This window comes from Diabrotica virgifera, chromosome 10 (assembly GCF_917563875.1).
Source record: "Diabrotica virgifera virgifera chromosome 10, PGI_DIABVI_V3a".
In the NCBI taxonomy this organism is placed as follows: Eukaryota; Metazoa; Arthropoda; class Insecta; order Coleoptera; family Chrysomelidae; genus Diabrotica; species Diabrotica virgifera.
This window is the reverse complement of record NC_065452.1, coordinates 68,797,210-68,869,298: the sequence shown is the minus strand read 5'-3', so window position 1 is coordinate 68,869,298 and position 72,089 is coordinate 68,797,210. Positions and strand designations below refer to the sequence as shown.

General features: G+C 32.4%; 1 protein-coding gene and 1 long non-coding RNA gene across 2 annotated transcripts; one reads left to right on the top strand and one right to left on the bottom strand.

Annotated features, from left to right (window-relative positions):
- The first annotated feature begins 37,152 nt into the window (after window positions 1–37,152).
- LOC126893052 (uncharacterized) lies at window positions 37,153–43,233 on the top strand. The gene is made up of 3 exons (XM_050662992.1): window positions 37,153–37,555; window positions 39,866–40,837; window positions 43,151–43,233. The coding sequence occupies exons 1-3, from the start codon at window positions 37,153–37,155 to the stop codon at window positions 43,231–43,233; spliced, it is 1,458 nt and encodes a 485-aa protein (XP_050518949.1).
- Window positions 43,234–56,279: 13,046 nt separating this feature from the next.
- LOC126878720 (uncharacterized) lies at window positions 56,280–58,764 on the bottom strand. The gene is made up of 3 exons (XR_007695747.1): window positions 58,196–58,764; window positions 57,403–57,560; window positions 56,280–56,460 (listed from the first exon to the last, which is right to left on the bottom strand). It is a non-coding gene; the product is annotated as an uncharacterized LOC126878720 (long non-coding RNA).
- Between the last annotated feature and the right edge of the window lie 13,325 nt (window positions 58,765–72,089).

Genomic DNA, 72,089 nt, shown 5'->3' with positions numbered 1-72,089 from the left:
TAATATACAAGGTGTCCCAAAAGTAGCGGAACGGTCGAATATTTCGCGAACTAAACATCGGATCGAAAAACTGAAAAATACGTGTTCAATCATTTTCAAAAATCTATACAATGACATCAAACCCCCATTACACCCCTTGGAGGTGGGGTGGGGAGTAACTTTAAAATCTCAAATGGAAACCCCTAGTTTTTCTTCCAGATTTGGATTCGTTACGTAAAAGTAAGCAACTTTTATTCAAGAGATTTTTTTCGAACTGTGGATAGATGGCGCTATAATTGAGAAAAACGATTTATCCTGATACCATAGGTAAATTATAGAAACGGTCTAATATCTCGAGAAATACACTTCCAAATGAGAAAACAAAAAAAAAAGGTTTTTAATACTTTTCGAAAACCTATCGAATAACACCAAACATGACCCTCCAACTTACCCCCTTGGAGGTGGGGTGGGGGTTAACTTTAAAATCTTAAATAGCAACCCCCACTTTTTATTACAGATTCGGATTCGTCATGAAAAATTAAGCAACATATTATTCGTTACATTTTTAGAATCGTTGATAGATGGCGCTTTAATTGGAAAAATACCATTTATTAGCGCCATCTATCAGCTATTTTAAAAAATGTTTCGAATAAATGTTGCTTAATTTTTCATGACGAATGCGAATCTGCAATAAAAAGTGGGGTTGCTATTTAAGATTTTAAAGTTACCCCCCACCCCACATCCAGGGGGCGGGTTGAAGGGTCATGTTTGGTGTTTATCGATAAGTTTTAGAAAAAATATTAAAAACCTGTTTTTTTCATTCTCATTTGGAAGTGTATTTCTCGAGATATTAGACCGTTTCTATAATTTACCTATGGTATCAGGATAAATCGTTTTTCCCAATTATAGCGCCATCTATCCACAGTTCGAAAAAATGTTTTGAATAAAAGTTGCTTACTTTTACGTAACGAATCCAAATCTGCAATAAAAACTGGGGGTTTCTATTTGAGAATTTAAAGTTACCCCCCCCACCTCCAGGGGGTGTAGTGGGGGTTGGTGTTTAATGTCATTTGATAGATTTTTGAAAATTATTGAATACGTATTTTTCAGTTTTCGATCCGATGTTTATTTCGCAAAATATTCGACCGTTCCGCTAGTTTTGGGACACCCTATATATTATATATTCATAATTAATTATTAATATGTCGTGACTCGTGACTGTTAACTTATCTAAATTTGAAAATTTTGGGGAATGCATATTACTATAAATGTCATCAGAACTAAACGTAAAGTCAAGCAATGAGGCATGCAAGTCATAGGTTTAATTCCTTGTTTAGATAAGGCGGTTTGCCAACGTAAACGTCGCGATTAACCTGTTTAAACGCTGGTAAACTGCGTAAAACTCGCGGTTGCATATGTACGATTTTGAGCGGTTGCATTTGTTTCTATGTTAACTTAAACCACGGCGGTTGGGATTTTCAGGTAAACCGCGACGTCGACGTTGGCAAACCGCCTGCATATAAACAAGCCCTAAGGTTCAGCGAATTGATGATTCGTTTTGTATTCCTTGATCAGCGTAAACACTTCTATCACAAACTTCAACTTTATTGGCCACTTTTTTCACAATACATATCTTCAACCACTATCCCGGGATTTTCTTGTCTTTCACATTTAAAAACATTTAAAATTATTTCTTAAACTTCAACGCTAAGAGGGCTTCTTTTACTGCGTTTTCGAGGAGGATTCCATGTATTTTCAGCCAATTCATCAGCAGAATCAGTGGATGACATTTTTGGTTTCAATATCTGTTATCTGTTATTGAAATAATACGTGGTTACTACTGTTACAGTAATCACAATCACGTACAGATAGGGTTGTTATACAAATAAAAATATATACTTAAATAGTTTTAAATGGCACAACAAATAATTGCTAATTCAACATTAACAGCATAAATAAAATTTATTGTTGTTTAACCATCAAGACCACTAAAAATTTACTAACAAATCGATTCAAATTACAAAATTTTAATACCGAAATAATACCTACTTAAATCTTGTCCGAACCTGTATGAGCTGCCGACGACGTCGACAGTAACGAAATAAAGATGGACATTTCGGTTAGTTTTTATATATTTTTGAAGAACTGTTACTTGCATGTATGCATAAAATATTCATTAATTTTATAAATCGGATAATTTTTTCACTTCCTATGTGTTCAGTGATAACAATAATTTATTTACTATGCAAGGAACATTAATAGTTGGGAAAAGAAAAAAATTAATAAAGTGTCATAATTATACTGTTACTTATCGGAACGAGTAGACTCATTTGGAACATCTTTAACAATTATCTGCTAAATTTATCGTTGTTTATATGCCCTGCATCGCTTATTGAATTATACTGTAGATACCAATGCATATAATATAGGATGACATCACGTTGCCATGACAACCGTTGATGCTTGTGCAGGCTGCTTTGGCGATTGAGATGAGATCTTCATCTAACCAAATCTAACTTTGCTTCAGTCATATAAGACCTACATTTTTATAACTATAATTTCATAACAGTTCATTTATAACTGTAATAACAGTTAGTTTCCCCATTAACAAAAATAAACAGAATAATTAAAATTGGACGTTACGAATTGTTCGTTACGAACTTGTATAGTTACGAACTGTCGCTGTTACGAATTGCCCGTTACCATTTATCCGGTTACGAACTGTCGCGTTACGAGATGTCATGGAACCGAACGACATAACCTAACGGCCTAACTGTTCTTTTAAAATATGTGTAACACCTAACATTTTTTACAGACTTGCTTGCCAATTAGTCTAGTCGCAACATAGGGAGTCCCGTGGACACTTTTACTTCGCCGCGATTTGATGGTGGTATTATAGGTTTTTTGGATCGCTGAATCCAATGGAAGTGGTCTGGAAGCCCAAATGTGGTGATTTTAATTGGTATTAACAAATTATGGTAAAATTAGGTCTTTTTCAGGAATTATTAGAAGCCCTGTAAATAAACTGCGATAGTGTTAAGGTCTTCTCTGGTGTATTTTTGGTCGCTGAATCGAATGCGACTAGTCGCGATTAGGTACTCAAAATATGCTCTTATTTTGTTAATACCAAAATAATAGTTTATTCGCCGAAAAGCTCGAAATGCGCTATCTATAGCAAGTTTGTAGTCTTCTTCATAGTATTTCACGCTAGTCGTGATAGCTTAAACCACGTTCCGACTTTGTTATTAATAAATTATTGCAAAAATAACGGTTTATAGTACGTTCACTCACGGTTTTTGCTATAAATTTAAAAAAACCACTTAGATTGACATGAAATTTGGCATATACTAGGCTTACATGTCAGATTAAACAAGTGATATTGTGCCGATGTCTGCTTTTACCCTGGGGGGTGAGTGTCACCCCTTTTCGGGGGTGAAAAAAGAAACCTTTTAAATAAGTCCGGAAGTGGATAAACTGATTAATTCTAAGCAACTTTGATTCCATACAGTTTTTTCACCAAGTCAATACTTTTGGAGTTACAGTGGAACCTCGATACCTCGGATTAATCGGGACCGCGGCCGCTCCGGGTTATCGAAAATTCGGGTTAGCCGGAGAATATGGTAAAAATTAATAAAATACGGTATACTTACAGATAAACTCCGTTAGAATTGAAATAACATGAAATATATATAAATATGCACAGTACCTACACATCTAAATTACTAAAAACACGCAAACACAAACGTAAGCAAACGGAAGCGAACAATACAAGACTGTACTACACACAATACAGTCACCACAATCGGAACGATGTTATGTTATTTAAGAACAGTGAAAACTAAAGACCATTGTTTAAAAAAGAATTTTTTTAATAGTCTTTTAGTCTTTTTTAAACAATGCTAAGACAGTTTGAAATAAATATGTAAAGGAATACTACAGACAGGTGCCTGTTGTTTCTGCCGGCGTGTACCATGAGTCGTTTTTACTATCTATCGTATAGTTCAAATTACACAAATACAAATTATCTCTCAAATATTATATTACATACATGTTTATTGTTGAAATGTTTATCTGATAATTAACTATTTTGATGGGAAATAAGCCACAATTAAATTAAAAAATAATTTTATTAACGTTTCGACGCCCAAATCGGGTGTCGTTGTCAAAATACAAATGTACTGAAAATCAAAATGTTTATCTGATGAAAATCGCTCCGGGTTAGCCGGACTTCCGGGTTATCGGGGGCCGACTTATCGGGGTTCCACTGTATTTGGTTTTTTTGTTGAAAAATGAACATATTCACTCGCAAATAACTCGAAAAGTATTGACTTAGTGAAAAAACTGTATAGAACAAACATTGCTTAGAATTAATAAGTTTATCCAATTCCGGACTATTTTAAAGGTTTCTTCTTTCACTTCCGAAACGGGGTGAAACTCACCCCCAGGGTAAAAGCACACATCGGCACAATATCATTTGTTTTGTTTGACATGTTAGCTACGTGCATGCCAAATTTCATGTCATTCCAAGTTTTTTTTTAAATTTAGAGCAAAAACCGTGAGTAAACGTACTATAAACCGTTATTTTTGTAATAATTTATTAATAACAAAGTCGGAACCTGGTTTAAGCTATCACGACTAGTGACAATCGATTTAGCGTATAAAAATACTATGAAGAAGACTAAAAACTTGCTGTACCGGGTGTCCCAATAAGAATGGCTCTCGGCCATATCTCGGGAACCGTTTATAGTAGAGCTTTGAAATAAAAAATTTTATAACAAAAGTTACCTCAGGAAAAGCCTGGAAATTATTTTCATAATTATGGGACCACCGCTAGAGGGCGTAATTGAATATCAAAAATTAAAAAATCTAAATTTTACAAAATTTTCCTAATGAAGGGGCACTGGAAATCCAATCGTCGTATTTTTCATAAAATTCTACGCATATTTGATTTGACAAGTTTAGGTCTACCTTTAGAAATAAGAGGTGGGGGTGAGTGGGAACCTTGTTATGAAAAACTGGCTGTGAGTCCGGTTCTGCTTAATCAAATTTTGCAAACTTGGTCTTGTTGAAGACATATATTTTTCGTCAATGTAAAAGTTATGATTTCGAACCAACTTACTGAGTAATATGCCAGCTAGAAGGCGTTATTTAATGTTTTTCAGAAATCTAGTGTTCCTTGGAAAATATTAAATACAAACATGCATTTTTAATACCATATTACAAAATTAGACAAAATTAGCAACAGAATAGCGAAAACCGCATGTTAATACCTTTTTTCTATCTCGAGATATCTTACAAAACGTGTAAATTTAAAAACATAACTGTTACTGTCACCGGTAAACGAAATTCATTAAAAGTAGTGTGCTATGGAAACAACAAAGAAACATTTTCCAGCTGTCAACAGTGGCGTATTAAGACGATTGGGGGCCCCTGGCGGGAAAAATTTCGGGGCCCTTCGACAAAAGCGAATAGCCTTAACGATAACGATTTTATGGATCTTTTAACTTGCCAGTAACCAATTTGTCTGCAACTAGCAGTCGTTAGTAGGTGGTTTAAATAATACACGCATGCGATTTTGAACGAAACAAAATTATGTTTATTCTGAAAAAAAAAATTACAGTAGGTAGTATGTACATATGACTTAATAATTACTATTGTTATATAATATATAAGTACATACACTTTCCCTGAATATACATACGCATTTCAAATGAATTTACGCCTTACTTTTTCTTTTGAAAATTTATCTATTATTTTGTCGGTCTCAATTTTATCCAATATATCTTGTTCTATATACAATATAGCCATATTATTTAAACGTTCCTCCCCCATCGAACTTCTTAAATAGTTTTTTACTCTTTTTAGTACAGAAAAAGATCTCTCGCCTGATGCGTTCGAAATTGGTATCGTTAAAAATATTTTTAAAATTGTTTCAACATTAGGAAAAGTCGATGACATTTCTTTGGCAGCTCGGTACATATCTTTTGCGGTGGTCATTAACTCGTTATTTTCCTGCAGGAAGAGTAGAAATTGGTTTAATTCGTCTTCGAAGTTGGACACATCAATATCGTTCTTGTAAATTTCTTTCAGAGAATTTACTGCGGATGTTTTTGATTCGTCTGACAATGCTTTATCAAAAAATACCATAAAATGCTTTAGGTTTGCATCGTATGTCTGATTTCTCCGAGCTAACTCTGCCTTGGTGTTGTCACATATAACGTAAAATGAATTTACAAGGAAATTTTCCTTCTTTCCAAATTCGTGTTCACCTCCTTTCACTTCGTCATGAAAAGTTTTTCTCTTAAGAGGTCGTCGACTTTGTCCGTCTTCTTCAAATGTCAGGCCTGACAAATCAGTTGCATCTTCTTGTACTTTTTCAAATTCATCTCTGAAATTGTCAATAAAATTGTACAGAGACTTCAGGAGAGATGAACTTTTGACAATTCACACTCAACTGATTGAAGTGATTTACTCGTAGCGTTTAGTCGCTGTAGAATCGTGTTCCAAATCACTGTCATCAGCGCGGTTTCAAATTTGCCCATTTTTTTCAAAATTGAATTTGCCTCAATGTGCGTGGATATGTAGAAATACATCAGTTGAGATTATTTTATTTAAGTAACTTCATTACAATTTTTTTAAACTTTCAAACCCCTTAAACACCCCCTTAACGTGAGCCAATGAATTTAGTATTTTACATAATGAAGGACATTTACCTAGTAAATGTTTTTACCAATTTTGTTTTAAATCGGATATTTCTTTCTTTTTATAATTTTTTTAAACTTTCAAACCCCTTAAACAATCCCTTAACGTGAGCCAATGAATTTAGTATTTTACATAATGAAGGGCATTTACCTAGTAAATGTTTTTACCAATTTTGTTTTCAATCGGAAATTTCTTTATTTTTTTATGATTTTTTTAATATTTAAACCCCTTTAAAAACCCCCTTTCTACGTTCAGATTTTTCCCAAAAACTAATCAGATCCAGATTTTTATGTTGTCGATTTTTGGTGAAAATTTCGTAAAAATCCGTTCAGCTGTTTTTTCTAAATCGTTGACGAAAAATTTTACCACAGACAGACAGACACACACACACACACACACACACACACACACACACACACACACACACACACACACACACACACACACACACACACACACACACACACACACACACACACACACACATACACACACATACACACACACACACACACAGACATTTTTTGGAAAACATGTTTTTTGGACTCAAAACGTGAAAATCAATCAAAATCTCGAAGTCGAAATTTTACACCATCACAATACTTTCCCTCAATTATATAACATATCTTAGGATATGTATAATTGAGGGAAAGTAAAAATTTACGAAAACAGAATTTACGTAAAGGGGAAATGTATTTTATAAGGAATAAAACTTTCGTAATTTATACGGGAAAAGATGCTTGCTGCTTTCATGCGTCACAACATAGTATACTGTTTATTTACTTACCACTGATACTAAGGCTACGGCTCCACGGGCGGGAAATTGACGCTAGCAGTAGCAGTAAAATGAACTTAAGGTTCCGCGGAACGGAATGGGAATAGCCGAACTGAACCGACTACGCACAAGTCCTGTAGTCGGTACAGTTCGGCTATCCCTATTCCGTTCCGCGGAACCTTAAATTCATTTTACTGCTACTGCTAGCGTCAATTTCCCGCCCGTGGAGCCGTAGCCTAATAGTGCGATGAAACCTATACGCTATAGTCTAAGACAAAACTCACAACTCACCACAACACACAAACAAGTGCAGAGTGCAGGGTCCGGATTACGAACACTCGATACGAATCGTATCCGCCATGTTTTCCCATAAGGCGCTACGATAAAACATGGCGGATACGATGCGTATCGAGTGTACGTAATCCGGGCCCCGGTATGCGTGTGAAGTGCACAACAGGACTGCTAACACTGCATTTGCAGTGTTACCAGGCCGACGGAGAAATTATGGTACGGTGTACGGTGTTGCCAGAATTATCGATTTTTCTTCTTTTTTTAATAAAATGCATAAAAATATCAAAAATCCATCATCATCATCTGTAGATTTTTTTCTGTTCTGGCAGTTTTTCATTTTTAAATGTAGCTTTCTATCGCGATTTCGGGGCCCCCTGGAGGCGTGGGGCCCCTGGCGGCCGCCAGGTACGCCACCCGTTAAACCCGCCATTGGCTGTCAACGTATATTAGGTCTTTTCAACGCTTTTATTTGTTTGGAGCCTCGTTCATATCTCGTATATTAATATTATACACGGATTATACGGCATATGACAGAGACTCGAAACAAATGAGAAGCGTTGAAAAGCCCTATTACAAAGAAATAAAAACAACTATTTAGTGATGACATAAACTTTCATTTTTTTGCCCATCATTTTCGTTGCAAACATTTACTCTTTCAAGAGTAGATTGAACAGCAGTCTCAATTTCTGCTCTCGATATGCTTTGAATGGCGTTTAGTATTCTCTGGATAATGTATTCTAGAGTAGTGTATGATGGGCAACAATTTGAATATTTAGGTCGTCACTAAGTAGTTCTTTTTGTTCTGTGTTAAATTTAATTTTAATAGTATTGTTTCTCTTTATATTGTTGTTTTAATTAATTATATTTTTATACGTTGACATCTGGAAAATGTTATTTTGTTTTTTTCCACAGCACACTACTTTTCATTAACTTAGTTTACCGGTGATAGTAACAGTTATGTATAAAATTTACACGTTTCTCGAGATATCTTGAGATACAAAAAAGGTATCGACATGCGGTTTTTACTATTCTATTGCTAATTTAATCTAATTTTATAAAGTATGATTAAAAATGCATACTTGTATTTAATATTTTCCAAAGAAAACTAGATTTCTGAAAAAAATTAAATAACGTCTCCCAGCTGGCTTATTACTTATTAGGATGGTTCAAAATTATCACGCTTACATTGAAGAAAAAGATCTGTCTTCAACAAGAGCCAGTTTTCAAAATTTGATTTAGCAGAACCGGACTTACAGCCATTTTTTCATAACAAGGTTCCCACTCACCCCCACCTCTTATTTACAAAGGTAGAGTTAAACTTGTTAAATCAAATATGCGCAGAATTTGATGAAGAATACAATAATCGGATTTCCAGTGCCCCTTCATTAGTAAAATTTTGTAAAATTTAGATTTTTTTATTTTTGATATTCAATTACGCCCTCTAGCGGTGGACCCACAATTATGAAAATAATTTCCAGGCTTTTCCTGAGGCAACTTTTGTTATAAAATTTTTTATTTCAAAGCTCTACTATAAACGGTTCCTGAGATATGGCCGAGAGCCATTCTTATTGGGACACCCGGTACATAACGCATTTCGAGTTTTTCGGCGAATAAACAATTATTTTGTTATTAACAAAATAAGAAAACATTTTGAGTAATTGCGACTAGTCACATTCGATTCAGCGACCAAAAATACACCAGAAAAGACCTTAACACTATCAATTTATTTACAGGGCTTCTATATAATAATTCCTGCAAAACACCTAATTTTACCATAATTTGTTAATAACAATTAAACGCACCACATTTGGGCTTCCAGACTACTGGATTCAGCGACCCAAAAAACCTATAATACCACCATCAAATCGCGGCGAACTAAAAGTGCCACGGGACCCCCTATGTTGCGACTAGACTAAATGCCGTTGGTTTTTCAATCAACGTCAATATCCAATACGTAGGTAAATTTTCAGCTTGCTATTAATCAACTTTTTTTTCATACGCGGGATCCAGACCTAACTGTGAATGTATCGGAAACAGGTGTTTGTCCAATGTTCATATTTTTTATGCGTATTTTGTTTCTATTGTTAATTTAACCTTGCACTTCTTAAAAATAACGTTAACTAAAAATTGAAAAACTGAACTAAATTAATTAACAGATACATAATATGTTAATTAGAAACGGTGTCCCAACCGTCTTTATTGTCAAAGCCTTATATTAAATATGCCTATATAAATAAAGGTAGATATGTCGACATATAACAACAAAAGCCTTCTATAAGTGTAATGCAAAGCAACTAATAATAATTATTTTGGGCATATTATGTTTCGAAAATTCGTTAAGAATTACAAGAAATATTTATTTATACAATATGTATTCTATTTCAATCAAGGATTTAAATGAATATACTCTTAAATAAAACAATAAACACAAACTGGAATCCGCTCAATTCATGTAATACAAATACATATTGAAAAAAATCAAATGGCAGTTACATTATATCAAACTACAAAAAAGTTGTTTCAAACAACGTAAATACCACCGTCCATTGAAATATTATATTTCAGACCTATAATATATTTACAAAGAATCATTTAAATTTTATGACTAACAAGAAATTTCTTAGATGTGGCAACAGAGCTGGTGTGTAAAAAGGCTGGCTGAGTCTCTTTCCTTGTCTAGGAGTGAGGCCGCGTCTCACCATAAAATAATTTGATCAAATAGTGTGAGCAAACTCCGGAAGTACGTCAAAGTGACGTCACAATTGCAGTTTTTTTAAAATTCTAAAAATCTATGCTCTCACTATCAGTCTAGTTTGATCAAATTTTTTGTATTGAGTTGTCTAACTTGTTTGTACTTTATTTAAAATTAAAATTTTTCATTATTATCCACAAAGAACACTCAGGATGTGACGTCACTAACTGTCACTTTCAGTTTGCTCAAACCAGTTTGATCAAATTATTTGATGGTGGGACGCGGCCTTCTCGGTAAACGAAATAAAACAGGAAACTACATGCTAACAGTATAGTTTGCGATGAATTCACTTTGGCAGCAGCTATCGAAGCATCTATTTTTCAATAATTTTTCAGTTTGTAAGAGACAGAAGATCGTATTCGCGTTTTTGAAAGAAGGATAGAGATACTCGGTGAATGTCGGTGATAGAATGCCTCAATTTTTAGTGAAGCATGAGAGATCTTCAATAAACGATAAAAGTTTATTCTCAGATACCGATTATTAATGTTTTGGCCCAAATCAATATGAAAATGGACATTTATTGTAGCTGGAGTTATTACAAAACGTTTGTAAAGGCTGTATGACACTATACATTTTCTTGTATCATTTCTAATATCGTTTCTGATATGTCAAAAAAATGCATAGTGTCATACACAGATACAACAAACGATATCAGAAACGATACAAGAATTTGAGTCAGACACAGATTCTTGTACAAGAACTGCGCCAATTTCTGCGCAAAGAGCAAAAACGTAAAACCTGCTGGTAAAACATCTAAAATGTCATAATTACTTACTCATAATGGCGGCTGAAATGAAAATGGGATCATGTATTGATGAGTTTATTTGTGTTTTTGTAGGTATTATTTATAAATCTTATATTGATACTTAATATACCGTTTGGTATGGACTACTGTTTTACTAATAACCATATATTTAGCTCCTAGTAAAGTTCAAACTATAAATTTAGGTTTCATGGTGCATAATTTTTTACAAAATACAATAGCTCCTAATTTGGATCAAATTGAAGATAATTCTAATGCAAATATTTTAGCACAAATTCAAAACAAAATAAAAACACAAATAATCAACCTCAAACAGTCTAAGTAAAATTCTGGTTAACATTAAAATGTTAATTAAAAGTTTATAAATTTTATAAAATCCTTAAAATCAGCTGTAGATGCAGTACTACCATAACGTGACATGGGGTGACAAACAAAATATCGACCAATCACGTGCCGAATTTCATACAATTTTCGATACAAGAACTTGCATAGTGTCATACAGGGCACAAATGTACGTACAAGAAATGATACAAGAAAATGTATACAAGAAACGATATCAGAAACGATATTAGAAATGATACAAGAAAATGCATAGTGTCATACAGCCTTTCAAAGGAATTTAAATATTATAATTTGTAACTAATTTTAAACTGTTGGTTACAATAATCAAACATAAATTTTCTTTATAACACATTTAGCCCCGTATTTATTCGCCCCGTGCGTCTCCCCTCTATTTAAAGTCACGTGACACGCTGTCAGATTTTGTAAGGACGTTTTAACATTGAGTCTTATGGGATTATGTTGTTAAACTTGAATATTTTATTTTGTAGTGATCATAACCGAATAAAATTGTTAGAATTCATTAGTTATTAATTTATAGTGTAATTTATAGTGCAACAAAATATTTTCTTTTTCGTTAATAAAGATTTATTGACATAAACTGCGATAGTGAGGTTATGTATACATAATCAAACTGTTGGAAAGTGAAGAATTTATATCAGATTAAGAGCGTTTTTATTTTATGTTTATATTAATACATCATATCACTAGCGTGACACGGTATTTTTTTAAATGTTCCATTTAATCATACAGAAAGCGTCCTTACAAAATTTCAAAAAACCGCCACCATGAGCAGGTCGGTCGATTTTGCCTTGACACTTTGTTAACGCTCGGAGCCAATAGTCAGTACTCAAGACTGATCTCGAGATCGGTCTCAGCCAAGACGATCTTACGGCAACGTCGAGCTCAAGCTCAAGACCACGGTTCTGTTTTATAAACGAGTCTTCGGCTGATCTCGGCCAAGATTGATCTCGAGGCTGGAAAATTATGGATTTTAAGCAATTTTGACATAGAACACCAACTAAAAACTGTCAATCGTCAAGTTAAATATCTTTGCAATGTTTTTATATTTAATTTGTTTTTTGAAAATAGATTATTAAAATGTTTTCACTAGTACCCACATAACAATTTCATGTTCTTAGTAGATTCATAGAACATACTTTTCAGAAAAAGTATATACTTAGAATATGCGTAATTACCATTGCGAATGTGCAGAGCATATACTGAGTATATACTACATTACAGTACTTAAACGTTCTATGTATATACTTAGAATGTACTACCGCACTTCTTTTCAGTATATACCAAGAACATACTTTTTAGAAGATTCTAAGGAGGTGCTATAAACCTTCTATTTATATACTTAGAATGTACTCTCGCACATATTTTTAGTATATGGGAAGAATATTCCAAGGAAGTGCTATATACCTTCTAGTTACATACTTAGAATGTACTAGGGCACATATTTTTAGTATATGGGAAGAATATTCCAAGGAAGTGCTATATACCTTCTATGTATATACTTAGAATGTACTATCGCACATATTTTTAGTATATGGGAAGAATATTCCAAGGATGTGCTATATTTCTCAGAAGTATGTTTTCAACATCACCCAATCTCATCCTAGGTTCTACTAATATATTATATTGACATATTCTAATTGCATATGAGAATGTATAGTTATTACATTCTACAATATTACGTAAAAAGTAAGTATAAAATATATAAACTTTAGTTAGTTATATAGGTACCTATGTATAATAAATATTATATGGGTAAGTAGCCTATATATAAAATATAAGTAATATATTTAGTTATTATGTGCACATCAAAATAAAAATGCTGCTTATATAATTATATAATAGCCAAATATATAATATAATATGTATGTAAATTACTAAAATTTATAGGTATCTATATACATTATACATACTTTTACTTACTAGGTATTTAGGAAATATTGAAGTACCAATATGAATTTATTATTTTCAAGCTGCTTTTTATGTTCTTAAAATGTTTTAGTCCTTGTAGCTAGAAATACAGTCGCTTCGTCCTCACAGCGTAGACATAAATGCCTTAACTGTACTGGAAACTATTTTCATATTTTGCCTTTTTGTTACCTACCCCCTTCCCTTGTGCAGGTATAAAATATGCAATGCAAGGGTCAGAATAACAATGAATGGCCGTTTCCGGATTCCCGAAAATTATAGGTAAAAATATTTTTATGGTATAAACTCAAATCAAAATGGTGTATTCATTTCAATTGAAAACGAAACGAGAATTTCTCATTTTTCTTCAATAGAATTAAGTTTTAAACTTTTTTACCATACAATTAAAACGGTTTAAAAAAATGATGAATTAGATAGTTCAGTAGTACCTACCAAAATACCTAAATTTTATTAATTATTCTTAACGCGAAGTTGATAATCTATAGTCTAACATTATTCTTCTTCCTATAGGTACATACAGTATATTCTTTTTAAGATATTTTAAAAGTATATACAAGTATGTGTTAAGCATATACTTTTGCATATACTTACGCATATACTAAGAATATTCGATTAAGGTATATTCTAAGAATAAACTTTTACGAACATTCCGAGATACTATACGTACACGAATGTGCTCAGTATATTCGGTGCAAGAATATTCTTCGAAGCACATGCAAAGAACATGAAATTTAGAATGTTTTTTATGGTACATGCTATGCTTGTACTACGCATATACTAAAAAGGATATACTTCGACGAATGTTGGCAGAATATGCTTAGAACATGATGTGAACATCATTGTTATGTGGGTAATACCACTAGAGGTCAAATTATTTCCGGAAATTTTTTTGAGATCATGAATATTTTGAAAATTTCCCGAGTCGCAGACGAGGGAAATTTTCTAAAAATATTCATGATCAAAAAAAATTTCCGGATATTAATTTGACTTCGCGTGGTATTCGGTAAGAAAATTCCACACCAAATTTGCATTTGAAAATCCAAAGCTGCATGAACAGATTAATAGCGCGCCATAGCTTTGTCAGCAATTATTTAGGCTTTCAAATTCGTAATTTCTACTCATTGTAGTTGCATGGGAATACCATTTCAAGATAGAAAATAGTATATTCTTCAATTTTACATAAGTTTTGAGTAACTACAAGTGATAGAAAATTATTTTTTGGCGTTTTTAAAACTAAACTACGCAAAATTGAAAGTACTGAATGGGAAAAAGGTAAATAAATTAGTGTCTAAATATTATATATATATTTTATTAGACATAGAAACTTAATTGAAAACATTCAAAGTCCTGCATTTTCGCCATTAATAGAAGAGAGGAGGTGTCCGAAGAATATAGAAAACATCTTAGCTTTGTAACTAAAATGAATCAAAACTAAATTATGTAAACAAATAAAAACCAGTCTGTCAAAAATGTTCTGTTATTGTAAACGTCAAAAAATTTCCACTATAATTCGCTGTTGGATACCCCACGAGCAAAAAATTTCCGATAAAATACCTCCGTTGCCTTGGTGATCTGTCAAAATAACGTATTTTGATTGGTTCAAAATTACAGGTGTGGAATTTTCAGTTAAATAAAGTTTATTTTATTGATTGAAAGTTTACATTTTTATTTTTTCTAAATCTTACATGCTATTTTTTCAAAGGTTAATGACCTCTCATAATTTGTTTCCATTATGAGATAAAGGATTTCTTTTCTTTGTGGTAAAGGATTGCATATTAAAGGAAAGTATAAATATATTCTTTGATATTACCCCAGTATACCAGAATAATGTGATATTACTTTATTCTAGGTTGGGAGTAATGGGGTTTAATGAAATATTCAAAGTTCTAAGAGAAAGCACTGGGAGATATCATTTATTTCTTATGAGAGAAAGCAAAGCAAATAAAACTCTGGTACTTCCTAGTATTACCTGCCTTTTTATTAATGGTTAAGCTTTCTTCTATGTTTATATTCTTCATCTGACTTACAACAAAGAAGAAACCATGACAGGTGGAATTTGTATAAAATGCAGTTACTATTTTCATGGGAATAAGCCTCAATTTAAGTTTGAAATTAAATTTATTTAATGTTTAAATTCTTAAAGACAGATCACATCCTATAAATTTTTTGTGACGGATATTATTGAGTTAAAGTTGATTTTATGTAATCGAATTAACTATATTTTAATAAAATCGCCCCAGGAATGCAACTCATAACTATTGGCGATATTGTTTTAAAGTCATCTGCTCTAAAATGTATAAATATATGTCTGAATGAGTCAAAAAAATTAAATTATTAGAAGAATTTTTATCAAGCAATAACAATATTGATATAAAATATTAACAATCTTACCCAAATAACAGCACAAAAGTAAATATAGCCTATCCATTTCTACTGGACATTAACGCTCCTCCTCCAATTCTACACTTCTATATCATCCAAATCTCCTTACTGCTTCGAAACACTCTTTTCATGGTATTTCTCTTTTTTTTTCCTCCAAAAATAATCTCTTACATGTCGCTCTTACATTCAAGTAATGTTGACCTAGCCACCTGACTTTCCATATCTATTATTTTTTGCCAGTCCTAACTCAGAACTGCCAGCCCCTACCAGTACTATGTCTATTTTCATTTCATCTTTCTTATTCATTGTTTCAAGTGCCACAAGCATACAATGCCACTTAAAATAACTGCTTCATAATACATTTTTGCATTATAGTTGTCCTACATACATTTTTGACTTCAATCATATACCATCCATCTGCTTACTAGCTTACTCCTAGTAGTATCTTTTCTATTTCTTTTTCTTCTTCCCATTTATCAATTATTGCCACTCCTAAATACTTGAATTGGTTGATATTTTCAATTTTGTATGCCTTTGTTCCTGTTTTTAGTGTGGAAAATTTATTCTATTTCATCTCTCCACACATTTCAATACACTTAATATTTTATTTTTGTTTCATTTATAGACATGCAATTTTCTTGCTTCACCTGTCAAGTTTCTAAACAACTTCAGCTTTTTTTCTTGTTAAGAGGACTATGATGTCATCTGCAGAAATAATGGTATACAGTGATGAGTGTGCTATTAACTGGCAAAATGACACAAAAGATGGAAACATATAGTATGTTGTGAAATAAAAGGAGATGAAACTAGTAGAAGTGTACAATTATCAATAGGAACCTATAAATTTACATTACATTACATAATTTCCCACCTTTAGACCTCTGTGACAGTTGTCATACTCCTCCCACACATCTAAAGGTGACAAACTATGTAATGTAAATTTATAGGTTCCTATAGATAATTTTACATCTCTTTTTATTTCACAACATATGTTTTCCATTTTTTGCGCTATTTTGCTGGTTATTAGAGTGCTCATCACAGTATTGCTGTTTACACGCCTGGACCTCGGAGGTAATCTACACTATGTCGACATGGTGTTTTTTTATTAGTTGGATTATACACATTGTTATATATTATCATTAAAATATAGTCATATTGCCTTTCAACTAATTATGGGATATATCAGATTTTTATTAACATCCTAAGTGCCCTAAACTTTGTTGCAAACACACGCTAAACACAGTTGCTCGAAATGACATAGTGCAGTTTACCTCCGAGGTACAGATGTGTAATTAATTTTATTGTTGGTAAGGAAAGGTTTGTCAAATAAATACTTATTTAAGAAGAGGGAAACTCATACTCATTTATTTTAAAATAAAATATAAAAAATACATATTAAGAAATAAAATAAAAAATAATATATCTAACATAATACAGATTCAATAATGTATTCTCAGAATAAATAAACAAATTCCAGTTGAACAAGAGAAAGACAGAAGGTTACTGCAACGATTACATGCAGACTTTTGGCGAAGATGGAGTAGAGAATATTTACATACTCTTCATCAACGCACAAAGTGGTATAAAAATGAGGGTAATCCTAATCTAGGTACACTCGTATTAATTCGTAATCAGACCAAGCCTCCCTTACAATGGCAAATTGGTCGAATTAAAACTTTAATTTTCGGCAAAGATAGTGTTGCTCGCGTCGCTATTGTGCAAACCGCAAGAGGTGAACTTAGGCGACCTTTAGTGAAGCTATGCCCTCTACCATATATTGATTAAAATGCAAATATGCATTTTGGTGGGTGGGAATGTTCCGTCCCTCCACACATTTTCTTTTATATATGTAATTAGTAATTAATATTCTAAGTTTTATTATTATTCATTTTTTTTATTGTTTAATCATGTGTGTGTATGCTACGTACTAATACGGTCCTGCACTACCCCCAAGCTAATAGCCACTTAAGAAATAGCTTGGCTTGCGATGCATATACACGCATCCCTCAGATTGATATAGACGTTCAGTGCGAAACCACAGTTTATCTAGTTTTAAATCAAACAAGTGCCAAACCGCCCCCCAGCCTTAGTCGACTAAGAAGAAGAAGAAGACATCATTAAAGGTACCGTACATTATATGCATACCACACAATTGAATTGAATAATTTTGATTTAACCCCTTTTTCAAATTATCATATGACACCAGCACCTGTTTTAATTAAATGTATTATTACCTAAATAGAATCTATAAGTATACATTTGGTCCTTCGAGCCGGATGAAAAATTAATTAAAGTATTAAAGTAATTAATTCAGTTAAAATAATAAAATTATAAAATTTCAAATTATTCAGTGCATTATTCTTCACAAAAGGTCGTTTCTTTTGCCTATATAACGTGATACCACACCAAGCGGTCGGCCCAACATCTGTTTTTGTGAAATCATTAAAATCGAAAATCAACCCATATCTGGTAAAGATTGGCCCTCTCGCTCATAAGCTTTCAAGATTTTACGAGATTACGTGAATTCTTTTAAACCTGAGGTCATTTCAGATACAAACAAAAGGATAGGGATTCTTTTAATTTTAAAGGCATATACAGGGGTGGCGTTATAATTTTTGAATATTGAATATTTAAAAATATATTTTATTATTAATTCATATTTTGGTACATTATTATTATTTATTTATATTTTAAATAACGTAAGAAGTTAAAAGCGCAATATTTAATGAATACTTTATTTTAAAAATATTTTATGCGTAGATTTTCTAGTTACAAGGAAATATAAATAAATATATTGTTGTTTTTCTAATAATTCTGTGTTAATTTCCGGCTATACATTCTCAAATATAATAAATATTAAACATTATTGATACTTATTGAGTTTTCACTTTAAAAGTAAATAATATCAACGATTAAACTTATTGAGAGCGTATCTTTAAAGGTTTAGTTAACAAATATTTTTAATAAAAACATTTTATCATGGCAGCTAGAACACAAAATCGAGTCACAAGACTACATGCCCTTCGTAATATTGAAATCTGTAAAATTAAACAAATTGAAAAGCTTGCAGATGAACTTTTAGTAGATGAATCTCTAGTTCCAGGATTTCTCTTTGCTGCAAAAGATTACGAAAATATTAATACTAGTTTTAATGATCAACATACTGAGTTAATCAATTTAATCGCTGTTGAGGAAAATGCTGATTTAGATGGGGAAGAATTAATTAGGTTCGAATTCGCTAATTCTATTAATAAAATAGCTTCACTTTATTTTAAACATCATTCAGCATTAAACATTGCTTCTAGTGGACCTCAGAATGTATCATCTGATCCACCGATTAGATCTAAACCTAATGTAAGTCTCCCCAGACTGAATTTGAGTATATATAATGGAGAGGTTACCGATTTTCCTACCTATATTGATTTATATAATGCTCTTGTACATAATAATTCAGATATTTCTAATATAGAAAAGTTTAGTTATCTTCTGCAATCACTTAGGGGAGCACCTTACAATTTAATTAAAAATATCAAGTTGCAAGATTCAAACTATATGATTGCATACAATACCCTAATTGATCGCTATGAAGGTAAAAGAGACTTATCTAGAGCATTATGGAAAATATTCAGAATGCCAGTGCGGTTAAAACTGATGATCCTGTTTCACTTAGGAAATTGCTAGATATTTTCAATGAAAACTTAGCTTCTCTAGAAAAATTACTTTTTTCTCCCGCTCAATGGGACTTCATTCTAATGAATTTACTCATGGATAAATTGGACGAAGAGACAGTTAGGGCTTTCGAAATATACTTTGCTTCAAAAAATATACCTACGTATGAGGAAGTTTATAAGTTCGCATTGCAGCGTTGCACTTCATTGGAGTCATATAAAAGACAAGTGAGCAAAAATAAATCTTCCAGTTCAGATAATTCTAATAAGGTAAAACATTCGTCTCGTCAAACTTCTACATTTCTGACCAGTTCTGTCAATAAAAAATGTCTCTTTTGTGGTTCCGACCATCCTATATTTAAATGTAATAAATTTCTTGCTCAAACACCTCAAAAACGCTTCAAATTTGTTAAACAGAATAAATTTTGTGTAAATTGCTTGTCTAATACTCATGCCACAGTCAAATGCCTTTCGTCCAGAAGGTGTGCCCGATGTAGCAAAAGGCATCATAGCTCTCTCCATTTTGAGAATCCCAATGATCATTCTTCTTCAACTCATAACGAGGTTGCAAGTTCATCTAACGATCATATGCCTTCTGTTTCCGCCTTATCAAATACTTTGACAAATAATGTCTTTCTAGCTACAGCTACAATCCATGTTCTTGATCGTTTTGGTAAAGCCCTGGAAGTTAGAGCCTTGTTAGACAGTGCGTCTCAAGCTAACTTCATTAGTAAAGAGTGTGCAGACAAATTAAGTCTCTCTAAATTTAATGCAGCTTTATCGATACAAGGTCTTGACAGGATGTGTACTCCAGCCAAATCAGGCGTAAAACTGAACATTTCTTCGTCTTATAACATAAGCTTCCATTGCAAGCTAGATGCAATAATTCTCCCTCAGATTTGCCAAAACATGCCAACTGCTCCCATTTCCTTGGACAATTTGTCACATCTGCAACATTTGAGGTTAGCTGATAAAATGGCACATATTCCCGGCAGAGTGGACGTCCTATTAGGAGCCAACATTTTTCCGTATATCTTAACAGGGGGAATAATTAAAACTCGAAATGATCTGATCTCAGCCCTTGAAACTAGTTTCGGGTATGTTTTGATGGGAAATATTCCACCCACAAACATTACAAACATCCATTCGTTTCTTACTGCATTCTCAACTGATGACACAGATCAGTTGGACGTTGGACGCAACGTTAAAACAATTCTGGGCAGTCGAGGAAGTGCCAGAAATTAAATCTTGTTTTCCGGACGACACGTTCTGCGAGAAATTATATTCTGAATCCACTTCTAGAAATTCAGAAGGCAGATTTATTGTCTGCAGATTTAAGTCTCCCTTTTAAAAATGAAACACCTTCTTTCGGCGACACAAAACGTTTAGCCTTACAAAGATTTAGTTCTTTAGAGCGCAGATTTGCCAAGAATGAATCGCTTAAGATTCAGTACTCAAACTTTATTAGAGGATTCATAGACAATAAGTATTTAAATCCTATTCAGCCAAGTGCGGCCATAAATAATGCTTATTATCTGCCGCATCATTGCATTTACAAGGAGTCCAGTACTACGCCCCTGCGCGTTGTATTTGATGCTTCCGCACATGCTCCCACATTCCCGTCCTTAAACGACGCTTTATTTCCGGGTCCAAAATTACAAAACGATCTCGTAAAGTTGTTACTTAAATTCTGGTTTCATAAATATGTATTAACTGCGGATATTAAATCCATGTTTACTCAGATTTTTATTGCTCCCGATCAACAAAGGTTTCAACGAATACTTTGGCGTTTTTCGGAACAGGAATCTATTGCTGAATACGAACTCACTCGCGTTACTTTCGGTGTGTCTAGCTCACCATATCTTGCAATTCGTACTCTACAGCAGCTAGCACGCGATGAATCAGATTTACCTGTAGCCTCGTCTATACTTCTGAATGATACTTACGTAGATGATGTGGTGACAGGAAGAGATTATTTACAAGATAGTGTTGTCGCTATAAAAGAATTGATATCTTTATTAAATCGTGGTGGATTTGAGCTACACAAATGGGCAAGTAATGCTCCTCAATTATTCTCTCTTCCTGATATTACTTTGGATAGTATTCTGCAGCAGTCTTTTTCATTCAACTTAGATCAATTATCGTTGAAGGTATTAAGTATTAGGGCTTGGATGGAATCCAACAACTGATAATTTCTTTTACAAAATTCTACCTCTCCAAGCTTCCTGTACAAAACGAAACCTCTTAAGCCAAATAGCTCGCATATTCGATCCTTATGGGATTCTTAATCCTGTCACTTTGATAGAAAAAACCATTATTTAGCGTCTTTGGTTACTTAATTTAGATTGGGACGCAACTCCACCTTTGGAAATTACTTCAAAGTGGGAGCAATTTAAAATTCAATTGCCTTTACTCTCAAAGTTTTCTATACCTCGCTATATTCCGTTAAATGGAATTGTTTTCTGTGAGCTTCATGGGTTCTGCGACGCTTCTTTACGTGGATCTTCTGCGGCTACATACCTTCGTGTTTGTTATGACACAGGAGCCATCAAAACCTATTTTCTCTTAGCTCGAACAAAGGTGTCTCCTACCAGAGTTCAAACTATTCCTCGTCTCGAGCTCAATGCAGCCGAGATTCTTAGTAAATTAATGTCTTATTTACCGCAAACTCTTACTATCTCGTTTAGTAGAGTTTATGCATGGTCAGATTCGACTGTCGTCCTTCATTGGATTAATTCACAACCGTATAAATGGAAAACTTTCGTAAGTAATAGAATTTCTTATATTCAGGATAGGGTTGCTTCGAAACACTGGCGATATATTCCTTCGTCATTAAATAGTGCTGATCACGGATCCCGTGGACTTTTCCCTGAGGATTTCTTAAATACTCCTGCTTGGTGGGTGGGTCCGGAATTCCTTCGCACTACTGAAGATAATTGGTCATTCTCTTTGCCCGATTCTATCGAACATGATGGAATTAAAACCGAAAAGTTGTCTTTTATCTTTTCCAACAGATGAATTCGTCGATAATCTGTGTAATCGATTTTCTTCCTTTTCAAAATTAAAACGCGTCTTCTCGTATGTTCTCCGATTCATTGGTAATCTAAAATCAGCCAATCAACGAACCGTTGGAATGCTTACTATTCAAGAGCAAAGTAATGCCACTAATAAATTAATTAGATTAGTGCAACAGAGATATCTGAAGGAGGAAATAGAACAGGTTAAAGGTAATGCTGTCAAATTCAAATATTTGAAAAAATTGAATCCTTTCTTTGACTCACATGATCTTCTAAGAGTGGGTGGAAGACTTAGCCAATCAGAATTAGCATATGACAAGCGCTTTCCTCTTCTTTTGCCTTCCAAAGGTAACTTTGTCAAACTCCTCATCTCAGAAATTCATGTTGTACATCTTCATGCAGGCATTCAAGGTACGCACTTCGCCTTGTCACAAAACTTTTGGATAATTTCGTCCAAACGTGTTATTCGTAGTGTCCTTTCAAAATGTATTTCCTGTTGTAGACTAAAACCTTCAAATTATCAGCCACCCATGGGGGCTCTTCCCGACCTACGGATATCCAAAGTGAAACCATTTTCTTGCATTGGCGTAGATTTTGGCGGCCCTTTTCTGATACGGGCCAATAAACTCAAAAATGCTAAACGCACCAAAGCCTATATTTGCCTCTTTGTATGCTTTGCCACTAAGGCCTTGTACTTAGAATTGGTATCTGAGCTTAGTACAGAGGCATTTTTAGCCGCATTCAGACGTTTTATAGCACGTCGAGGACGTTGCTCTGTTGTATATTCCGATTGTGGAACAAATTTTGTAGGCGCAAATCATATCTAGAGGAAATTAAGTCACGGTTTGATAAAGACAACGTCATTACATGGCATTTAAATCCCCCTGCAGCTTCCCATTTTGGTGGATTGTTTGAAGCAGGTATAAAAAGCGTAAAAACTCATTTGTATAGGGTCATAGGCGAGCAAGTTTTAACGTATGAAGAATTTAATACGTTACTCATTCAAATAGAGGCTGTCTTAAATAGTTGTCCTTTATATCCTGTCAGTAATGATCCAAATGATTTTTCAGTATTAACACCTGGGCATTTCCTGACATTGGAAACTTTAAAGATCATTCCCGATCACGAGTACAGTGATGTTAATTTAAATCGATTAAATCGTTGGCAATTACTGCAACGATTACATGCAGACTTTTGGCGAAGATGGAGTAGATAATATTTACATACTCTTCATCAACGCACAAAGTGGTATAAAAATGAGGGTAATCCTAATCTAGGTACACTCGTATTAATTCGTAATGAGACCAAGCCTCCCTTACAATGGCAAATTGGTCGAATTAAAACTTTAATTTTCGGCAAAGATAGTGTTGCTCGCGTCGCTATTGTACAAACCGCAAGAGGTGAACTTAGGCGACCTTTAGTGAAGCTATGCCCTCTACCATATATTGATTAAAATGCAAATATGCATTCCTCTATGCCCTCTACCATATGCAGTTTTATTATTATTCATTTTTTTATTGTTTAATCATGTGTGTGTATGCTACGTCCTAATACGGTCCTGCACTACCCCCCAAGCTAATAGCCACTTAAGAAATAGCTTGGTTTGCGATGCATATACACGCATCCCTCAGATTGATATAGACGTTCAGTGCGAAACCACAGTTTATTTAGTTTTAAATCAAACAAGTGCCAAACCGCCCCCCAGCCTTAGTCGACTAAGAAGAAGAAGAAGACATCATTAAAGGTACCGTACATTATGTGCATACCACACAATTGAATTGAATAATTTTGATTTAACCCCTTTTTCAAATTATCATATGACACCAGCACCTGTTTTAATTAAATGTATTATTACCTAAATAGAATCTATAAGTATATAGTTACTATATATTTATATTCCAAAAATATATGGTGAAAGTACAATAGTAGAGTAGCAGTAGACAGGTGGGTAAAATAAACGATGATAAATTGATAAAGCACTGGAAACAACGATAAAGCACTAGAATCAGGCTAAATAGCATCTAAAATATGAAGACCAGAGAAGATATAATTTTGAACTATATAGGGCATAGGGCATACCACGATCCATATACATTCATCAAAATAGGACCACGTTCTAAGAGGAAGGATGGAAGCATATGAAATATAATTTTGAACTATACAGGGCATACCACGATCCATATACATTCATCAAAATAGGACCACGTTCTAAGAGGAAGGATGGAAGCATATGAAATATAATTTTGAACTATACAGGGCATACCACGATCCATATACATTCATCAAAATAGGACCACGTTCTAAGAGGAAGGATGGAAGCATATGAAATACTTTCCAAAATAAACACACAAATGTCAGCTGGACATATAACGAGAGTAAGACTATAGATTAGATATAAGGAACAAATAGAATAAGACATTGACATTTTAAAAATAAAAAATTGCAAGAACAAATCCTGAAATAGATTGGAATGGAGCTGTATTCCTCAAGAGACCAAAACTCAAACAAAAAGGGTTGTCGAACAATGATCATGCGATGACATTTTGAGAAATAATAGACAAAAAAATCAAACACAATAAGAGTAGGTATTAAATAATGTATTCTCATGCAAAATATTGTTGAAAAAAATGTCACCAAAAATTTAGAGATTGTTCCACATCATTAACATGTCTATTTACCACCAGATCATTATTTACCTAGATTGTAAGGTACTGCTGTAGCACATATTATTGCAAGACATGTATATAATTTGGTTTGTAGACCTTGTTGAAGACAAGGAAACTCTCTTTTCCAGGTTCCAAATAGCTTTTCTACATTTTTTGTTCTCACATGAGTACTATGGTAAAAATATCTTATTTTCTTGATCATTAACTAAAAAGATATTTATGTCTATTAAATAACCTACTATTTATTTAGCAATTATCAATAAATACCTGGCTGTAATACTCAAGGGCGGATCCAGGACCAATTTTCGGGAGGGGCCATGAACTTTTTTTGGGGAGGGGGACCGTAGTGTGTGAAAAGTGCCTTAAAATTCACCATTCCTGCCGTAGTACCGATTCCTACACATTTCGAATCCAAGTGCAGTTCTTTCAACAAGTTTAATAATATCGTTTTTCCCAATGCTTCTTCTGTCAGGCCTTATTCTTCCCTCTTTCTTGATTTTCAGTAATTATTTTTAGGTTCTCATAAGCGTCAATGAACTTGACATAGTCTTCACGAATGTTGTTATTGTATCACATGTCTGTTGTTGTATGTCAAATTTAGGGAAAACTTTTCCACGTGGGATACGTCTGTCGTTTCGTCAAATATGACAGAGTAATAATTTGCACTTTGAACCTCATCCATTATTTTTGTTCAATTATTTCTTCACCTTAACATTAATTGATTTTGACTGGTGCTACTAATGTATGTTGCTCAGAAAAATGCTGTGGATAGGTGCTATTTAAAAGTCTTATCTCCTGATGCGATTTTAAACCTTAACAATTCCCCTCATTGCTAGGTCCAGCATCTTCGTCCAGAAGCAGAAGGCCATCATCACCATGGTCTTGTAGAGGAATATTTTGTCGACCTATAACACGAACACTATAGGCCCTACTCTTGGTCATAGTCTTTCTTTATTTTTTTTTGTATCTGTTTAGACCTCTGAGAGTCTATCTGGTTAATGACTGACTTTTGAGATTTGCGATAACTTTGTAGAAAATCCAGCTCAACCTGAACGCACTCCTTGTGGTATGATGTTTTTTCATGGGTTTGTATGGCTCCGTCTTTGCTCATGAGTTTGGCGAAAGATGTTAAAGGTTTAGTGACAAGGCTTTGGGCTGTCATCCCTTTATTGTGACCATATTTTTCATTAGAAAAAAACGCAATATTTGTAAAACCATTCCTTTTCACTGTGCGAAATTACCATCCAACTCCTTTGTTCCAAGTGCTAGTGGCCCAAGTAATGCTTCATTTCTTTTTTATTCTTTGTGTGTATAGAATATGGAAATTGATACGATTTTGATGGCTGTAGTAAAGGTCGTTCTAACAATTGGCCCTTTGTAAAATTATCAACATTTTGATTTATAAAACATCCTGTGTCATTCTTGAAGCTTCCATTACTGCCTTTGTTCAGTTCTAGTCCAGAAAACATATTTATCCCGTTTTGTACATATATAATATGTGTTTGAAATTAAAAACATTTGAACTGCAAATATTTAAATTTAAATTTTTTTAAATTCTCGGAGGGGGCCATGGCCCCCATGGCCCCCTCCCTGGATCCGCCCTTGGTAATACTGGGGTAAGTAGTTAGTGTCTGCATGCATACCCACTACTGTCATCTATTCCTATTAATAATCCTGGAATTTCACTTCTTTCCGTTTCACAATTTCACTCTTAATGCTCTTAGATCAAATATTGAATGACTTGATAACCTTGTTGTTGAACAATAATATACATAATTTCTCTTCTAGTACCTACAAATTCATTTACATAATAAGAGCCTGAATAACATTTATATTGTATGTCTTTACAGTACCTGTACATTTTTGGAAAGTGGGCTTCCTCATAAAAACTGGTTATATTCCTATAAGTAGCATAAAACCTTTGTTGTTTAAGTTAATGCGCTGATTCGCTGATGAACTTCAATATTGTAATACTCCATTGTATTTTAGATTATATTTTTATCTTTCAATATATAGCTTTTGTATACTTCCCGGGCGATTTTCTTCTCCAATATTATCAATAAACTCTAAAAATGCTTTTACTTCTTCATGCATTTTTATTGTAATTAGAAAAACAAAAAATATATGTTGGAACTGAATTAAAAATATTCAAAATTCAAACAATTTTTTTTAAACATCCTTTATTTACTGCAATCTGTTTTTACAATAAAAAAACAATAAGCAATAGGTTTATCACATTAACATAGTGGAAATCCATCCAGTGATGAAAATCCTTTGCGATACATTTCTGATAAAAATATCTGAGATCTAAATAACAATTTACAAAGACATACTTTACGAACGTATAAAAAAACATCAATAGTTAAAATACACACACATTAAATTATATAGTCTACGTTTCAGTAATTTACAGGTACAGAAAGGTCTAATGGGTCACGGCGTTTTAGTCTTCCTCTCCTCGGTCGCTTAAGTAGGTCTTGCGCAAGCGTATTTTGATGCTTCAGTAATCTATTTTTGTAGGTTCCACTGAGTGAGACAACGGTGTCTTTAATGTTTTGGATCTGTAGGTCTCGATGTAAAACATAATTAGGCACATACCACGGTGCGTTGGTAATATGTCTCAAGACTTTTGATTGAAAACGCTGAAGTTTCAGTAAATGGGAATTAGATGCAGTACCCCATATCTGAATACCGTAAGTCCAAACTGGCTTTAGGATAGACTTATACAATAATAATTTATTGTATGGACTTAATTTTGAGTTTTTGTTCATGAACCAATACATTTTCCTGTATAATATTCCTAGTTGTAGTCGCTTTTTCCAGATGTGCTTTCCCCAATTTAGTCGGCTGTCAAAATGTATTCCTAAGTATTTAACATCATTTCGTGTGGGTATGATGGTATTGTTTATATGCTCAGATGGTACACTTTCTCTGCATAAAGTGAATGTTATATGTGCAGATTTGCTGCCATTTACTTTAACTCGCCACAGTTGTAACCATTTCTCTAAACCATTTAAATGATGTTGTAAATTTTGGCACGCTGTAACTGGAACCGAGCTAGAGGCCATTATAACAGTATCATCTGCGTATGTAGCAATTGTGCTGTTTGCTGTTATAGGAATATCTGCTGTGTAGAGTAAGTATAAAGTTGGTCCTAATATACTGCCCTGGAGTACTCCTGATAGAATTGGAGTTATGTTTGATACTGCTTCATTATGTCTAACCTGGAAGTATCGATTGGTAAGATAGGATCTCAGAAGTGTATAGAGAGGATGGGGAAAATGAGTTTTTATTTTAGATAGCAGCCCATCATGCCATACCTTATCAAATGCTTGTGAGACATCCAAAAAGCTGCAGTGCAGTATTCTTTCTTTTCAATTGCATCTTTTGCTACCTTGGCAATCCTATGTACCTGCTCAATTGTTCCATGTTGTTGCCTGAATCCAAACTGGTACTCCGGTATCAACTTTTGTCTCTCGATTATAGGATTCATTCTTTGAAGGAGTAACCTTTCAAATATCTTAGATATAATTGGAAGCAAACTGATTGGACGATAAGATAGTAGTTCGTGCGGATCTTTATTTGGTTTCGGTATTAGAATAATTTGTGCCATTTTCCATTGAAACGGAAAATAGCCTAACTTTATTATCGCGTTGAATATGTACATAACCAACCGAAGTCCTTCTTCAGGCAAGTTTTTACAGATTTTTCCCGATATTAGATCATACCCTGGAGCTTTTTTGATATTAAGATTTTTAACTAAATCTTTAATTTCATTTATTTTAACATTTTCAATAGGAGGTGACATCTGGTAAGGTACCTCTAAGCTCTTGTGAATGAATTCTTCTTCTTCCGTAGGGACAATTCTGGGATGAGGTTGAAAAACTTGCCTGAGATGATTGGCGAAAGCTTGGGCTTTATCGTCATCTGCCTTGGCCCAAAATCACCATCTTCCTTTCTAATGGGTCCATCATGCTTGATCTGATGTTTAAGTTTTTTTGAGAGTTTCCAAATAGAGTAATTTGTGTCATCCGTCGCAGTGAGACCTTCAAGAAATTCATTTATGCCTTGATCTTTGTATTTGTGTAGTTCTATTTTAAGCATGCGAGTAGTCCTATTCAGTTGAGTTTTGTCCCCAGGAGATCTGGAAGTTTGCCACTGTTTTCTTAGTTTTCTCTTTTCGTTTATTAGGATTTTTATATGGTGAGGATATGGTGCATAGTTATTCCTCTGATTTAGATCTGGAGTTGCTCTCCAAGCTGCCTGTTGGATGATTGTTGTAAGGTGATGGACTGCTTCCTCAATATTTTCATTTGTTTTAAGAGGAAGATTTAAATTAATTGCATTTTGAATGTTAAGTCTGAACAGATCCCAATTTGTTTTATGATTTGAAAGGGAGGGGTGTTTATTTGTATTGCATACATGTTCCATCACATCAATAAATATGGGAGAATGGTCCGAGGAAAGGTCAAAGGATGGTTTAATATTTAAAAAGTCACTACTAATTCCTTTTACGATAGCAAAGTCGATGAGATCAGGAATTTTATTTCTATCCGTAGGCCAGTAGGTTGGTTGTCCAGTAGAAATTGGAGTCAAATTATTGTCGTTTAAGCTTTTAATAAGTTCTCTTCCGCGTGTTGTTATCAATCTTGAACCCCAACTTGTATGTTTTGCATTAAAATCACCGGCTACAATGAAATGATGACCAAGCCCATTGAAATAACTAGAGAAATGTTCCTCTTTAATTATTTTACCTGGGGGACAATACGCAACTGACATCGTTATATGTCCCTTGCTAAGTTCTACGGATATCGAGGTTGCTTGAATGTTTATTTCACATACTTTATTTATTTCGTGATGTTTTATATTACTTCTAATGATTAACGCCGTTCCACCATGACCTTTTTCCATTGGATGTGGTGTGATATAGGTGCAGAAGTCTGGCATATTAAAATAGCTCCTGTTTGTCATATGAGCTTCAGAGACCATCATGATATCAAGATTATTTAATTTTATAAATGCCTTAATCTCCTCACTATGGTTTGTGAGACCGTTTGCATTCCAGTATCCAATTTTAATTTTAGTGTTAAACATTAAGTTTTGAGAGCATAGTTATGAGAAGGTCGAACATTTTATCCATTCTCTCCATAAGTTTTTGGACCATTAGTTCTAAATTGTTACTTGTTTCTGTTGTGTTCAGTTTTTTCTGTGTAGTGCTCGTGTTTGGGACAAATGCGGTGGTGGATTGATTTCGTCCTTCCACAGCGTTTGCATATGTAACAGATGGGCGACGAGTATTTGAGAAACTAGACGAAGTTGGATGATTAGGTTGTGTTTTCTCCCTCAGGTTTGGAAATTGTTTTCTTTGGAGCTCTTTATAAACTAAACAGCCTCTATAATTGGCAGGATGATTCTCTTGACAATTTGTACACTTGACATCTGTAATACGTTTTTGTTTTGGACATTCGGATGACAAGTGGTTGGCTGCACATTTCACGCATCGAGGCATTCTGTTGCAATATTTATGAGTGTGTCCAAAATGTTGACACCTGTGGCATTGAGGAATTTCTCTTTTGGGATGTGGTGGTTCAACTTCAATAATTGTGTTAAGCAGCTTATTGACTTTATAAATGTCTTTGTTATTTGCATTGGCAACCAATTCTACGTGAAAAAGTGGTAGCTCCTTTTTATCCTCTTTTCGTTTTATATTGGAAATATTTTTCACTGAATGTCCTAGTTCTTCAAGTGCCCTTTTAATATCATTAACTTTTGTTGTGGGGTGAATATTGCGGATAACTACCCGAAATCCACGGTCCTGTTTTATCTGATATGTGTGAAATTGTGTTTTTTTTTTCTGTTAAACTTTTAACAATATCTGAATAGTTGTCAGGTGAATCAACTTGAAGTTTAATTTGGTTATCCCTAAGGCATTTAAGGGTATATTGATTTGGTATTTTTTCGTCAAGCAGTTCACGTAACGGTTGTATGTATTCGACATTTTGAATAAATATTGGTGGAGGTTTTTTGGATTCATTTTCTTCTTGTACATCATCATCATTAGTAGCTAAGGGGCTATATCTATTGGTCGTTGGCGTAGGTTTCCGCAACCAATAATCCTCCATAGTAGTTTGCTTTTTACTTCTATTCGGAGGACTATCTTCGGATCGGCGCTTCTTATTTGGAATTAACGTCCAGCCTGTATTATCATTATTCTGAAGAGATTGGTCGGTAGCTTCTGTGTGTTGTGCTGGTTTGTTACCTGATAAGCATGTCGACGTTGAGGCACATTGTGATGGACTATTGGTGGCGTTTATGCTGTTTTCATTCGAAGAAATACTGTGTGTTCTATTTTTGAGTAAAGGTGGAGGAGTTCGGGCCAGTCTGGACTTTCTTACAGTTGGATTCACATCTGATTTCTCTAACATGGGAGACTGGCTCTGTATATTATCAGATTTTGGATTTTGGTTTTCCCATTCCATTTCACCTACTACCACCATACTAATTTAGGGTAAATTTTCATTTTTATTTACAAAATTTTTTTGTCTATATAATAGTTTTTTTATGTAGTTCGTCTCTTCAGAGATCAATTCTCCTCTTAAATTTAATTCTCCTTTTTATTTAATTTAATTAATTATTCGTATATGTAGGTACTTTGTTTTCCCTTACTATTATTGTTCTGAAGTTTAGATTATCATTTTAATTGTAGGCACCCACGCCACTGGTGGGCAGGCAGGTTCTTTCTGTGACTATTCGATATACTAATTATTATTTGCACCAAAATAATGTAAATAAAATTTCAATACATACGTTAAATTGTCCAAGTGTAAAATAACAATAACTATTTACTATATATTTTTATCGATAGCACTACGATGTAAAGATAACAGCGGAGCACAAAAAGATGTTTACTTGTTCAAGTGTTCGCTCGAACTTGAAAATTCAAACAATAACAAAAAAAAGTTAGGTTAGAATCGCGGTCTTGAGGAAGGTATATCGATGACTTGAGATTCGGCTGTCATTTTACACTTCCCAAGACAGCGTCGTGTCTCGAGATCGGTTTATAAAACACAAATTTGGTTCAAGGTCGGTCTTGAGCATCGACGCTGTCTTGAGACTCGACTATAAATACGGGCCTTAGTCTCCAGACATTTTTGTATAGAAATAAATATTTTTAGTATAGTCGGTTCCCTAAACTCAGACACAATTATTGGCTAGTGATTTTCAGAGCCGTGTGGTACATCTTTTCAATATGATGCAAGTCTTCGAAATGCCGCCCCTTAAATATTATTGAAACTTCACGTTTATTTTTATTTAATAAAACTACACAAAATGAACGAAAACTTTTTTTTTAACAAAACATACCTTTAAATTAAATGAAATATGTATTAACATTATTCCCTCATAAATCGGAACAATAATATAGAAAAGGTTGAGGCGTATATATACATACTGATATAGGACAAAAAATAGAACTGTCAAAGCTTAACCTAAAGGCTGAGTTAAACAGAAGATTTTCCTTAGCATGAGCAGCATTTGGTTGATTACTTTACAAAGAGTTTTTAGATCAAACTTACCAAATACTTTAAAGGCAAAAACCTCCGATCAGTATGCATTGCCGGTTATGACATATGGAACTGAAACATGGGCTTTTACAACAACATACTCCACAAACTTCAAGTGACTCAGAGAGCTATGGAATGGAGAATGATCAACATTAAGCTCAGTGATCGCAAGTCCAATGAAGAGATAAGAAGATGATCAAAAGTAATAGATGTGATCCAGAAGATTGCCATGTTAAAACGGAAATGGACAGGACACATATGAAGAATGGATGACAACCGCTGGACAAAGCGAATTCTCGAGTGGCGACCAAAGGCAAGCAAAAGAAAAAAGAAGTAGAGGCAGACCTTAAACAAGATGGACTGATGACATTAAGTGAATGGCTGGCCACGAATGGATGCAAAAAACAGCAAACAGATATGAATGGACACACCTAAGGGAGGCTTACATCCGATGACGGATGGTATAGCGGTTGATGATGAAGTAACATTTTTTACAAAAATTATAATTTTACCCTTCTGACTTTAATTTTGGCAAACTCGTTAATCAGATTGGTGTAGTCTAGTGGGGATAGATAGGTGTAGCAGCTAGTGACAGCTCTATTGAAATATGTGCTAATTTTTTCAGTTGTTTGTCTTATGTCTTCGTAAATAATTTTTAATAATTTTTCATTTTGAGAAACATTTTTCCCACTCGCTACTGGGACAGGGAATGTTAATAAAATTCTTAGTGATACAACTACATTTGGGTATAAATAAATTAGGACATTTTGGCACATAATATAGTTCAAAACCTCTAAAGTTTTCATGGGGTATCATTTGGGATATCAAGGTGTCATTTGGGATATACCACGCAATTCTTCTAGAAGACGATTTGCCTCTATATGAGATTCTTTTTCTATTGAAAGTATTGCATGAAGATTCATACAATATTTTTCTAGTGTTTTATCATCTATTTCTCCCAGTTTAAAAATATCATTTAAAATTTTTATTATGGGTTTCTAGAAGCGAAATTCGATCAATCAAAGAATTAACGGCAATGTCTAAAATATAGATGAACAATTTTAAATTTAGCTTCATCTGTTAAGAGCTGGTCCACAGATTTTTCGTAATCAAATAAACGCTTTTTTCTCCTGGCTCGAATTTCATTTTTACCTGGAAATTTGGAACTTATATCAAATTTTCTGCAATTTCATTAAATTTTCATTCCGTCATTAGCAATATTGTCTGTAAAATTTCATTTTTTTCTATAGTTTTTGACAACATTTTTACACAATCTGACAATTTTTGTTTTGATTTTACTGATTATGCCGCCCCCCTTGTGATGCCGCCTGATGCGACTGCCTCGCCGCATCATAGCACGGCACGGCCCTGGTGATTTTAGTAAATAATTTTGCTAATTTGGTAAAATTGGCACAAAAATAATTACTAAATAGTTAATAATTACTAAATAGATAGTAATTTTACCGATTTTGACAAAATTGGCCAAGAACAAAAAAATAATCTACTAAAATCACTAGCCAGTTGTGTCTGAGTTGAGCGAATCGACTATAGGTATAGATATAAGATGTAATTTCAATTAATTTCATTGCACAAATATCATGCTTGAGAAATTGTGGAAAAGTTTAGGATTTGTTAAAATTCTGGATTCAAAAGTACACTTCAAATTAACAGATATATTAACATAATATATGGTATTAACAATATAAACAGGTTAATACAATAAAACAAGGATTTTTGAAAGTTTAATCCTTCCATGTATTAGATAGAATCTATAAAGTTTTAAACGAAAAATATTACACTTTCATTTTCGTGCCATACGCATTTGTTTATTTAAATATACTGTCAAGGAAATTAATAAAAAAACACCATAAAGCTAACTAGGGTAGAGACCCCGGTTATGGCCACATTAAGCAATTTTGTTCATTGTAATGAATAAAACACTAAACAAATTTTAAAATTAAATGATGGAAAAATTCCTATACTTAGTGGGAAATCTTACCAATGAGCCTTCAAAGTTTCAGCCTGCTAAAATAAACCATTTTAAGAAAAAAAAAATTAAAAACAAAATGGCAACTTTTGCCATTTATGGCCACAAAAGCCCCACCTATAGCCATAACTTTTCCCTATTTGTGGCCACTAAGAAGTTAATCATTATCTTAAAAAAACAATATAACCGTTTATTGTATCATTTTTTTATTTATTAATTATAAGTTTCATACAAAATAAAGTCATTATTTTTTTAATAGGTATAACACATGATTTTTTCTCCTGTATATCTACCTTATTTGAAAAAACTATCTTCAATATCCTTCCGTCTTAAATAAATTGTGGATCTGGTAGTTTACTGACAATATCAGTTTTGTTGATGACAGATATGTCAGTGTGTATAAGTTTAAAATTTAAATTACTTTCATCTATACTTCGCAAGCCTTGAATTTCGTATTTATTCTCGGGCAAGACATTAATGATTTTGCTAACATATTTGAAAGTAACAGTCCCTCTCTTGCTGATTGATTCAAATGACGCCAAAATATAATCACCAGAACTTAACTCAGCATTATTGTCATTTTCAATGCCACTATCATCTTTATCGATAATACCTTCATTTTCATCATCAATGTCGTCTATACTACTTCCGCTTTCCATCCATTCTACCTCTTCTTCTGAGCTAGACTTCAAAAATTTTTTGCTTTTTTTTACATTTAGTCTTTTTGTTTTGTTCGTCCTTTTTTAGTTCTCTTTCTCTTTTCCGTTGTTCTTTTAATTTTAGCTGTTCAGCTGTTTCTTTGTCAGAATTTGTGAATTAATTGTAAAAATTTTGCCCTCGAGGTGCAATGATAAGTCCTCCTTTGGGTGCCAGGAAAAAACATGTCTCATCCATGTTAAATACTCGTTCGGGAAACTTCAATATTTCAGAATCATCTTCTAATAAAGTTATTACCTCTGAAAACCACTTTCTTAATTTTTCTTCAGTAACGGTACCTCTAGCTTTATTTACATATTCGACGTGTTTAGTAGAAAGTATCGTGTGTCTCTTTAAAAATGCATAAAACCATTTTTTACCTGGTTTATTATTAGTAAATGGAGTTTTTATATTGGATTTATCGACAAGCTTTTTCACTTGGACTTGGACCCTCCATATCGATAGAAAAACCTATTTTTGCTCAGTTCAGTATCCAATCCACCACAAATTTTTTATTTTCTTTTCCTAAGATCGAGTCTAGTCCACAGTGACGTGGACCGTCAATTGGGCACTTCCCAGTTAGTTTATTGCGAAGAATTGTTCGGGGTACTTGAAATACTTTGCTCGCTCTAAGTACAGATGCCATTGGTAACAGCATTCAGGGCTTGCTTGACCTTCGAGGGTGAATATAAAAATCTTTTTTTTTTGAAATTAGAGCCATACTTCTGAAAAGAAGTAGAATAAAATTACCTATAGGTGCTACTTTAAGTTATGGCATATGTTTTGGCCTCATTAAATTTATTTCATTCGAAGTACCTGGCCTATTTTCTTGCCCAGATATTGTACTAAATTTTTTGTTTTCTCTTTAATTACCTTTCGTTAGTACTAACTAGTCGTGGTTGTCAGTAAGTAAGAACAAATTGAATTGTTAAGTCGTTTCCTGTAGTTATCAAGTGTCGCCAAAAAACGCCGGTTTCAGTTATAGTAAAAAATAAATTAACCCTTTCTCCCTCCTTCCTTCACCTTACTAATAACTGAAGACTTCTCGACCTACCAGTTAAAATAAGGTAAGAATTTTTTTGTTATTATTTCCATACAGTCCGCTTTAAATTCGATTGCGTAATAGACCAGCATAGTCCAATCGCCACCCCATAAGTTTGGCCTTCTAGCCGGATCGTCTTGAATCAATTTCGTTGTTGCTTTGCCGGTTCAAGATCTGATCTATCGTATTTTTCGCATTGGATAAATTTATTTAAAATTATAATTGTAATCGGTATAGTATATTTGTCGTGTTAAAATCTAATTAAATCGTAGTGTACCCTTTTTTTGTCGTGTATCGAAAAACCTTGTTCTTCGGTCGACTATAGTTGGAACATTGAATTCGTGTTTTTGCTTCTGAACCCATCGCTTAGTGAAATCGATTTTGATTAAGTAAATATATTTGATTTGGATATTTTGCAAACCTAAAAATAATTTGTTTGGATTTAGTTTAATAAAATTTTAGTAATTGTTGAAAAAATATATACACCTAACTACTATTCTTGACACATTTTGGGTTTTGTTCCATTTTATTTCTTCATCATTGATAATTTTTTGAAAGAATTTCAATATTTATTATTAAACATGCCTAAAAGTCAAAACGAACTAAAATTGGAGCGATTATGCTCTAAACGTGAAACTATCTTTCGTAGGGCTCAATTATGTTACGATGCCGGGTCGGCCTTAGAAAAAGATCCAGAAAATGCCTCAAAAATGCGTAACTTTGCAGTTAGATATAGTACTTTCGAAAAAACTCTATCAGAATATGAGGAAATTGTTCAAGATATCGTTATATTAAAACAAGAGATGGAGCCAGATGCTGGCGTTGCATACCATACGCATTTAGATGCATTTTATGATCTCTACTCCAATATTGAATATTTAGCTTCATTATTAATAAATAAACCTGCTGTTTTGAGTAATAATCCCAATAGTACTAATAATTCTACTATTAAAATGCCCAAATTTGAATTAGTTAAGTTTGATGGTGAAGATATATCTCTGTGGCCTGTTTTCTATGAAAATTTCAAACAATTTGTTCATAACAAAATAGAATATCCCAAGTCCGATAAGCTACAGTATTTGTTGAGTTGTATTTCCGGGAAAGCCTTGAAAAGCTGTAGCTCAATAGAACCCATTCCTAATAATTATGACATTATTTGGAATATGCTTGTTGAAAGATATAATGATAAAAAATATTTGTTTAATCTCTATATGGATCGAATTGTTAATTTTCGCGGTTTGCAATCTAATAATCCATCATATTTGGAAATATTTTTGGAAAAGTTTGATACTAATGTTTCTGCACTAAAACGATTAAATCTCGATAATTTAGATGATCATATTTTAACTTATTTAGCTATGTTAAAATTACCACAAGATACCATAGATTCATTTGATTTAATAAGAAATAATAATGATTTACCCGCTTATGATGATTTATTGAAATTTTTACGCCAACGTAGTAAATCTCTTATTAAAAATGATAGATCAAGGAATTCCAAAAATAATTTTTCGTTTCAAAAACCGAACAAATCGTTTCATTTGCAAGAACAGAATACGTATTCCTCCATAGATTGTGTTGTTTGTAAAAAAGGCCCACATTTAATTAAATACTGTAAGCACTTTTTAGGGCTACCATTTGAATCCAGATTTAAATTAGTGAAGGAAAATAATTTATGTTTAAATTGTTTTTCTTCAAAGCATCGAGTATCCAATTGTCCGTCAAAATTTTCTTGTGTTGTGTGCAAAGCTAGGCACCATTCCAAGTTGCATAAGCCAAATACTACTCGGCCTAATGAGAATGTTCCATTTCCCTCCACTAGTACTGAGCCTACCTCTGGTTCTTCTGATAATCCTTCTAGTTTACATGTCCGCCATTCTAAAAATATCCCAAATGAATCAGAATCGAGTTCTGTCAGTCTGTTTGGGACAATAATGGTTAAAGTTGTTGATAAATGGGGTAGTGCTCACAAGGTTAGATTTTTGTTAGATAGTGGTTCTTCTGCTAATTTTCTTATTTTTGATTGTTCCCGAAAATTAGGCCTAAGTTATTCGAAATTAAATTTGACAGTTTCTGGTATAGGAGGATCAACCACCCCGATAGTAGGTAAAACCAACATTGTTATCTTTTCCCATTTTGATAAAAAAATACAATATCCTATAGAAGTGTTACTTATAGACACAATCTCTAATAAGTTGCCAGATCAACCAGTTGACAAAGACTGTATTAACAGTATAGAACACTTGAAATTAGCTGACCCGAATTTCTTTTTTCCTGGCAAGATAGATGGTATTTTAGGCTTATCTGTCTTTTCAAATATCATTGGTTGTAATACAGTGTCATGCCAAGATTCTCTATCAGCTATTGAGACTAGTTTAGGTTATGTAGTCATGGGCTCAGCTGCACCAAATTTTGAAAAAATCCACACATATTTGTCTTTCGTCTGTAACCCTTTGTTGAATTTAGATTTCTTGGTCGAAAGAATGTATGAATTAGAGGATTTGCCCACTGTTACTAATAGTTCATCAGAAGATGAAATTTGTGAAAATTTATTTTTAGAAAATGTATGTAGAGATGCAGATGGTAGATACACAGTTTCATTGCCGTTCCAAAATGATCCTAATGTACTGGGTGATTCTTTTGTTCTTGCTAAAAATAGATTGTTGTCCTTAGAAAATCGCCTAGCACCAAACCCAGAACTTAGAAAACTTTACTGTGATATCTTTCAAGACTATTTAGACCAAAAGCACATGAGTTTAGTTCCCATTCAAACCATTGATTCGTTGTCGTATTATATTCCCCATCATTGTGTTTTTAAATCAGATAGCCCTTCCACTCCTTGTAGAATAGTCTTTGATGCCTCTATGAAAACTAGTAAAGGACCGTCATTAAATGAAATTCTTTATAAAGGTCCAAAATTACAAAATAATCCTACCACAATATTGTTGAATTTTCGTCTTTTTCCAATCGCAATTGTCGCTGATTTGAAACAAATGTATAGGCAGGTTAAAGTGGTTGAATCTCATTGTTCGTTTCAAAGAGTTTTGTGGAGATTTGATACCAATGATCCTATTTCTATTTTCCAATTAAATACTTTAACTTTTGGAGTAAAAGCCTCACCATATCTTAGTCTCAGGGTAATAAAACAATTATGTAATGACGAATCTAAAAGTTTTCCTGATGCTATCATCCCAATTTTAAGAGATATGTATGTAGACGATTTTATTAGCAGTTTTCCAAATGTTTCTGAAGCTATAGTTACACACACTCAGTTAGTGAATTTGTTTCAAAAAGGTGGTTTTAAATTAACCAAATGGATGTCGAACTCGAACGATCTACTATCGACAATCCCCGAACCCCTTCAATTGGTCAAAACCAAACAATTTGATAAGTCAGTCTCCAAAGTGTTAGGATTGCAATGGGAAGAAAAATGTGACAATTTTAGTTTTGGGTTAGAAATACCCTCATCGACCCGTTGTACAAAAAGAAACATGCTCTCACTTGTTGCTCGTATGTTTGATCCCTTGGGATTCCTATCTCCTATAACCCTCTTGCTTAAAATTTGGATAAAGAAACTTTGGACTCTAAAGGTAGATTGGGATAGTACCGTACCAAAAGAAATCGAAATAGCATGGGAAAAGTTTCAAAATGAATTTCATGTCCTATACAAAATACAAATTCCACGCCATATAGCAGTTACACCTAATTCGTCGTTGTCTTTTGTAGGATTTTCAGACGCAAGTGCTGCTGGATACGCAGCCATTGTTTATTCCAGGGTTGTTAATTGTACAGGTCAAGTTAAAGTTACTTTACTGTACTCTCAATCTAAAGTATCTCCAATGTCTAAAATAACTCTTCCTCGATTAGAGCTTTGTGGAGCGCTTCTTCTCTCAAAGCTTCTTTCACATGCTATTGAAACTTATTCTCCTAGACATAATATTGATAAAATTTTTGCCTTAAGTGATTCCATGATTGTATTAAATTGGATAAAGTCCTCAGAGAAAAATCTCAAAATATTTGTTCAAAATAGAGTTGTTACAATTCATAAGATGGTTCCGTCAGAGTATTGGTTTTTTGTTCCTGGAAAGGAAAATGTTGTTGATTGCGCCTCTCGAGGTTTGTTTCCTTCTTCGTTAGTCAACCATTCCACATGGTTTACTGGTCCAAATTGGTTACTGTTGGAGCCAGAATATTGGCCTATTCAGTCTGTCAACGGACAGGAAATTATGATTTGTGATTCTGAATATAGATCACAAACCTTCTTTGGTAATGTCACTCGTGTAATTTCTCCGCTGTATACTCTTATTGAATATTTTTCCAGTTGGTCGAAACTTTTAAATTCCACAGTATACGTATTGAGATTTCTTAGAAAATTGTCTTTAAATAAACGGATATCTCTATTTGATTTAAAAATTGCAGAAATTGAATTAATTCGAGCTGTCCAGCAAAAGCATTTTTCTGAAGAATATAAAGCCCTTTCTCAAAATCTCGTTGTAAAATCTTCCATACGTCGTTTGAATCCATTTATTGAAAATGGAATAATTAGAGTAGGTGGACGTTTGTCCAACTCCCAATGTAGTTTTGAACAAAAACATCCGATTTTGTTGCCCAAAGCCGATCCTTTAACCATTTTGTTAATAGATTATTTCCATAAATTGCATTTACATGCTGGAGCGTATTTGTTGCAAAATCTTCTGAGAACAAATTATTGGATACTATCTAGTCGTCAGGCCATCAGAAATAGAATTTGGAGATGTAATCGTTGTTTTCGTCTTAATCCTAAACCTACCTATCCTATGATGGCTGACTTACCCGCCGTAAGAGTCAATCAGGCAAAAGCCTTTTTACACACTGGTGTAGATTATACTGGTGCGTTTTCCATTACTATAGGAAAATATCGTGGCGTAAAAACTCAAAAGGCTTACGTATGTTTGTTTGTTTGTCTAAGTACGAAAGCCATACATCTTGAATTAGCCTCCTCGCTCTCTACAGATTGTTTCTTAGCCACTTTCAAAAGATTTTTATCTCGTCGTGGAAATTGTAAGGTTTTATATTCAGATAATGGCACAAATTTTGTGGTTGCCAAGAGAGTCCTCGATGAAATATATCAATTAACTACTTCAAAAACTTATAAAGATGCATTCCAACAGGAACTTAATAATACCAAAATTTCTTGGAAAATGAACGTACCTTATGGCAGTCACTTCGGTGGTATTTGGGAAAGCAATATAAAAAGTGTAAAACTTCATTTAAATAGAGTTGTGGGGAATCAAATCCTTACTTACGAAGAATTTTTAACTGTTCTGACACAAATCGAGTGTCTTTTGAATTCGCGTCCTCTTTGTGTTCAAAGTAACGACCCTGAAAATCCAGTCGCGCTGACTCCATCGCATTTTTTATGTACAGAACCTTTAGTGTCATTACCCTCGATGGATATTAATCTTGATAAAAATATGAGTACTTTGAAAAGATATAAATTATTAGATTGCATTGTTCAACATTATTGGAAAAGATGGCATTCAGAATATTTGTCTTCTATGCAGTCTCGTTTAAAATGGAACACTAACTCGAACCCTCCCAAAGAGGGAATGGTAGTTATAATAAAAAATGAAACTATCCCACCTTTACAGTGGCCTCTGGCAGTCTTAGAGACTTTGTATCCTGGAAAAGATGGGATTGTTCGAATCGTAAAAGTGCGAACCAAGCACGGTAGTTACATGCGCCCAGTCGTTAAACTGTGTCCTCTACCCAGTCAATAAACTGGAGAGGATTTTTTTATTTTATTTGATAGTTAAAATTTTAGTTTAGGGTGATGGGTTCATGTGCAGACTTAGCATATTAAAATTAAATTAGTTTTCGTTGATTTTTCGTTTATTTTAAAAATAAACTCGGGGGGGCAGGATGTTTTGGCCTCATTAAATTTATTTCATTCGAAGTACCTGGCCTATTTTCTTGCCCAGATATTGTACTAAATTTTTTGTTTTCTCTTTAATTACCTTTCGTTAGTACTAACTAGTCGTGGTTGTCAGTAAGTAAGAACAAATTGAATTGTCAAGTCGTTTCCTGTAGTTATCAAGTGTCGCCAAAAAACGCCGGTTTCAGTTATAGTAAAAAATAAATTAACCCTTTCTCCCTCCTTCCTTCACCTTACTAATAACTGAAGACTTCTCGACCTACCAGTTAAAATAAGGTAAGAATTTTTTTGTTATTATTTCCATACAGTCCGCTTTAAATTCGATTGCGTAATAGACCAGCATAGCCCAATCGCCACCCCAGCATACTAGTCCGATAATCATTTGTCATTTACACATAATATGGCCATAACTAGTTTTATACAAATCCACTTATGGCCATGCCATAGCCATAAATAGGAAAACACAATATATCTTTCTCCGTTTATGGCCACAAAGATTATAAGCGTTGGAGGTTAATATTATTAGAATATTTTACTAAACATTGAAAATACAACATATAATCGCACCATATGTCTACATATTGTTAAAAACAAATATCGGATGCATTAAATAAAATTAGATATGAAAAAGAATTTGCTTACCAAATTTCTTAACAAATCAACAGTTATGAAGTTTCACAGCAAAAGTCAAAAGTCACAAGTTTTTGTAGAACTATCAGCACCACCTAGTATGAAGTATTTAAAGTAAATATGTTTGTAGATTACTGTAATAGCATAAAGGAATCGCTGTTACCTAAGTAGACCTTAATAATAGAAATAAATTTATCAGGTGGCCATAACTGGTATAGTGGCCATAACCGGAGTCTCTACCCTATTTTCCTGTTTTTATTCTTGTCTTTTAAAATAATTTCTTTGTTCATACATTTTTGCTAGCTATGGAAGTCCTTTTAAGGGAATGACTTTACTTAATCAGTAGACCCATTTGTACCTTTCGGTGTTGGGCCCCCTTTTAAGGGAATGAGATATAAAATAAATTTTAAAGGATACCTACTTAAAATCAAACACCAATATCATGTATGTATTTATAAATTTATTAAAAAACTGCTAATAATAATAAAATACTTAATATCAGTCACCAATAAAATACAAAGGAACCCCGATAAGTCGGCCTTCAATAACCCGGAAGTCCGGCTAACTCGGATTGTAATTGGACAAAACAAAAATTTTTTCACTTTGAGTTTTTTACCAAGAAATAAACAATACTGTATACAACTGTACGTAATTTGGATGTACTGTGCATATGTATTTTATGCTTTTGCAAATATAATGGAGTTTATCTGTAAGTTTTATTCATTTTTACCATATTCTCCGGTTAACCTGAATTTTCGATACTCCGGTTCAGCCGCGGTCCCGATTAATCTGATTTATCGAGGTTCCACTGTATACCTATTTATTTATAAATTTATTAACGAACTGCAATCCAATAAAAATAAAATTATAAAAACAAATGATATCAGCATTAACCTACATAACAATGATGTTCCCATCATGTTCGAAGCAGATACTACTACTAGTAGAAGCATAGCATGTACCATAAAAACATTCTAAATTTCATCTCCTTTACATTCTTGGACTAAATATACTAAGCACATTCTTTTATGTAGCATCTTGGAATATTTGTAAAAGTTTATTCTTGGAATAAACCTTTACCAAAAATATTCTTAACACATATACACTTTGACACTGACGTTAGTAATTTCTTTTTTGAAAAGTTCAGTTGTCGGAAGTGACTGGAAATTACTACAAAACCAACGCACCTCCTCATATCCAATATTATTAATAGTAAACAGACATAAAAATAACATAAACCGTACGCCAATCAATAATTATTTATTTACACCATTATAATGTATTGATAACAAATGAGAAAATTATTTATTGTACAAAATAAAAATATTTTGTTGAAATAAACTTCACAAAATTTTATGAGATTAGTAGACACTCTGACTATTTCTAATAATTCTTCTTTTTTTAATGAAAGATTAAGTTGATTTGAGTTGATTTTAGCAGTTAATAACGTGAGGTAGGAATTTTTGCAAAAAAAATCTTGCGAGAGCGAATGTAGTATAAGTCCTGCAATTATTGATGAAAGTTTATATTATATAATTGATAGTACTTTTAAACTATTTAAAAAAGAATATGTATGTATCTATAGGAGGGAAAAATACTGTTAGCCTTATAGATTTATTAATTAATAAAATTTATGTATGTGTAGGTAATATTCGACTAAATTATTTCTTAATTGTTTATATGGCAAAAAGTTTAAAAATTAATTGTATTAAATGAAAATGAGAAATTTTTGTTTTCACAAATGAAATGAATTTACAATCAGTTGTTGTTTATTGTGATCCTAAGATCAGAATTAGAGCCAAAGGCAAACAGTTCATCAATATTACTTAAGTAAATTATTTAAAAAAAAAAAATTAAAGTAAAATTAATATTACTTAACACGTTGACAGACACTGCGTCAAATGTATAAGCTACATTAATGGAGATTAGACGTCTATAGACGTTGTTGTCCATCAACGTGTTAAATAGTATATATACCTATATATAAATATATACCTATATACAGCGTGTCTACTTAAGTTGGAAACATATGGGAAACTTTTTTATTATTAATTTTACGAAAAAAAGATATTCTTTATAAAAAGTTCTGCATGCCCCAAAACCTAATATTCAATCATCAGATATCAAATTTTCTCAATATTATACGAGGTATGTCAAAAAATATGAATTTCGGTCAAGGATAAAGTACCTTTATTTCTTTCAATATCGAAAATTCTTATAAAAAAAAGTTGTTTGGAATTAAAAACTAAGATCAAGTATGCAATTACATGCTTCTAATTGGAAACAAAAATTCTCAAAGTTATGGATACCCAACATCGTTTTTAATTATTACAAATATGATCGTTATATATAAAATATGATTATTACTCGTTTATTATTCATTTTATGACAAAAAGCTATTCTTTATAAAAAGCTTTGCATGGTCCAAAATCTAAGACACAACCATGATATATCAACTTTTATTAATTTTATACGAGGTGTGCCAAAAAATATGAAATTCGCTCAAGATTATAGTACCTTTATATTTCACAATATTTCAATTAGAAGGATGTTATTGCATATCGAAACATAGTGTTTAATTCTAAATAACTTTTTTAATAGGCGTTTTCAATATTGTGAAAAATAAAGGTACTTTACTCTTGAATGAAATTCATATTTTTTGACATACCTCGTATAAAATTAATAAAATGTGATATCTGATGGTTGCATCTTCGGCCTTAGGATATAGAGAGATTTTTATAAGGAATACCTTTTTTTCGTAAAAGTAATATTAAAAGAGTTATCGTATGTGTAATAAATAAAAACGAAGTTGGTATCAATAAATTTGAGAAAAATTTGGAAAATATTTTTTTCCAATTAGAACCATGTAATTACATATTTGATCTTAGTTTATATTTCCAAACAACTTTTCATAATAAGAATTTTTGATATTGAGAGAAATAAAGGTACTTTACTCTTGAACGAAGTTCATATTTTTTGACATACCTCGTATAATATTAAGAAAATTTGATATCTGATGATTGAATCTTAGGTTTTAGAGCATGCAGAACTTTTTATAAAGAATAACTTTTTTTCGTAAAATGCATAACAAAAAAGTTTCCCATATGTTTCCAACTTAAGTAGACACGCTGTATGTATATGTATATACCAATATATAAATTTTGGCTATGAATTTATATAAATTTTATATAATATATTGTTATGATCTGCTTCTTATTAATTTTATATTAATTATTATTTATCTGATTAATTATTTAATTGTCGCAAATCATACATAAAAATCAATAAAAAATCTCAGGGTGCCTTTTTATAATCTTAAAAAAATGTCTAAATAATCTTACGTTATACTTATCTTCTCTCGTGGGTTCAGTATCTCTTAGTTGATCCTAATCGGGGTAAAATAGGAAAAAGAAATAAAGCAAAATATAAAATAAACATACAGAATTGTCTTTTATTTATCAAAATCAAATCTCTAAAAATCTATCAAATCTAAAACCTGTGGACACAGATGTCCGAATGAAATTTCTACCACTTAAATTTATTCTAGTTAAAAAAAACAATTTATCGGTTTGTTCCCTATGACTTTGGTAAAACAAACTAAACAAAACAATTTATGTATTCGCAAGATCACCTATACTTCCTATTTACTTTTTGAAATATTGGAATTTTAATTCATATGCTTTTTACTCAAAATTTTAGTTTCCGAACATAAAAATATCTTTCACATAAATTGACTGACCTTTTGCTTCACTCCCTCTGATGTCTTCTCGTGACCCAAAACAGCTCTCCCTCGTTGACTATGTTAAAGGCTACTCATCAAAGCCCTCTCCGTTCTCCTGCTTCAAAACTATCAGCATACCAGCACCAATTCTCCAAAACGAGCCAAAGCCTCTTTTGACCAGTACTCGATTCAAACAGAACTCCAAAATTTCTCCGCTCTCCTTCTCACAATAATACAGAATCAAAGAGGTATTTCGTCTCAATTTGATCTGTCTCTCGTTCCACTTTTCAGCACTATTCTCCACTATCAAACAACCACTGGTACTTGCTAACTACTTATCCACGAAAACGTCGATCGCTCCTCAGCGCTGTCAATAACATACTGCCTTCTTTTTCAAACTCACTCAATCATTCCAACCACTTTTCCCCTTCCAAATTGCCAAGAATCAGAAACATTTCTCTTTTCCATTCGATAAACAAACAGTGATTCTTTCAAAATTATTCCGACCATCCTAATTACTTTCGGGGAACTCTACAATATTTACTCGGGTTGAAACAAAGATATTAAAATTCCAAACTTCCTTTTAAACCATTTTTCTAGAAAATGATAATTACCTCTACCTACCTGTAGATTCTATAGTTCCCGTAATAAACAATCTATTTCCATTTTAAATCTAAATACATCGTCCTTTTCACTTTAATTATTCACAAAAGTCTTTAATGGTTCATTGGAAAGCTCATTAAAAGAGAAATCTACTTACATCCAAACTAAATTCTAATAAATATTTACAGATCAATATACAGGGTGTATCAAAATTATGTGCCCGCGTTATTTAAAAAAATTTTAATTTAATTTTCATTTTGCCTTTGATTGATAAATTGAAAACACAATAACATCCCCGCCTTGTTTTGAGATAAAATCAGTATTAATAAGTGCAACAAAAAAAATGATTTTCTCTCGACAACAACACTTTTCTCTTGTTATCATATTATCCTAACCTAATTCTCTTATCCTATCTTAAATTTTATGCATTTGTCTTTATTCGTGGTATTTGTACACATCATGGATATTGTAAACTCCTCGTATCTTTTCTGAATCCACATGCCTCAGAACATAACTGTTTATTCCATTTTCATTGTGAACGATGTATGGACCCTCGAAAATAGGCATTAGTTTTGCACAAACGTCCCCAGTGAGATTTGATACTCGTAATGCCCTTACAAGCACCTTTTCTCCCTTCTGAAAAGTCACTGGTCGTCGTCTCCTATTATGATTTTGTCTTTGGAGATATTTTTCATTACTGCGCTGCAGCCTCCTCTGCGCACAGTTTCCAAAACTCGTTGGTATTCCCTCTGCTCAGGTTCTTCCCATGGCCATACTGGCATAACACCCTTCATGATATATTCCGGAGTCTCTTTTGTCACCGTACTTGGAATGGTGTTTAAGTAGTTTTCTATTTCTGCCGCACTTTCCTGTCCCATCGTCTATGTTGTCCATTTGTAGCAATGCGAAGGAATTTCGTAGTGTCCTGTATAAAACGCTCTGAAGGATTACTTTGAGGATGTCGGATACTGGCGAAATTTGTCCCTATTCCCCTGTCTTGAAGCTGTCCCTTGAAACGCTCACTCCGGAAATACGTCGCATTGTCTAAAATAATTCTTCTTGGTGTTCCTACGGTGGCTATAAAATTGTCAATTTTTCTCATTATTTCTTCCCCCTTTGTTGTACGGCAACTGTATAGCTTTACGTATTTTGAGAATATATCAACCATCACCAAAGTATGCCTGTTCCTTTGCGTGGTCATTATCAGATCACTTAACATATCTATTGCCACAATATCCAATTTTTGACGGGATACAATATTTTTAGCAATATTTTCATTTCTGAAATTTCTGCTTTTATATTTTTGACATATTTCGCATTTTTGGGTCACTTCTTTGGCAATCCGGTAATCCTTTCGGCAGATATAGTTTTCTCGAAAAACCAGCCAAACCTTCCTGCTGCCGATATGCCCATTGTCATTGTGTAATTTTTGTATGATCCTCTCTGCCAATGTCTGTGTTACCAAATATAGTTCCTTTCTATCGATTCTTTTGAAGAATATGTCATTTTCTCTCTCCGCTCTTCTTTTTTCTTTTTCCTCCAGCTCTTCTTGATTTATTCTTATTTCGTTTAACGAAAATACACCTTCCTCTTGTGTCAAGATATTTAGTCCCACCTGAAAAACAATTCCTTCCTTTTTTCCAGTGTCTTCATCACGTGTGAGAGCGTCGGCTATAATGTTGTCTTTTCCTTTTATGTATCGAAACTCAAAATCATACTCCTGTAGCAACAAAATTCCTCGATGTATACGATTGTTAACCAGTCGATTTTTCATGATATGCACTAAAGCTGCATGATCTGTTTCAATTGTAAATTTTGCTTCCAATAGATAAAACCTTAACTTATTTACACAAAAAAGTACGCTAGCAAACTCTAATTCAGTCACACTGTATTTTCTCTCGTGTGTTTTTGTCACCCGGGAAATAAAACAAATTGGCACTTCTTGATTGTTTTGTATCTGCGACAAAACTCCCGCGAATTTTTGGATGGACGCATCAGTTCGTAATATAAAAGGTTTATTGTACATGGGATGATATATTTTAGTTCCTTTCGAGAATTCTTCTTTTAATATTTGGAAAGCTTTCTCTTGTTCTTCTTTCCAATTCCATTTAACACCTTTCTTCAGTAATTTTATCAATGGAATCTCCTTCTGGCTCAAATCAGGAATTAGTTTTTTGAAATAGTTGATCGTACCAAGAAAACCTCTCAATGTTTTTAAATTCGTTGGCCTTGGGTATTCATCTATGAGTTTTATCCGGTCCTCGGCTAAACTAGCTGTTTTTGTTTCCAATTTAAAACCCAAATATGTCACTTCTTTTTGAAAAAATTGACATTTTTCAATATTCAATTTTAATCCGGCCTTGTCTGTAATGTTATAATGTAACACGTGGTAGGGTTCCTAGGTTAACTTTGGAGGATAGGTTATAATGAAACAACTTGTATCTATCGTGTCTAGATTCAGCATGGTTTTATTTCCGTTTCACTGTCCTTGTCACTGTCACGTCACTCTTACAATATTACCAACTTGAGTGCGTTCCGAATACTACCTATTTACATACATCACATCCCCCTCTTTTTATAATGACAAAATAAACATAACTTTCTTTAACAAATCTTTAAATAAACATTTATAAATTTCCACAATTGTTTCATTCACCCTTTACCCCCTTTTATTTTATAATAAAATTACTTATAAATCTAGTCTATCAGGTTTTTTAACAATTCGACCTGAAGTGGTTTGTGGAGGTAAGTTTATTGGAGAGTGATGATCAGAATGGTTATCAGAGACACTTTCAAAATTTTGTGACTCACTAGTTTCAGATTCGTTATCTCAATGTTCATCGTCAGAAGTTGCAGGAATGCGAACTAAAAATTGTCTATTTCTTGCAATTTCTGACCCAGAATCTCTTAATTTAATCGAGTAGGTTTTATCTCTTAATTTATGTGTGATAAGACCTTCTCTCAATTTGTTTTTATCTTTAATATAAACTTTTTCATTATTTTTAAGCGGTTTTAAATTTATTGTCCCTCTATCATAATAAGCTTTTTGACTGTTTTGTCTTTTCTGAAAATCGCTGATTACTATTTTAGAATTACATAATTTTGGTTTTAGAATTTTGTCAGTGGTGGGAATCTGAGTTCTAAGTACTCGTGACATTAAAAGTTGAGATGGTGATGGTAAATTTGAATCAATTGGTGTATTTCTAAGTTGTAGCAATGTTAAATATGTATCTTTACCATCTCTAAGAGATTTTCTTAGCGCTTTTTTGTAGGTTTGAATATATCTTTCACTTAGACCATTAGATCTATGATTTTCTGGGCTTGACTTTATGCTTTTAAATTCCCATTCTTGACAAAATTTAACAAATTCATTGGCTGTGTATTGTGGTCCACCATCAGAGTAAAATATTTTTGGTATTCCATGACGAGCAAATATCGATTTTAAATGTGTAATTATAGTTGAACTGGTTGTATCGTTCAACAGACAAATTTCTGGATATTTACTGTAATAATCTACCACCATTAAATAACTTTTTTGACCTATGTAAAATATATCAGAGCCAACTTCCTCCCAGGGAAGTTCTGGGATATTGTGTGGAGTCAAAGGTTCTCTCTTTGCATTTTCAAATTGTGGGCAAATTGGACAACCTTTAACTTCATTCTCAATGTCAACTGTCATGGAAGGCCAATATAATGATTGTCTAGCTAACATTTTACATTTATTTATTCCTTGATGGCCATAGTGAATTCTTTTTAACATTTCTTTTCTCATTACATGAGGAATTATAATTTGACTATTCCTCATCAACAAACTATCAAAGAAGGTTATTTCATCTTTAATCTTAAAAAATGCTTTTAAATCTTTATGTACATTATTTAATTCTTTTGGCCAACCTTTTTTTATGAAAGTCTTTAGATCAATTAAAGTTTTGTCTTTGCTAGTCTCTTCTTTGATTTTTTGCAGTTGATTGTTTGAAACATTAATGTTTAATCTTACTAAACAAATCTGTGATTCTAGTTCAATATCTAAATCATTCTTTATTACAGGCAATTCCGAACAACATCTCGATAGCGTATCAGCTATATATAGTTCTTTACCTTTTTTATACATCAGATTATAGTCATACCTCTGCAATTTAAATAACATTCTTTGAAGTCGTGGTGGCGCATTCATTAAGGGTTTCTTTACTATGGATATCAATGGTTTGTGATCAGTTTCTATATCAAACTTGGAAGCATATATATAATTATGAAATTTCTCACATGCCACCAGAACTCCAAGAAGTTCTTTTTCAATTTGTGCATAATTTTGTTGTGTTAAAGTTAAAGCCTTTGATATGTAAGCTACTGGTTGACCTTTTTGTAAGAGTACAGCTCCTATTGAGTCTTTTGAACAGTCAACCGATATTAAACACTTTTCATTTATATCAAAATGTCTTAATACTGGGCTTTTTGAAATTATTTCCTTAATTTTACTAAAACATTCATCATGTTTATGTGACCAATGCCATTCTACATTTTCTTTAATTAATTCCCTAAGAGGTGCGGTTAAGTCCGACAAATTTTTTATGTGTTTAGACAAATACGTTATCATTCCTAATAATCTCTGTATGTCTTTTTTATTTTCTGGCTTTTTCATATCTTGAATGGCTTTAATTTTATCACTATCAACACTTTGACCATCTTTATTGTAATTAAATCCTAAAAATTTTACATTTTTTACACCAAAACTACATTTTTCATAATTAAATTTGACATTATTTATCCTAGCTCTTTCTAAAACTTGATATAAACATTTATCATGTTGTTGTTTTGATGAGCCATAAACAATTAAATCATCAATATATGTTTCTACACCCTCCATATTAAATATTTTACTGAATCTTTTGTGAAACACTTCACTTGCTGAACTAATGCCATAAGGCAGTCTTAAAAATTTATATCTACCATAGCAAGTGTTAAAAGTACATAATTTACTACTTTCTTCATCAAGCTTTATGCTCCAAAATGCTTTTGAGGCATCAAGCTTGCTGAAATAAACGTTACCTTTTAAATTTGCAGCTATTTCATCAATCGTAGGGAGTTGAAAGTGCTCTCTTTTGATAGCTTTATTCAAGTCTCTAGGATCTATACAAACTCTTATGGAATTACTTTTTGGTTTTCTTACCAAGACTATCGAGTTGACCCAATCTGTAGGTTCATCAACCTTCTCAATTATTCCATTTTTCTCCATTTCAGCTAATTCAAGTTTTAGTTTCTCCTTTAATTGTAGTGGAATCTTTCTTGGAGGATCTATAACTGGTTGTGCAGTTTCATTTAGCATGATTTTGTATGGCTCATCCAAGCAGCCTATACCTGAAAAAACTTCTTTAAATATTTTTTTCACATCAGAGTAATCATTTTTAAATGTAACTTCTCTAGAATTCAAATTATTTTCAATTTTTTCTATAGTATTGATTCTTTTTAAAATATTTAAAGCTTTACATGTAGGAAGACCTAATACCGTTGGTGAATTAATTTCTACCACATAAAACATTATGTTGTACATGTTATCTTTATAATTGCATTCTAAACTACATTTTCCAATGACCCTAAGTGTTTCATCCGAAAATGTCGTTAACCTGCAGTTTGTTTTATGTAGTTCAACATTAACTTCTAGAGAATTTAACTTATTTATTGATATTACGTTTGCCATTGCCCCTGTATCTAATCTACAGCTTAATTTACGCTTGTTAACTTCAAAATCTATCATGAAATCATCATCAAAACTGCTATTTTTAGTATTTACCAAGCCTATAAACAAATCATCTGATTCTGAATCATCTACATCTACATACTTAATTTGTTTTTGAAAACATTTTTTTGCATAATGCCCTATTTTATTACATAAATTACACTTAGCTTTATATGCTTTGCATGGTTGGCCTCTGTGCTCCATTCCGCACCTACTGCACCCTGAACTGCTTCCAGATTTACCATTGAACTGGCCGTCTTGGGACTTTGAATGAGTTGGATTCACTCTTCTGTCTTCCCACTGTTCTCTATTTACATATTTCTTATTGAAGTTTCTTTTCTTTATGTAGTGCACCTCCTCTGACTTCATTTTTTCAGACTGGATTTTCGAACTTTCTATACTTTTACACAGATTGATTGCTTTTTCCAAGCTCATCTCATCTTCTTCTAATAGTCTCTGTCTCATCGTTTCATCTGCTACCCCACAAGTTATGCAAGTCTTAATCAGACTGTCCTCCAAATTCTCTAGCTCACAATTTTTTGCCTTGTTTATAATATCTGTTATAAATTTGTCTACTGACTCACCTTCTTCTTGTTTTCTGGTGAACAGGCAATACCTTGCATTTGACACGTTGCTTTTTGGCTTGAAATGTGCTTCAAATTTTTTTATTAACAGTTCTAACTTGTCTTTTTCTTCTGTTGAGAACTTAAACGTGTTATATATTTTGAACCCTTCGTCCCCTATTAACTGTAATAGCTGTGCACACTGGGTTATTTCAGGTTTCTTTGTTAATTCTGTAGCTTGTAAATAGTTTTTGAATCTTTGTATGAAGAATTGCCAATTTTCATACACGTTACCTGACATTTGCATCGAATTTATAGCTGCCTTGAATTCCATTGCACTTATATCTTTTCTTAACGTATTCGATCTTGTTCGGCACCATGTAATGTTATAATGTAACACGTGGTAGGGTTCCTAGGTTAACTTTGGAGGATAGGTTATAATGAAACAACTTGTATCTATCGTGTCTAGATTCAGAATGGTTTTATTTCCGTTTCACTGTCCTTGTCACTGTCACGTCACTCTTACAATATTACCAACTTGAGTGCGTTCCGAATACTACCTATTTACATACATCACAGCTCTTCTAATATAATTTTTATGTGTTTTAAATGACTCGATGTATCTGGTGAAAAAATTAGTAAGTCGTCAATGTAGTGTACTATAAAATCTTCATACCTGTTTAATATTGTATGGAGAGCTCTTACCAGTGCTGCACAAGCACTTTGTAACCCAAAAGGCACTACTTTAAATCGGTACACAATACCATCGATCGAAAAAGCGGTGTAGTTTCTACATTTTTCTGCTAAAGGTATCAACCAAAAACTATGTTTTAAGTCAATTTTAGAAAAAATATGTGATCCTGTAATTCTCCCAAAAATAGCCTCGATGTTGAGAGGGGATTCATATTGAGATACCGTGTGTTGATTTATATTCCGGGCATCCAAACATAGCCTCAATTCTCCACTGCTTTTTTTAACAATCACGATTGGGTTGATATACGGAGAGTCACATCTCTCTATGATTTGATTTTCTAACATTTTATTGATTTCTCCTTTCACCTCCTGTCGGTACTTATATGGGATGGGGTAAGTTTTCGATCGAAAATTTCCTAAGTCTTTCACCTCAAATGAATGTTCATACTTTTTGGCTACTCTGTTTTCTTCATTTATTAAATTTTCATACTCCCTCAATATTTCACGCAGTTCCTTCTCCTTTTCTTCTCCACATATCAATTTTATTTCTTTCTCCTCCGATTCTTTACACATGTTTATTGTGTATTCTGCCTCCTCCATTTTGCATACTTCTTCTTCAAATACCACAGTTTCCATGGTATCTTTTTCGCCCTCTTTTTCTAATCTGATCTCTTCTTCTTCTGGGCTCATCTCTTTTTTTGAGGAATCCCAATCTTCATTTTCTTGTGTCAATCTTTCTTCTTCTTTTTCTTCTTCTGGGCTCATCTCTTTTTTCGAGGAATCCCGACCCAGCAAACAGGTTTGAGCCCAGTTACGTGATAATTACGTTAAATTTACGGCAAATTTCAACGAATACGTAACTCGGAGATTTATGACGGGAAAAAAACGTATTTCAGTGCCAAATCATTCACCAATATATTTTTGATTCCTTTATACATGTTTGACATTAGAATAATATAAAATCATAATGACGAATATTGTACATGTTTTTTATCATAGGTGTGAATGTCGGTTACATCGCAAAGGTACGTTTATTTCACGTAATAATCACGAAACAGAAATAACTTCCTTTGGTTAAATTTTGAGAAATATTTTTGAAAACAAAATTTTACAACGGTGTTGGTTAAATACGTATCGCTTGAATTTTACTCCCTGTATTTTATGGACGTCGAAAAATTAGATGTATTCCACGTAAAGTGATGTAAATACCCTAATAACACAAAACATTCCATGAATGTTCCTAGAATGTACACACAGGACATTGAAAACATTCCTGGAATGTCCCCAAATGCACACGAATGTCCCTGGAAAGTACCAGGAAAGTGCTGTGTCAGCATTTTAAATATTCTTAGAATGTTCTGTTGGAACATTCCATGAATGTCTACGAATGTTCTTTGGACATTCACAGTCTATTTTTTAGACTGAATGTCTTGTTGGAACATTCCATGAATGTTCTTTGGACATTCACAGTATATTTTTAGACTGAATGTCTTGTTAGAACATTCCATGAATGTCTACGAACGTTCTTTGAACATTCACAGTATATTTTTTAGACATTCACTGAAATATATCGTCAGTAATGTGACAATACCTCCTATATGTTTTTTCATGAGGTTTGCAGGAGACGAAAAACATTTTTTAAGGTCACTTTCTGGTTTCGTACGTATTCTGACTTTTTTTGTAGTAAATAGATAGTTGAATTTACTGCAAAACAAGTCAAAAAATATATGAAAACAGGAGGTGGCCGAAACAAGTTTTTAGTCTATCTTACAAATCTCTTGAAAAAAACAGATAGGAGGTACTGTCACATCACTGACGATATATGGCCATACCAAATAATACATCCTTGATAAATATAAACATTTTTATTGCAAAAAATCTTTACATACATTTTTTAATGTAATTTGCTGACATTCCTAAATATTATAAAAAAATGTGTCACATTTGCTTTGTAAACCTTTCTTTTGCTTTTCGTAGCCACATATTCCGTTTCCTTTCTGGTTTTTTGTAGACCACTTTTCTCAGCTGATTCTAAAAGAAAATAAAATAAAAGGTAATTTTTCTATCCTTTACAATTAACAATCGGAAGAAATATTATTTACAGGTAATAATATGCATAAATAATAATAATAAAAAAATAAATATTAAATAATATTTAAATAAATAATAAATAATATTTAATAAATAAAATAATAATAATGAACATTTTGTATTTTGACAACGACATCCGATGTGGAAGTAGAAACCTTAATAAAATTATTTTTTCAAGTAAATTGTGGCTTATTTCCCCATTAGAATAATTAATTACAAAAAAGCCACAAAGAAATAGATTTTTCACAAACAAATAAGTATTTAGTATTCATTATATTTATTGTTTTTATTATTTACTTTAATGTCCTACTGGTACATTATTTGACAAATAATGACATTTCGAAGTCTGTTAAGTACGATATAACGCTCTTGGGCATTAAATTTAAATAACGACTTAGATACTGTCAAGTTGACAAATATCAACCTAAGTAAAACTATGGTTACCACAATTACGTTACTACTGTTACTGGTAAATGTACTTATTTAAAAACTAATCAATTCAAAATTCATTCAAATTTTTCGCATATAAAGAATAATTTAGTCGGGCATTAAACGTTGAAGGCACCACAGGTATTATAATAATAACGCTTTCGGTCAACGTATATCCCTATAATACCCTTGGTACCTTAATAACTGTAACATAAGATTATACCTTAATTCTTGTTTTCGATTTCTGATGTTTTTATTTATTTACATTGAATATTAATCTGTTTTGTTGTATAATCTACTTCGCAATAATTATGTGATATATTTGACTTAAAATGAATTCAAAAATTTTTTGTAGTTGGGCAACAATGTCAACTTAGATCTCCGATGTAGATAATGAATTACAACAGTATCTATATTGTACGGACTGTATTATTAATTAGGTTATGCATATACCTGTGTGACATAAGCTATTGGAACAGCACAGTCTCTCAAACGAACAGATGAAAGTGAAGTTCTGTCAATATCTTTTTCTAAAAAGTGTTTTGAACATACTCCTCTATTAACAAATCTGATCTATACTTCATGTCTTCTTCGCAGGATCTTCTGGAAAGCTAAAAATACAAAATATATGCATTACTAAGCATTATTAACAAATTTTAGTTTTAAATAAAAAATATGATTAATGAACTCACAAAATTATTATAAAACAGCTTAGAAATTGTTTATTAGTATAGTCGGTTCCCCAAACTCAGACACAACTGGCTAGTGATTTTAGTAGGTAATTTTTTTTGTTTTTGGCCAATTTTGCCAAAATTACAGTAATTAGTACTGAGACTGAGTTTAGCAAATCGACTATAATATTCTGTGTATTCATTAGTTGGTACTGCATATTATAGTGTGTGGTCTACCATCCTATTTATAAACGCATACACTAGCAAAAACGCAAAAAGAATTATTTTAGTTTTACAAATCCTTTTGTTATTACCTATCTCTATTTACTATTTTAGTTAGGAATAAGCGAAGTTTGTGGTTTATTCACAATTATTATTAAAATAATAAATGGATATGACCAATTATTAACTTATAAAATAAAATAATAATTCTTCTGATTTATGCCTTTTATTCACTTTGTTATATCTACGTTACTTAAAAGATTTTTTATGAATAGTATTATTAGGGTATTAATAGTATTAATTTATTTTCTGAAATACAGGGCATGCTTTCGTTTACATATTTGCATACTAACCTTTTAATAGGGCTTTTCATTCACAGTCATTTGTTTTGAGCTTCTGTCATAATTGAAACGTTATTCCTGCAGATTTTTTTATCTACATTTGTTTCTGCTACTCCAACTGCGTTAAAAACAGGACACCATTTTATGCACTATGTTAATAATACTATTAAAGCTATTATAAAAGTATCCGAATTAAAAAAATATTCTTAAAAAGCACAAATAATACAAACAACTAAAAACAATCCTCGGCAAGGCAAGGTCGCCAAGATGAAGATGCCAAGATGGCCGAAGCGAGGTCGTTGGTTGGTCGTTTTTAGTCACGTGATGCCCTCTCAAGCGCCATGCACAAAAATATATGCACGGCGAATTTGAAAATGAACGCAAAAGAAATAAATATAAATGCCTCTCTTGGGTTTTGCATAAGTTATAAGTATTTTTTTTATTAACAAAATCGCATTCCAAATTGAATATTCGCGAACAATAATTTTTATTACATTTGTATGTTTATAATCTTAGGAAACTCTTTAAATTTGACATATTATTGCACTGTAGGCCTAAAATGTCACTTAGTTTGTCTGGTATGTTATAAGTAATGTTGTATCTCTTACACGTATGTATTATTTCGCAACTTAAAATATAGGAACATTGGTAGTATGTTCACAGAATGTCTTATGGTAACATTCCAGGAATAATTTAAACAGATGTTCACCGAATGTTCCCTAAATGTCCAGGACATTCAAATATTGATAGAACTTTGGTAGTACATTCCTGGAATGTTGTGTGTTGTTAGGGTAATACAATATTTAAACAAAAAGTTTATGATTTCGCTTTTAAAATCATTTAGCATAACTATTTCAATCCAACCTTGATTTGAAGCTATTTTTGCTATTTTTTTTTCTTTAAAAATATCACAGCTAAAATGATATCGAGTCTAATTTTCAAATCGCGCGCGGTGATGACGTACTACCAAGCCTTTCTCCTCCTTTAAATACTATCACGTGACCACGATACGTGATTAACATAGTTGGTTCGAAAACTAAATTAATCGATTTATCGAATAATAGATACGTTTCGATAGGATTATTTTTTTATATTATTCTGGTATTGAAATAGATTTTTAGTAAGACCAATTAGGTAATAGCAGAAGAAATTTAAAAACAAAAAGAAAATATGTAATACTAATTTAAAGTAAGTAGAATAGTTTAACTGTAATTTAAAAATAATCGATTTTTATAATCGATGAGCATAACCTCTAATTCTCTAATATCAGCTTCTCATCTCACATTTCTCCTCACAACAAAAAGTGAAAGTGAAACGTGAAGAGCTTTATTTCCCTCGTTTTATTTTAGGCGGGTTTATTTATAATAATGCCTTTCGTATTAACGTTTACCTCACTGCTCGAGGGTTGAAGTGTCGTCAAAATAAAAAGTGACCTGTGTTGTGTTTTGTGTTGGCAAATTTTTTAATGCGTCTTTAGGTCGGTAGCATTTTTGGTTCATTATCTTGTATAATAATTATACAAGACAAATGTTTTAAAGTCTCTAAATTCTACTAAATAAATACATTGTTAATACTTTATAGGCTTGTTTTATTTATGTCATATGAGGATAATAATTATATGATTAGTAAGTTAATTAAGGTCGAATTATTTACGTGAACCGAAAGATATGTTGATCAACACGTATTTGCAACGTGAATTTCCCGAAACATTTTATTGGTATTTAAGGTGAATAACACGTCTATTGAAGACGAGTTATTCACGTAATTTAAAGACGTATTTTCAATGTGACATTCCAACCAAATTTTCACGTGAAATTCACGTAAGCAATTTACGTATATTGGTGACAAATGTACCAGAAATTCACGTAATTAACACGTCGGTCTGTTTGCTGGGGAGCTTCATTGTTTTTACTTATCTTCTCCTGCTTTCTTTTCTTCTTTTTCTGTCCTTGCTTAATTGCCAAATTCATTTCCACCGTTTGTTTTTTGTCTGCATTATCCTTTTTCCGTTTCTCATGTTCCTTGTCCATTTCCAGAATGTTAGGTTCTTCTTCTTTTTCATCTGTGATTTTCATCGTGTTATTTTTGAAATCTATCACCACATGTTTTTCTGACAATTCATCCACTCCTACGATCATATCATGCATCATGTTTGGCATTATAATACATTGTAGTGCATAAAATTTCTTCCCCAATCGAACCCTTATTCGTATTCCTTCATTTATTGTTGCCAAAATCCGTTTATTTGCGCCCACTAAATTTACCATGGGAATTTTGTAAATTAAATTCGTCAAATCAACCTCTTCTATTAATTTCCTGTTAATCAAAGTAATTTCTGAACCAGTATCAATCATAATTTTAATCGGTTTCTCATTGATAAAACCATCTACAAAGTTTAAATTAGATCCACTTCTTTTATCATTATTTCCTGCTAATTTAATAAATTCCTTCGGGTGACAAAAAATTCTTGTTTGCTCTTTTGTTTTTAGTGAGCGCTTTCGTGAAAAGACGCTTGCTGTTCTTCTTCGCTTCTTCTTCCGTCGCTTTGTCTCTCATCCTCATATTCACCTATTTGCGTATTGTTTACCGCTCTTCTGTTTTCTCTTTGTCTGTCGGACCCGTATCGGTTTCCACGATTTTCCTGTTCATTCCTTCTATTATCATTTCTGTCTTCTTGATTTGTGCGGGTGTTATTTCCATTCTGGTTTTCTCGATATCTGTCTTCGTTCCATTGCCGATTTCTTTGTTCATAGTTTCCTCTTCCGTTGTCTCTATTTTCGTTTTCTCTTCTTGTATAATCTCTCCTAAAGTTCTGTATTCTATCTCTATAGTCTCGATTTTCGCGTTGTCTATAATTACCTTGCGATCTTCTTATTTCTCTTTCTCTCATTTTTGCTTCTCGTATTTGTAAGAATTGGCACAAACTGTCGATATCTTTGTAGTTTTGTAGAGTTATGTGATCTTCTAAGGTATTTTCAAAATGTCTGGCTATCAGTTCTACTAGCTGTTCGGATGAATAATTGTACTGTAGATGTTTTGCATTATTATACAGGGTGTCCAGAAACTCTACCGACAAACGAAGACAGGAGATTCCTCAGATAATTTTAAGACAATTTAACCCAATTCACTTAGTCCGAAAATGCTTCCTAAGGGAGCTAGAGCTCTTTGAAGATGGCGTCATGTAATTAGTTTTTCTTAAATACCTCCAGAACGCTTCTATTTAGAAAAACGAAAATTTGTATACATATTTACTTTCCTGAAATTAATCGATTCCATCAATTGCGAATTTCTAGTACAGGTCATAGGCGTCCGTTTTGGGTAGGGCAACGGTTATTTTATCGCCTAACTTTTTTGTCTTTAATTTTTAAGCATTTTTGACTCTGAATTATTAAATTGTGAGTTATTCTAGTACTAAAAGGTACTCTTAGTTTAAGTCGATAGGATACACCGTTTTCTAGAAAAATCGATTTGAAAATTTTTCGTTCCTTGAATTAAAAAAAAAGATTAAAAAAAAACTATTTAGAAAGATGAAAACTGGTACATTTATTTATATTCCAGAGATTAATCGATTTCATTAATGGCGAATTTCTAGTACCGGTCATAGGCGTCCGTTTTGGGTAGGTCAACAGTTATTGTATAACATAACTTTACTGTCTTTATTTTTTAAGTATTTTTGACACTAGATTATTCAATTATGAAATATTCGAGTACTAAAAGTTACTCTTGCTTTAAGTTGGTAAAATAAATCGTTTTTTTTTTAAATTTTTTTAACTTTTTTGTTTCAAATTCCCAAAACTAAAAACTTTCAAATCGATTTTTCTAGAAAACGGTGTGTCCTACTGACTTAAAGTAAGAGTACCTTTTAGTACTAGAATACCTCACAGTTTAATAATCTAGTATCAAAAATGCTTAAAAGTTGAAGACAAAAAAGTTATGCGATAAAATAACCTTTGCCCTACCCAAAACGGATGCCTATGACCGGTACTAGAAATTCGCAATAGATGGAATCGATTCATTTCAGGAAAGTAAATATGTATACAAATTATTGTTTTTCTAAATAGAAGCGTTCTGGGGGTATTTAAGAAAAACTAATTACATGGCGCCATCTTCAAAGAGCTCTAGCTCCCTTAGGAAGCATTTTCGGACTAGGTGAATTGGGTTAAATTGTCTTAAAATTATCTGAGGAATCTCCTGTCTTCATTTGTCGGTAGAGTTTCTGGACACCCTGTATAATTGTAGTGCATATGTTTTCTCTGAAATACCCAATCTATCATGGTACCTCCCATTTTGCAATTCCTTGTTTATTTCTAGCTGTTGTATTTTTCCCCAGAAATAACTCAGGGACTTTTGTTCGATTTATGCCAATTGTCCAATTCTTCTTCTTTGCTATCGAACCATAATCTTGCCTCATCTTTAAGATGCTTCCTTATCGTTTCTTTGGCTGTCTCGAAATTACCGATGTATCGTATTTTCTTCTTTAAATTGTTTATGAAAATTACTGGGTGTAATTTTTTTACATCCCCGCCAAATCTTATTTTCACATCCTCTGTACTATGGATAATCGTTTCCCTTCTTTCTCCGGACTTTTGTTGATTCTTGATTTCCTCCAATTGTCTTTCTATTTCTCGTCTGTCCTCTTGTAATGCGTTTTCCAACTTATTTTCCAAATTTTCTAGTTCCTTTTTCTGGCAATTTGTTAACTCCTCCATTCTATTTTGAATTTTCATTTCTTGTTCTTTCATGTGATCCTTCATTCTCATTTCTTGTTCTTCTATCTCGTTTTTCATTGTTGTCAAACATCCTTTTATTTCCTTTTCATACTTTTCTATGCGTTCCTCTATTTTTTATTGTTCTCTTCTATTGCTTGTTTTGTTTCCTGTTGATTGTCATCCATTTTTTGATCCATTTTATCCATTTTCTGTTGTGTTTCATCCATTTTTTGATCCATTTTTTGTTGTGATTCATCCATTTTTTGTTGTGTTTCCTTCATGGCTCGTTTTGTTTCTTCCTGATTTTTGTCCATTGTTCGTTTTGTTTCTTCCTGATTTTCTTGCATTTTATGTTGTGTTTCATCCATTTTTTGTGACTGGAGTTGCATTAGTTGTAATAATTTTCTGATGCCATGATTGTTGTTTCGAAAATGTCTTCTTGTTCTATATGTTCTTCTTGTTCCAAATGTTCTTCTTGTTTTTTTTTCTTTGCTTTTGCTTCTGGTTGTTATCGACATGTAGTTAAAATTTATCCCCGCCTAATATGAAATTCGAAAATACCCTGTATGCTGTCGAGACGAAAATTTTTCTCTCCCCAAATATAATCAATTTATCCCACAAATTTTTAAATATTTCAAAATTCAAATCAATCAAAAATAAAATAAATATGTAAAAACTGTACCTAGATAAAAAAATTAAGTCAAACAAATATTTCAAAAATTTTAAATATATCAACTTTTTCCGACGGGCAAATAAATTTTCCTTCACCTGTTTTTCCGTTTCCTATTCCCTTCAAATTCACAACCAGAGATACTTTAATGTCCTACGTTGGCTCGCCATGTTGTTATGATCTGCTTCTTATTAATTTTATATTAATTATTATTTATCTGAATAATTATTTAATTGTCGCAAATCATACATAAAAATCAATAAAAAATCTCAGGGTGCCTTTTTATAATCTTAAAAAAATGTCTAAATAATCTTACGTTATACTTATCTTCTCTCGTGGGTTCAGTATCTCTTAGTTGATCCTAATCGGGGTAAAATAGGAAAAAGAAATAAAGCAAAATATAAAATAAACATACAGAATTGTCTTTTATTTATCAAAATCAAAACTCTAAAAATCTATCAAATCTAAAACCTGTGGACACAGATGTCCGAATGAAATTTCTACCACTTAAATTTATTCTAGTTAAAAAAAAACAATTTATCGGTTTGTTCCCTATGACTTTGGTAAAACAAACTAAACAAAACAATTTATGTATTCGCAAGATCACCTATACTTCCTATTTACTTTTGAAATATTGGAATTTTAATCCATATGCTTTTTACTCAAAATTTTAGTTTCCGAACATAAAAATCTCTTTCACATAAATTGACTGACTTTTGCTTCACTCCCTCTGATGTCTTCTCGTGACCCAAAACAGCTCTCCCTCGTTGACTATGTTAAAGGCTACTCATCAAAGCCCTCTCCGTTCTCCTGCTTCAAAACTATCAGCATACCAGCACCAATTCTCCAAAACGAGCCAAAGCCTCTTTTGACCAGTACTCGATTCAAACAGAACTCCAAAATTTCTCCGCTCTTCTTCTCACAACAAACAGTCATTCTTTCAAAATTATTCCGACCATCCTAATTACTTTCGGGAAACTCTACAATATTTACTCGGGTTGAAACAAAGATATTAAAATTCCAAACTTTCTTTTAAACCATTTTTCTAGAAAATGATAATTACCTCTACCTGTAGATTCTATAGTTCCCGTAGTAAACAATCTTTTTCCATTTTAAATCTAAATACATCGTCCTTTTCACTTTAATTATTCACAAAAGTCTTTAATCGTTCATCTGAAAGCTCATTAAAAGAGAAATCTACTTACATCCAAACTAAATTCTAATAAATATTTACAGATCAATATACAGGGTGTATCAAATTTATGTGCCAGCGTTATTTAAAAAAAATTTAATTTAATTTTTATTTTGCCTTTGATTGATAAATTGAAAACACAATAATATATAGGTAAGTAGGTATTATGTATATATTCAGCATTTTTATGCTGAGGCCTACAGCTACAGCTATGCGTTTTTTTAAAAGAAAAATGACTAAAACGAGGCAAACAAGAATAATCTAGCAAAGGCATAGTTGTGGCCCTTCCTAACCTAGGATATAATAACCTTCCTATAATACCTAAATATATTATATTTTATTGTATATTTATATAAATAACTAAAATTTATATATATATATATATATATATATATATATATATATATATATATATATATATATATATATATATATATATACAGTGCTAGTCAAAAGTCCGTACCCCCCTCGTATCTTTTGAACGGTTATACCTATAATAGTGAAATTTGGAGGGAGGAAATAAACGGACGAAGGCTTCTTAACTATCATGACAGGTGACGTATTTATGACAGATGACTTTACAGCGCCACTGTGACAGATAATTTTAAATGGGACCTTATGGCAAGTGATACCTCGTTTGAAAGGTATTGAAAATACCTATTCAGGCATACTAATTTTGTTTGAGTTTACGCTAATTTTGATGAATAAATGAAATAAATATAAAATTGTAGTTTCGCATTTAATTAATAAAAATTCAAAATTCCGCATATGATTACTTGTCAAAAAGGTTGACGTTGACGTAAAATATACTAGAGAATTGAAAAACGTCAACCTTTTTGACAAAAAAACCATAGGCGGACATTTGAATTTTTATTGGTTAAATGCGAAACTACAATATTATATTTATTTAATTTATTCACCAAAATCAAAATCAACTAAAACCCAAAAAATATAGTATGACTGAATAGGTATTTTGAATACCTTTCAAACGAGGTATCACTTGCCATAAGGTCCTATTTAAAATTATCGGTCACAGTGGCGCTGTAACGTCATCTGTCACTATTACGTCACCTGTCATGACTAGTTAAGAAGCTTACGTCCGTTTATTTCCTCCCTCCAAATTTCACTATTATAGGTATAACCATTCAAAAGATACGAGGGGGGGGTACGGACTTTTGTCTAGCATATATATATATATATATATATATATATATATATATATATATATATATATATATATATATATATATATATTAATAATGTTATGGCTTTTCATTTCCTCAGGTAGCTTTACCTCCTTGGCAATGTTAGTTGTAGCCTTGCGACTGCGGGTCTTCTAACAACCTGACCAAAATTGGTAACCTTGCTCCTGTAGTAATCCTTTTACAAGTTAACAAACAACTTTTTTAACTTGCTACACTATACTGACGAAGCCCAAATAGGCCGAAACACCGGTGTATATAGTTGCACAGAAATGTATGGAATGATGACCCTTCATCATTTTATATATTTCCAACTAAATTCACATTCACTTTACGAGTATTAGCCAATGATTTTGCTTATTTATTTATATATATATATATATATATATATATATTTCTGATAATAATTGACCTTTAAATAACAATAATAATTGTTATTTAATTTTTAATTTATTATTTATTTTAATTTTAATGATTATCTTAAATGATTTTAATAAAATTTTTTGAATGATTTAATTAATTTTATAATTTTATTTATTTTATATTTTATTTAAAATTGATTTATTTTATCAAACATTTTATTTTATAATTGAATTTTATTTTTATTGATTTATTGATTTTTATTGAATCTATTGGGCGCCATCTATTAAGAAACTATTGTACCTACCAACTCAGCTCAGTTGAATACTTACACATAACAGGAAACTCTTATCTCTTTGGGGTCGTGAGACATGAAACTGTTGTAAGATGGACAAATTGTGCTAATAGATTGGAATTCATAAACAAAATGGAGAGACAACACAATTCTGATGAAAAACTTTTACAAATATATTGAAATAAAAGAAACAAGCTAAATGCAACATCAAATAAGGTAAATACAGAAATTATCATTAAAATTTTAATACTAGAATATCATTATACTGCATATCCTGGCTTATATCTATAGTTATAAGAAAACAAATGAAAGGTCATTGACTTTTGTGGTTATGATCAAAAATAAACCAAATTATGCAAGTATGGATATTTCTCTCTAAATTATTGTCTTGCCAAAGCAATAAATAGCATTAAATTTTCAAAATTTTTATCTTGATCATGCATGTTTTAATATTCAATATTTTTATTGAACATGATATCATGGAAAATAGTTTTTTGTACAAAATAATAACGTCACCTGACAATTATAGTCCACCGAAGCCGAATTCTTTCTTGAAACACATCCAAATGCTGGTTTTCCGTTGAGCTCCAGGTTCTCCCCAAGTCCATGCAGGTAACAATACCATTTTAGTGACTTCATTAAAGTCCCTTCTGCTTCAAAACACTTTTCATAAGAAAATTAAACATTAAAGTTTATTTTGTGATCAGTTTTTCGACTGCATTTTCCGAATTTTCTATTTTTAAACCAAATCTTTTGGGAATAGCTTTAAAAAGCGTCTCTTCCCTTTGAAATCTAGAACCTTCTCCCTTGAATTCAATTTTTTAAGCTTGGCGTCCTTTTTACAGCCAATCATATTTAAACAAATTAATAATTCATGCTTTGGAAATTTAAATGAGCCAATGAAATAATTTTGCAAATTATGACATTTAATCAAAATGGTATTTTTTTGTCTAAAATTTGGAAAGATATGCCTAAATGGTGATCTTATTCTCTTATTTGAGTAAAATTGAATTAAAGAATTAAATTCATTGAACTTTATAGATTCTTTTCATATATTTTGCATATTTGAGGATACTCCCAATAAATTGTTATAGCCACTTTATGCGAACACTGTCCGTACACTTTCTATACCTTTCACCACTACTTCTACAAATTTAAGTCCAAATATCTTCACTGTTAATACATATAAAGTACTGAAATAACTTTCAAATTATTCAGAAATAAATTACCAATTGATAGTGCATTAGCCATATCTCAAAAAATCATTTTTCTTCGTTAAAATTGATATCGAATTCTGACATTTCCCAAATCTACAACTTTAATGAACTATTTTCAACATTTTGGTCAAATTCACATTAATAGAATCTAAGATTGGTCTAACCATTATTCTAAATTTTTAGATTGGAGCCTCTTCTAAGATACTTTCATAAATTTATAAACTCAACTAAATCATGGAGAATGTATCACATCAACGAACCTTCTCTCCAAGTGATCTTTTAAAAAAATGTAACTTTTTTAGGATTATTAAACAGAAACAAGGTCATCATGGAACAAATTTGTAAGTAATTCTTTTGGTAAGACTAAATTTCAAGCTATTGCATGTTTAGCAACAAATTCTCACATTAGATGCCCCTTAAATAGCTTCCTTTATATAGTATGGTCTATTTCAAACTTTCTTGTTACTTAAACTGTATAACTCTAAATAAATTCATTCTATAACCATTAAATCAATGCATAGTGCAATCTTAACTTTAATTCCCTTTAATACTCTCATTCTATTCAACTCTCCAAACCAATCACGTCTCTCGAACACCACCTATATCAAGATACTTATTTAACTGCTTTGGGCAGTACAAAATCATTAAATTGTTTATTATTTAACTTATTCTATCAATTTGGTATCTTAAAATCATGACAATATATATATATATATATATATATATATATATATATATATATATATATATATATATATATATATATATATATATATATAACAATAAAGAATATAAATAAAATATCAGAATAAAGTAAAAAATAGTACTTACTTCTATATTTACTGCAATATACCAAATGTACTTAACTGTCTTGAAAAATCTAGTACAATAATATTTTCAGTGATTTTCTCGTTTTTATATCAATGTCCAGTAGAAATTAACATTATATTGATGGGTCTTTAATTATTGTATTTTCCTCATATATCAATTAGTGTGACGTATTTGTTTTAAATTACCTTCTAATTGCTTTGCAATTAAGCAAAGTTTCTAATATAATATTTTACCATATATTATTTAGATATTAATCAAAAATTAAATAAAGTTTCTAATATATTTCTTTTTCCATATTAGCAGTGGCGGATCTAAGGAGAGGTAAATTTCATTTTTCTGTGTCATTGTATTCTGTTAAATAATCATGCGGTACATAACGATTGGACCAATAGGACCGAAAATACGGAACTAAAGCCTTTTTGACCTGCCGATGTATTTGATTTTTCTGTCATTCTATTCTACTGGTTGAGGTATTGTCACGATTGTACCAACAGGTCTGAATAATATAATACATAACCAAGTCTGAATACGTAACTAAGGTCCTTTTGAGATGCTTTTGATTCAAAATTCTATCATTTTTATTTAATGTTTTTACGGCATGATACCTCACACATCTCTCTACGGTGAGGCACTACATACCTACATACTTTATTGTCCATGTCTTTCCTTACTCCATGCCTCTACGTTAAGCCGTTTAGGCACTAGTAGTTAAGGTAAATAAATTGGACTAAAAATGGCGGATAATAGCTGAAATATATATGCTCCATTTTGATACACTGACATTTTGCACCTAGGGAGAGATAATGTAAATATTGAGAGTTGAATGTTAAAAATAAGAGGTTTACTAGTTTGGACATAATGAAAGAACGCCTGTGTTTAATAGTATACGAAAGATTTGGATGTTTCTCTGTAAAATCGAAAATACTAAAGCCCTTTTAACAAGCTGATGTATTTGATTTTTATGTCATTGTATTTTATTGGTTGAGGTAACGTACGCCATGATTGGACCAATAGGATCGAAAATACGTATCTAAGGCTCTTTTGACATGTTGATGTATTTTCTTTTTCTGTCACTGTACTGAGTTGTCGTACGTCACGATTGAGCCGATAGGTCTGAAGATACATAACTAAGGTCCTTTTGACATGATGCTATATTTTTTGATGTCACTATTGGACTAATAGGACCGAAGATACGTAAGTAAGGTCCTTTTAGCATAATGCTATATTTAATTTTTCTGGATTGGACCAATAGGATCGAAGATACAGAACTAAGGCCTTTTTAACATTCTGCTGTATTTGATTTTGTTAAATCCAATCATTTTTATCTAATGCCTTTATGGCATGATGTTATGTTAATTTTTTTTTCTATATTATTTAATTTGTTAAATCACATGACACCTCGAATATCTCTCTACGTTAAGCCGTTTAGGCACTACATACCTACACCCTTTATTGTCTCTCCTTATGTCCATGCCTCTCTACGTTAAGCCGTTTAGGCACTACATACGTCACTCCAAGTCTCTACGTTAAGCCTTTTAGGCACTACATACCTACAACCTTTATTGTCGATGTCTCTCCTTACGTCTATGCCTCTCTACGTTAAGCCGTTTAGGCATACCTACAACTTTTATTGTCTATGCCTCTCTACGTTAAGCCATTTAGGCACTACATACCTACAACCTTTATTGTCCATGTCTCCCCTTACGTCTATGCCTCTCTACGTTAAGCCGTTTAGGCATACCTACAAACTTTATTGTCCATGTGTCTCCCTACAACTTTTATTGTCCATGGCTCTACGGGAAAAGAAGAAGAATTAGCAGTCGCGGAAATAAGAAGAATAGGCATTTGACAAAAAGAAGAAGAGCGTTCCGTAAAAAGAAAAATTGGATTAAATTTTTTTAATTTATTTAATATTTTAATTTAAAAATAGCGCCAACTATCGGATAATAGCTAAACTTTGGTAGATTTCTTCGACGTAATGTCTGTGTCAAGGTAAATTGGATCAAAAATGGCGAATTTGAATAAAAATACTGAAATGGACTAAAAATGGCGAATTGGAATAAAAATAACGAATTGGTGGCGCCAACTAGCGGATAATAGCTGAACTATGGTAGATTTCTTCGACGTAATGTCTGTGTCAAGGCAAATTGGATTAAAAATGGTGAATTGGAATAAAAATGGCGAATTGGAATAAAAATGGCGACTTGGTGGCGCAATCTAGCGGATAATTGCTGAACTATGGTAGATTCCTTCGCTGTGACATCAGCATATATCTCACTCTTACTCATTGGAAAGGTACTTCTCTCTCTAACACATTAATTTCCCTATCTTGATAGTCGTGGCAACTTTGGTCATCTACTATTCGAATTCACTGATGATGGACTGATAGGTCCGAAAACGTTCTGAATTGGACACATTTTACACAATCCATTGGCATTTTTAAATTTTAATAAATATACCAATTACATAGAAGTGGTTTTTACTTCATGTTAGAGTTTTCTATATTCTTTTTAGTATATGCGTAGTACAAGCATAGAATGTACCTTAAAAACATTCCAAATTTCATGTTCTTTGCATATACTTCAAAGAATATTCTCGTACCGGATATACTGAGCACATTCGTGTACATAGTATCTCGGAATATTCGTAAAAGTTCTTAGAATATACCTTTATCGAATATTCTTAACACATACTTATAAGTATATTCTTAACACGTATTTATAAGTAGATACTTTTAAAATATCTTAAAAATAATATGTATGTATAGGAAGTATAACATTAGCCTTATAGATTATCAACTTTGTTATTTTTTAGAATACCTAATCAAATTAATAATATTTATGTAAGTATGTAGGTATAGTATTGGACGAATTTAATTTCAAAATTGTTGTACGGTAAAAAAGTTTAAGTATTAATTGTATTAACGTTTATTATTAAAAATTCGTTTTTATAATTGAAATGACTTTACCGTTTCGAGTTTATCATGAGTGTTGTTTTTACATCGTTGGAATTTGAATTTAGGTACATTCAATTCAACATGGGCCATTACAGCATCAAAACCCACAACCAAAGGCTTTGGTGTTGCCAACCGTCGAGTAAGCTTTTTCCGTCAACTTTTCTTAAAAATTCCCACTTTTTAAAAAAAAATCACTCCTGTTTACAAAATCTGAGAAGATATGTTTAATTATTTTCAAATATTTTGATTTTTTTTAATAATTTACAGTTTGGACTAGAGCAAAAATTCCCTTTTGAGTTAACCTTTTCCTTTTATCACCTTTTATGTTGAAAATTCCCTCAAAAAAGGGAAATCTCCCTCTGTTTGGCAACACTAACCACCGGTGCACCGATGTTTTGTTCGGTGACCAAACAAACTGCAAACGGCCACACGGTCAGTCTTTTCCTACCTGAATAAGGATTAGGGATACGAAAC

What these genes read in the sequence shown, in the direction of transcription:
- LOC126893052 (XM_050662992.1), top strand. Translation starts at nt 37,153, where the DNA reads ATGCCTAAAAGTCAAAACGAACTAAAATTGGAGCGATTATGCTCTAAA. An exon ending in TGAATTAGTTAAGTTTGATG is followed by an intron (nt 37,556 to 39,865) that starts GTGAAGATATAT and finishes TGTTTCAAAAAG; the next exon opens with GTGGTTTTAAATTAACCAAA. An exon ending in TAGATCACAAACCTTCTTTG is followed by an intron (nt 40,838 to 43,150) that starts GTAATGTCACTC and finishes ACAAATCAACAG; the next exon opens with TTATGAAGTTTCACAGCAAA.